Below are 51,655 nucleotides of genomic sequence, written 5' to 3' on the forward strand. Positions count from 1 at the left end.
ATAAATCATAAAGATTTATTCAAGGGTCTTATAGTGTGCAAACTAAGAACACAGCTAGGTAAAAATCCCTTAAGTGTTCTGAAGAAGAAAGGTTAAAAGTTCTTAAATAAAAAGTACATTCTTGAGAATTATCTGTCCTGCATTCTTAGCTCTAGGATTGGTCCAGAATTGTTATCAGTCAGATGTCAGGGGTCTGGATAATGGATGTCAGGTGGTCTGGATATGCAAGCCTATCAGGGAGTAATCAGAAGGTTATCTGGAGGTCTGGTACCTGTCCAGATGTACACCCAGGCATTGACGCAGGATTGGAAAGTCCGAAAGGTTTAAGTTCCCAGGCTAGTTAAGTGACTCAGTTTTATGTATCCCCTATCTTCACTCTTTCTTCATACTTAACAAATACAACAAATAAACCATGATGTGTTGTATTAGAGATACAAAGAAAGTACCAAGGGAGTACTGAGATAGTGGAGTCCTCCTCTTTGGATACATTAGGACTTCAAGGGTGTCTAACGTTGGGCTCCCCCAGCAGCAGCCCCTGAATCAGAGTCTAAGAGAAGCAGTTTATTTGGGAGGTGATCTCAGAAACCACTGTTAGGGGAGTGGGAAATGAGTGAGGGAAGGGTGGGCATGAGTACAGGGTGTGAGCATGATTGAGCGGGTTATTACTATGGGCAATGGGCCTCAATGCCAATGGGACCTCTGGAGGAATACGGAACGTGCCTCAGAATTATCCTATCCCTACCCCCTTCCATGAGGCTTGGGTGTTCTCTAACTTCCTTTCCCCAGCAGTTGAAGGCTGCTCCCCGGGGTATCAACTACCCAGTGCTGCCAGTGAGGTGGAGAGTGGCAGGTGCTTGCAGGATGACTTCAGCAGGTACCTGGTAGGTGAAGGGACAGGGGGCATGGGCACGCACTGAAGTGATACTGTTTTTAGGTCTTTGGTGCCCAAGGCTAAGCCTAATCCCAACTGGGATAGCCGCTAATAACAGTTCCAGCAGACAGAGCATTTTCTATCCCTGCACCCAGTTAGAAAACCCTCTGAAAAGGACTCTGATTGGTCCAACTTATGGTCAGAGGGCAGGGTATTATGACTGGCAGCCCTTCCACTGCCTCGCAGAATGGGGAGGGAGTAATTCCTAGCCCAGGAAGAAGAAATGTGTTATTCCTAGCAGGGAGGAGCTCTGGGCAGAGGAAACAATAGATCTCCACCATAAATACAGAGGTTCTTTTGTTTGTTTCTTTTATTCTGTGAATGACAAATAAAATTCACAGCCTCAGTTTAATGAAAGAATTTACATGCCAAAATTGAACAAGAGCTATTGCCAGGTTTGGAAACATAAACATGGAAAATACATTCAGATTTTTTTTTCTAATTGTTATTGGGGAACAGTGTGTTTCTCCAGGGCCCATCAGCTCCATGTCATTGTCCTTCAATCTAATTGTGGAGGGCGCAGCTCAACTCCAAGTCCAGTCACAGGCAACCTTGTTGCTGAGAGCTCACGCTGTAACCAACTGAGCCATCCAGCTGCCCCTCCAGAAGCTCAGGGGCAGCTCATTGTCTTTAATCTTAGTTGTGGAGGGCGCAGCTCACTGGCCCATGTCAGAATCGAACCGGCGATCTCGGTGAGCACGGGGCTCCACCTGAGCCACCAGGCTGGCCCCGACCCCCCAGCCCCGATATTTTTAAGTGTTCAGTTTATAGACCAACATATGTGATAGAAGAGAAAGTAATCATCTAAACCCCAAATAGTTAAAAAGCCATTCATTAGTATTCTTTAGCCTGCCTGCTATTCAAGGCAGTGGGGAGGGACCTTAGGAAAGTTACTGAACCTCTTCAAGCCTCAGTTTCTTCATCTGTAAAATGGAGACAATGCTGATTATAGCTCATGGTCTTGTGAGGATTAAATAGGGCCAGGTGGATGAAACACGTGCCACAGTTAATGGCCCATGGCAAGTTCTCAGCAAATAGTTGTGATAGTGGTGATGATGACCGTGGTGATTTTCTTTGACTTCCCTGCTGAAATTATTCTTTTGTGGCCACCTAGAGGCCAGCTGAAGCTTTGCACAGCTCCACCATTGTTTGCTCACTACTGCTTGCCAAGAACATCCCCCTCCTCCTCTCATCAAAATTACAGCGGTCATATTCCAAACAGACCTGGGTGGTAGGAAAGATGCTCCGGGCAGGTGGAATAGGGTGAGAAGAGGCAGGAAGCAGGAAGTGAGGGCTGGGTAGAGCCCATGTGAGGTGCAGCCTGGAATGGCTGCCCGTGGGGAGGAGCTGGGGGAGAAGGAAGGAGCTGGCTGTGCCCCTCAACAAGCCTTGACAGTGACTTCAGCCCCATGGAGCTGGGGAGGGTTTCTCACTGGAAGCATGCCTGCCTGCTGGGGATCTGTTTCTATCTGCTCATTTTACCGCTGATTGTGAAGTGCTAAATGTCATTATCCTCCCTTTCCTTAAACAAGAAGAAAGTTAACAGTCTGAGAAAAGGAGATATTTCACTTCATTTGGCATCCAGCCACCATCATCCACACAGGGTGCTCCCTTGGGGTCTGATTAGGGATGGGAGAAGCCCTGTTCTGTTCGGCTTTCAGCTGCAAGCAGCCCCTCTGTGCAGGTTCCTGGGTGGGTGCCAGCAGCTGGAGGCCAGGTCAGAGCTCAGCCTGGCTTTTGGTGGAGTAACCAGCCACCTTCTGAACAACTCAAACACCGAATAGGTGCCACAACAGAAAGCGAGAATGGGGCCAGAAGAAAGTGACTTGTTCAAGGTCACCATGATCATTAGGGTCTGTTCTGTGTGATCCCAGAAGCTGAACTTGAATCAAGGAGATAGAAACCACAGAAAAGAGGATTTTAACGCAAAAGAAGGACACACTCAGAAGACAGACTGGTTGAAAATGAATTGATTCCCTGCAGAGGCCATGTGCTGCCTGTCTGTCAGAGGTATGCAAGTCGTTCAGGACGCTCACGGTCAAGAGGAGTCCTGCTTTAGATGGAGAGGCTGGAAGAGGTGATGCTTAAGGTTTTCCCAACTCTGAGATTCTAGAAAACTATAACTGAAAAAAAAATCTCACCTGCCTTCATGATCTTTAACATGCCTTGCTCATGCTGGCTAAACATGAGTTTCTGGTTGCCTGATGTTGGCGGCTAGATGCAGAGGAAGGAGTGGGCAGGCAGCTCGAGGTGTGATTTATCTTCATTACTCCGATTATGGGGTCACTGAGGCTTTTACTCTGCAGTGTTCCCCTAAGGATACCTGCTGCTTTAGCTGTGTGACAGGTTGTTCTCCCAGCTGCCCAGTGGGCAGGCGTGTTCCACAGGGCTCAACATCGTAATTAAATAAAGATCAGCCAACAACCTGCCTCCCCCTACCAGCCAGCGACAATCCTGGGGGACTGCCAGGCCTGCCCTCAGTGGTGGCTTGCTGAGGTGAGGTGGCCAAGGGCCAGGTTCTGAGCCCCAGGGACTGCCATCCTCTCCTCCCCACTGGGCTGGGGAAAGGCCACTAACAGAATGAGCATACCTGGTGTGGAGGGGGCGGGGTAGCCAGCTTTGCCAGCCAAAACCTTCCATAGCTTCCCATTGGTCTCTCCAAGTCCCCACAGCTGGCTCACAAGCCCCTGTATAACCTGCCCTGCAGGGTCTAGCCTGTGAGCTCCCTGAAGGTAAGGGCAGGTCTATTTTCTTCTCCACTGGAGCCCCAGAGCTTGGCACTATGCTTGGCAGTCAACAAGTGCTCAGTAAGTACTTGTTGTGTGAAGGAATGGAAGGCCTGAAGTCCTCCCGGACTTGATAGAAGTAAATTTGGCAAAGGAGGCAGCCCTGAAAGGGCAGAGACACTGGCCCACAAATCTGCAGGCAGGGTTCGAGTTTGCGTCTGTCATCCATTCATTGCTTAACCCTGGTCAAGTCTTTGCTGTCTTGGCTCAGTTTCCCAATTGCAGAATTGGAGCACTGGCCTAAGGCTGGAGAGGAGACGGAAAGAAAGCCCATGCTTTCTAGTCAAGCTCTAGACCTCAGAGGTCCTCAGGCTGCAGACCTGGCCCCAACCTCAGCCCTGTGGACTGAGAGGCAGTCACCTGTCTGGGACTAAAGTAGCCACGTCACTGCTGTGAGTTTATACAGTTCAACAATCCAAACTGAGCCTGTCTTGTGTGCCAAGCTCAGTGCAGGGCCTTGGAGCTGAATTAGTTGAGGTTCCTGCTGTAAAGAATCCAAAGCTGGGATGGGGGTGGGCAACAGACATGTTGACACAATTATGATCCAGGGAGAAGTAATAAATGCCACGCAGTGGGACACAACACCCTGAGAGCTCTCCATGCATAGAAAGGGGTGATTAATGAGAGCTGGGAGGATTTGGTAAGACTGCCTGGAGGAGGCATCTTTGAACCGAACACTTGGGATAGAAATCTCAGGGAAAAAGCCAGCAGAGGAATAAGATGTACAAAGGCACAGAAGAAAGGCAGTTTGGGAAGAGAGAGACTAGTGCACTCTTCAGGTGACACATCTCCCAGGAAGGACTGCGTTCCAGAAGGCAGCACAGGATCAGGAATGTCTGGTCCAAGTCCTGGCTCTTCCCATACTTATCCATGAACTTGGTCAGTGTCTCAGAGTCCTCATATGTAAAATGAGGATTATCATGCTACTCCCCAGGGCTGTTGAGAGAATTACACATATGAAGTGCCTGCCACATAGGAGGAAATCCTGGAAATGGGGTTTATCTCTTTAGGCTTTTGGTCAATATGTAGATACCCTGAGAGACGCTACAGTCAGTGTTTGTTAGTTGTTTATATGATTAGTGTGAATGAGATTATCAAATAGAAAGTTTATTGAAAAGGTTTGACAGGAGGAGGAAGCAATACAGGGAGAAATGCATAAGGTTGGGAACAGGAAAAGCAAGGAAGGAAACAAACTGGGAAGCTGGGGAAGTAGACACACTTCACCAACTTCCCAATGTTGCCAGCAAACTGCTGTGAATTTAGTTTGTTTAGGGAAGCAGGAGAAGAAAGAGTTGGTTTCCTGTCCTAGGAAAGGTCACAGGTCACAGGTGTGGGTGGAGAAGGGATGGGGGAGAAGTGGACAGGGCTGTGTGTGCTGCTTGCTGTCCGTCACCTCCTTACTCTGCTGCAATGGAGGTGAAAACAAGGAGGGAGGGGGTAATATCACCATCCATAGTAGTGAGTCATAATGAGCCTTGAGGTGGGATTCGGGAGCCTCAGGGTGGTCTCACTGCCCAGATTTCACAGCTACCTGGAATGCCACCATTAGAGTTAGAGCATTATCCCAGTGGATATCAATGCCCCATGGGACAAGTGACACAAACACTTAGCGCTTTAGTGTTAATTAGTTTATTGGTATTTTTCCAAACCTGAAAAATGTTAACAGTAAGTTTGAGGCACAAGGGAGGGGAGGTTAGGAAGTGTGGCCTTGGGCAAGCCACTTTCCTTCTAGGGCTCTCAGTCTTCCCATCTGCACAATGAGATGGTTGGAGTGTGTGATTTCTAAGGACTGCAATTCTCAGTCTGTTCTCCATCTGTCACTGGAGACATGAGAAGCAATGCAGGGCTGCTGGCCTATCCCTGATTAATGTCTGAGGATCAGGGATATGAACAAAGCAGTGAGTATAACTCTCTAAAGAAAGGAAAAAGTGCAAAATAAATCACAAACCATGATGGGGGTCTTGCCATTGCAGTTATGTACAACTAGCTTTTCTGGAGTCAGGCAAGAGCTAAATCTGGAATTTTAGGTTACGTTATCTCTTGTAGGTAGAGCCACAAGAATCCAGGTTGGCCATTCTAAGATTTGGTGGCAGAGTCTAAGTCTTTGACAATAAAATTCCACACCTAAGATTCTATGACTCTGATTCCGAAAGTGTAAAATTCCAACATTTTCTTCGTTCTCTTGTAGAAGGTTCAAGATTGCGTGCAGGTGGCATTTCCTGATGGGTGGGGCCCCGGGGTTTCCAGAACAGGGAAGTCAAACTGACGGCTGATGAACTTCATTCCAGATTGCCTGGGGTCTTGCAAACCACGCTAAACAAGGACGAAGTCTGCTGGAAGACTGCTAGCCAGGTAAAGAGCTCTGAGCACACAGGTGTAGACCACTGGCCTGCTCCTTACCAGCTCACTGTGCAGTCCTCTGATCTAGCCACGGCTTCTCTGGCTGCAGAACCTGAGAACCACTCCAGTCAATTCAAATAAAGAGAGATTTTTTAGAAGGGTAGAGAGTGGCTCACGGGAATCCAAAGACAGGCAGTCAGACCTCAGAGATTGCACTGGGAACTAGAAAACCGCCAAAATGGTGGCAGTTATCTTCTGTATCTCTTAGGAGACTCGCAGCCATCTTATTTTCTCTGCACAATTCTATCCTCCAGTTGGCAGTTTCCCGCTGGTCTCTGGCATCTGCACCCACTCTTGCTTTCCTGAATTATGGTCCTTCTGCCTCCGTGGGCACATCAAACTGCCCTACTGTTTCAATGTCCCCATTCAAATTCCTGAAAGAGAATCTGATTGGTTCCACTCACCTGCCAGCCTGTAGCAGGGCGTGCCATTTCCAGTGCGCAGACCTAGTCCAATCAGCAGTAGGCCGGGCCTCGACATCCCTCAGAAGGAGAATGCGCGGCAGCCCTGCCGCGCGCCGGTGCCCTCGATGTCGCGTTCCATGGTCTCAAAGAGCAGCCGTACTAGCGCCAGGCGTCCCTGGGCCACCAAGGCCCGGGCCAGCCCCAGCACTTCGTCGGTGTGGCCGCGCCATACGCGCTGCAGCTCCTGGCGCAGGCGCGCCGCCGGGTACTTGCCCTGGGCACAGCGCAGCCACGCGTCCACCTCGCAGCCCAGCTCGCTGTCACTCAGCTGCGCCTGGCTCCACTGCGCCAGCAGCGCCTCGAGCAGGCAGCCAAAGCCCTCGGTGTGGCTGGAGCCCGCGTCGTCCAGCTCCACTGCGCGCTTGAAGCAGACGGCCGCGTTGGCCTCCTCGCCTTTGATGCGCAGGCACTTGCCTCGCAGCAGCTGCAGCTCGGGCAGTGTGGCACCCAGCTCCGACTCACCGGCCTTGGCTAGGAAGACCAGGGCCTGGTTCAGCGCAGACTCGTCCACCGCCAGAAGCTCCTGGACGGCGTCTACGCCCATGTAGTAGTAGACCTGGGGGGGATAGTGGGGTGAGCCTTTCTCCCCGCTCCCTCCCCCACCTCCCCTGCCGCTGCTGTGGCTGCTCCCTGCTCAATCCGTTCCTGCACTTGCTTTAAAAAAAAAAATTCAATTCATTCATTCCCACCCTCCATCCTTCGACAATTATTCCTGGCAAATTTTGGTCCTACTGCCCTGGAAAAGGAGAGACTGTACTTCGTCCAGTTCCTGCCCCATCACTCTTGACCACATGATGTTGAGTGAGGCACTTTCTGGGCCTCAGTTGTCTCATGTAAAATTATGATCTTGTCACCTCTTGGTAATCATTCCCCGTACGCAGAAGGCACGTCTGGGTAAAGAAGAATGGGCCACACTTTCTGAGTGTTTAGAAAGACCTTGGCCCTGTTCTAAATGCTATATGTGCATTATCTCATTTAATCCTCACCAACGGCAGTAGGAGGCGGGTACTGTTATCAGGCAGGGCCATGCCCCATATACCTCACTGTGTCCTCAGTTCCCAGGTCTGGCCTGGCAGAGAGTAAATAGGTTCCATCCAAGCCAAGAGACTGCCTTACCTGCCCCAGGTCCAGGTAGGTCTTGAGGCCTGGGCACACCTTCACCACTTCCTCCAGGTCAGCCTTGGCGCAGGCCAGGTGGTTCCTGTCAGGCATGCCTCCGAGCCCCAGCTTGGCCCGCTCCAGGTGGTGCAGGTAGACTCTGATGTGGATCTGCCCGCAGAGAGGCAGCTCAGGGAGATGCTCCAAGCATGAACCCCCACCCTGCTCTCCACCCTAAGTGAAGCCAGTCTTATTCTCAACAGCAACTCAGGAGGGTCTGTGGTACAGCAGGAAATCCTGAGACTGGGACCTAGGCGTCCTCCGTCCTAGTCCTCTGCCATCGTGGGCTAGCCACTCCCCTTTCTGGCCTTAGGTTCCCTGTCTGTACAATGAGGGGGGTGGATGAAATAGGAGCCCTTCATTCATTCACCCATTCATTCAACAAATATGTACTGAGTGCCTAGCATATGCCAGGCCCTGTGCTAGGTATTAGGGGAGCGATGGTGATAAGAAAGATGAGGTCCCTGCCCCGGCAGAACTTAACATTCTAGTAGGGAGATAATCACGAACAACAAGTTAACAGTACCATTTTGAGTGGTCGTAAGTGCTATGAAAAAATAAGCAGGGTGATGGGATCAAAGTGACTAGGCGAGGGGGTTATTTTAGATAGGATGGCAGTAGCAACTTTGTGAGAATTCATGTAAGTGGGTGAGAATGGCAGGTGGCTCCAACTTACACGCATCAAATTACAAATGATTCCAGATTCTTGCTTTCATGCCCACTTCCTCCCTTTTTCTCCACACTAAGGATATCATGAAGTGAAGGGTTGAGAGTGATAACTCTGGCTTTATTGCCAGTTGTATTTGGCTGAATTCCAGTACCTCTCCCCTTATTAGCATGTGAGCTGGGGGAAGTTGCTCAACTTCTGCGAGCCTCATTTTCCACATCTGAAAAATCAGTACACTAATACCTTCCTTGGGGAGTTACCATGATGATAGAGAGAATATAGTTAGGACCTAGCTAGCATATGGTAGGCGCTCAGTTCATTCATTCATTCATTCATTCATTCAACAAATATTCATCAAGTGCCTGCCGTGTGCCAGGCACTGTTCCAGGCATGAGGATACACTAGAGAGAAAAACAATAACATTCCCTGCCCTGGTGGAGCTTATATTTTAGTGGTAGGGAGAGATAATAAACATAATAAATAAGCAAACAGAATGTTAGAGAGTGATAAGTGCTAAGAAGAAAAAGTAAACCAAGAAAGGAAGACAGAACGTTGATGAGGGGTGACATTTTCAGTAAGACGGTGCTAGAAGCTGCCTTTTCATCAAGACCTCCAGGAAGTGAGAGAGGAAGCCAGTCAGACATCTGGGAGAAGAGCATTCTAGGCAGAGGTCCTAAGGGAAGATCTTGCCTCAGGAACAGCAAGGAGGCCAGTGTGGCTGGAAGAGAGGGAGCTGAGCGAGGAGTGGGCAGAGGGAGGTGCGTTAGATAGTACTTCACTTAGTCTTCTGATAACCTTTTAAGACAGGTGTTATTGTCCATCTCTTCCAGATTTAGGAAAGGAGGTTTGGAGGGGTAAGTGGCTTGCCCCAGTCCCAGAGTGATAAGATGGTGAGGTCAGATTTCCACCCAGGTCAGTCTGACTACACTGGGTACTAATCAAGAAGAGGCTGAAGGTCACTGGCCGGGTCATTGTAGAAGGGATGCCTGCAGTGGGTGGGAGGCTCCTTCATTCTTTCACTAAATAATTGTACAGACCACAAACTGTGCCTCGATGACTCCTAAGCTCCTCTCCGCCATTAGACTCCATTGCCTTTGGACTCGGGCAACATCTTGGCCCCTGGCCCTTTCTCTCTGGTCCCCGACGGCAGGAGGAGGTGGCGTTCAGGGTTGCCTCACCTTGGCCCTGGTGTAGTACGCCTGCCAGTTGAGCTCCGGATCCCGTAGGACATCCAGGGCCATGTTGCATGTGCCAATGGCCATATCCTGCTTTCCTAGGAAGTGGAAGATTTTGGCCAGGCGATTCAGGATGGGCGGCTGGTCCTTGGCAATCTCAATGGCCTGGGTAAGGCAGGAGGGGTAGGAGCAAATCATACGTCTGGTTGTTTGCCAGAACTGGCTAAATGGTGCCTCACCTCCATGTCTCTGGATATAGCCATATTCCAACAATACTCTTGTTCCCCATATCCACCTGCCAGTAATCTCAGTCTTATCATGGAACCCAACACTTTGGGGTACAACTCACTGGTGTTTAACTCTCGAGAGCTCGACTCACTGCCATGTTCATGGGTCATGTCCAGTGAATCCCTCCAGACCCCAGGGAAACCCCCTCATCCTCAGATATATATATCGTGCATGCTCCCCCATTTTCCTGGGGCAGGCGGGAGGAGGGGCCTGAATCAGCCTCTACCTCCCCCGTACTTACACAGTGCAGTGTTTCTACCTGGGCCAACCACTTACCCCCTATATTGTTACTGAGGCTACCTGTCCTGTGTTTGTTGCTACCTCTGAAATGGTGGGCCCTGCCCTGGCACAGAGTAGTTTCTCAACAAGGGGCAAAGGCAGTGTGTTTGTTAAATTGGTCACAACTCTTGGAAGACTCATGAATGAGTGTTTATACTCTGCTCTGTTCTAAGTTCTCTCATCAAGAAACTGCTCATCACCCACCAGCAAACATCAGGCACTTGCCAAATGCAGAGCACTGTGCTGAATGCACAGGTGAATGAATATTATGCACAGGTGAAAGTCCTGGAGGACTTTCCAGTTTGGAGTGAACAGTTTTGCCCACTACCTCCTTTGCGTCTGTCAATCACCAAGAAGGTAGACAGGTCACACAATTAACAGATAAGGAGGCTTGGAGATGGAAGTGATTTGCCTTAGGGTCACATGGCCTATGGGCACAGGGGTGAGAGCCCAGCTACACCCATCCTCTACCTCCTGTACCCACTAGGCCACTGGGGGTGGGGAGAGGCAATATGAACCAAGGCCTGAAGGGGAAAAGCCTGAGGCTATATCTGGGGAGTGGTAAATAGCTTGGAAGATAAGGCTGGAGACAGGCGGGGTTCAGACTGGGCATGGAGAGGGTCTGATTCTTAGGTAAAGAGGACCGATGACAAGGGTGCACTTGTGTTTTGTTTGGGATGGAGAGAAAGGTCTGGAGTGAGGGCACTTCCTGGATGGGCACATGGTGGGGGTTACAAGTGGGGTTGACACCCAGAGACATAGTAGGTGAGGAGGCTGGGGTGTCAGGCTCCGTCCCAGTTTGGAGAGTGGGTGTGGCTGGGGGGCATGTACCTTGCCAAAGCAGTCCAGAGGGTCGGTCCCCGAGTACCCGCAGTCGTGGACACCCATGGGGGTGGTGGAGAAGGTGTCCTTCCTCTCTAGCAGTATCCCGAGGTAGCACCAGGCCAGAGCTGCGGTAAAAAGGAAAGGGGTCTCTAGGAAGCAGCAGGGAGGAGAGGGGGAGGGGAACCACAAGGAGAGAGGGGGCCAGCTCCACCCAGGTGTCAGCCCCCCAGAAGACAGAAGGAGGGTCAGTGGCATGAAATCACCGAAGGCCACCCAGGGACCGACCGAGAGAAACAAAGATGGGGAGAGGGGACATGTGAGTGAATGGATGAACACACCGCAGTGCGTAATCTGGGTTTGCTGGGTCACTTAGGGGACCTCCCTGAAGGTGCACAGCTCCTCTGACTCCCACTCTTCACCGGCTCTGAAGCTCTAGTGCCTGTCCTAGCTGTGTGGCCCTGCGAAGAAAATGACTCTCCTCCCCTCCAGCAGAGCCTTCATTACCAACCAGAAAGTGAGGCTGAGAGGCTGAGAGAGGGGAGACGCTGCTTCTTACACTCTAGGTCATGAGGCACACACCTGGAAACATGCAGTTATAGTGATTTGTGATTGGCGTATTCACCTGTGCAAGGTGTGTGAGCGAGTATATAGGACAGAGAGTGAGGGAGAGAAATGGTCCCAACAAGGGAGGCAGTGTTAGAGGTGGGGACAATGACAGACAGGTGCAGGGAGAGCCAGGCAGAGGCTGCTCTCCCACCTGTCCCTGAGGGTCCTACCTCGGTGGTGGGGGTCTGAGGACTTGAGGATTTGCCGGAGCAGGGCCAGCGTGCGGTTGAAGGCAGGCAGCCTCTTCTGCTCCTCACGGTCCAATTCCAGGAAGATGCCATCTAGCCTGTGGCCAAGAAAAGGATGCAGCTGGTCGGGACCCCCTCCCAGCTGTCCCCAGAGTGTTCTAAGTCCTCCCCACCCTTGGCCAATGGCAAGGAGGGGAACTTGGGGAGCCCTTACCATGGAGATGGGCTCAGCCTCTCCCCTGGGATCCAGACCACACCTCTCCCCTCTACCATTTTGTGTCCCCACTTCCCAGGCTGACCTGATGAAGAGCGTTGCCATGGTGAAGTACCAGCCCCTTTTCTCCTCCATCGGGATCTAGGAAAGCAGAACAACCGTGCTGCTGTTATTGAGGTGCTCAGGCCATTGTTCATAGATTCCCACGCTTTCTGTGAACCCCGAGAAACAGTCAGTTCCAGGGCTTTGGCCTTGAACACCCTTGGTATCATCCTGGCTCTGCCACTGACTGGCCAGGTGGCCTTGGGCAAGTCACTTCAGTTCTCTGACCACAGAGGGTTTGATGAGATAACCTGTGTGAATGCCCCATGTGAGGAGACCATCACAGAGCGGGTATGGGATACATTCCCTCCCCTCCCCATCTTGCTCTCCGAGCTAAGCTTCCCAGCCCTTGCTCCCCCTATCTGTGCTCTGCTTCCCCCCACCCTGGGGCCCACACTCCACTTCTCTCTCCCACCTTGTCCACTGGCTTCTGCCCTTTGGAGCCATCTGTCAACTCCCACCTCCCTGAGAAAGCCCCTTTGGGCATGCTGAGTGAGTTCAGCTGAAGCCCAGGACCCCCCTGAACTGTTTCCCATTGTTATTCTTGCCAACCTTGCCGTGCATTTAGACTGACTTGGGCACCAGATAAAATATTTATGCCGTTATTTATGGGAGTAGCGGCTCCTGCCTCGGGAAGGAATTTTAATGAAAACCAATAAAACCCCCAGTGCATATCAGCAGCTCAGCTTCAGGCTCCAGCCCCTCCCTCTGGATTCATCTCCTGTCTATGATCTCCAGGCCGGATTCTGCACTCACTCTCCCCCCACCCCCGCAGCCTCCTCAGCTCAGGAACCCCATCATCCGTCCACCCCTACCCTCCGCAGCTGGGGTGAACACATTCAGTCCCACCAGCATTTCTGGGCACCTGTGGTGTGAGGCCCTATGCTGGGTGCTGTGGGGATGTGGGAATTAATGTGAACCAACATGGGTTCATAGTCTGGCTGGGGAAACAGACCGAGGCATAAATAATAGAGCCTGAATGAGTGCGTGCCTCATGCCAGGATCCTGACACCCATCGTCTCAGTCTCACGGCAACCTGTGAGGTAGATGTCATCCCCGTTTTACAGAAGAACATAATGAGGCTCAGAGAGGTAAAGTGACTTGCCCAAGGTCACACAGTGAGTGCATGTCAGAGCTGGGATTCGAACCCCCTTTGTTAGGCTCCAAAGCCCATGCTCCCCTCACCACACCAGGTTTCCAATAACTATAGTATGAGGCAAAGTTTGATCAAGGCCCTGAGAGGGATGCAGACAAATGCAGCAGGATGGAAAGGCCATCCTAGCCAGAAGATTCTGAGGAGGTCTTGCAGAGGATGCGCTGTAAGGTGGGTTTTGAATAGCAATGGTATTTCAGAGGGCGGATGGGGAACAAGGGCATTCTAGATGGAGGGCTCAGCATGGAGATCTATGGGCAGCCTGGTGAGCATGGAGCATGGTCTGTGTAAATGGAGCGGGGGGAGCTAACACTGGCAAGTTTAGCTGCAGCTGTGCTGGCGAGGCCATGGATGAGCTTGGGGGGAGGAAGAAGGAAGGGGACCTATAAGTCAGATCCTACTGAGTGAACCCGGGCCCGAGCCAGACCACCAAGAGGAGGCCCCACTAATTGCATTTCTCAGCCACTATTCCCCTAGTATCTTCCTGGGTGGCCCAGGCTGGGCAATGGGGACAGGAGAGGAAAGGCAGGTTCTGCCTTTAGGAGCTCCCGGTCTGGCAGGAAAGTCAGAACCAAAGCCATAGAATAAAGGAACACCAGGGATATGGGAGGATCCAGGGGTATGCCCAACGCTTCCAGAGAGAATGAGCTGGAACGGGGTTCTCAAGAACAAATAGGAACCACCCAGGCAGTATGGTAAGAGAAGGCATTCCAGACAGAAGGAACACCATATGCAAAAGTTCAGAGATGAGTATGTTGACAGCTGCATGCAGCCCCAAGTGGTTGGAAGCCCAGCTACCAGGGGTGGGTGGTGGGTGGGCGGATGAGACAGCAGGGCTGCACAAGGAGGGGCCCCTGAGTGTCAGGCTTAGGACCTGGAGCTCATCTGCAGGGCCGCAGGGAGCCATAGAAGGGTTTAGAACTGGGGAATACCAAGATCCAATGTGTTTTTACATTCACATCACCTTGGAGAGAAATCTTGCCACTTAGGGTGGAATATGTGTATGGGGCTTTATCTAGGAACAGGACTGTCCGGAGGAGACAGCGGCAGGCTACAGGGGTTAAAGGGCATCCTTGAGAGCTCAGTGGGGAACACTGGCCAAAGCAAAAGGCTGGGATAGGATGCTGTATAACTTTACCTGCTGTACCTACACCGGACCTGGGACGTGGGAAGGGAACATGACTCATGGGACAACTACTGTGGGCCAAGCTGGCTGAAGGCCTGAACATAATGTCAGAGCCTGACCATGGAAGGATTGAAGGCATGTGTGCCTCAGGCTCCCTGGCTGCTTGCAGGTGTGATGTCATGACCTCTGACCGCATGCCCACTTGGAGGTTGGCCAAACTGAATCATGGTAGAGAGAGACAGAACCGCTCAGTTTCCTGACAAAGAGGTGCAGCCGTAAGCGAGAGAAGGTGTAGTAGATGTAGGGGCTGTAATGCAAAGCGCAGAGGCTCAGGGTGGATGAGTTACCCCTCGGGGCTGTAAAGGAAGGAGGATAATAATACAGGCCTCACCGGCATTGTGAAGCAGTGCCCAGCCTGGAGTACGTGCTCTATTCATGTTTGCTCCCTCTTCCCTGGTTTGGGATAAAGTTGAATGGAGTTAGGTGTTTCTAGGAGGCTGCTCTGTCCACTGTGGCTTATTTTAGTTCCCTGTGGGGCAGTGAGGTCTCAGGCCCTGGAGTCAGAGGCATTCTGCCTCACCCCGCTCTCCACCTCTTGCTGTGCTCCTAGGGCCCCAGGCACCTTTCTCTCCTTCACAGCTCCCCAGTGTTGGAGAGCAATGTGGTGTCCTCAGGGGTCTCCCTGGTTCGTAGCCACTCTCTTGTTTGGTATTCAGACTATAAGAAATTAAATCATATGCGCAAACCACACAGTTAGTACATGGCAGAGCTAAGATTTAAACTCATGCCTTCATAGTCCTAGCTCCAAGCCTCGTCCACAACACTCAGTTATCTCAATCAATCTCCTTATTATATCTCTGAGGACACTAAGAGCACAGAGGTGGAGCAACTTGTCAACGGTCACACAGTAGTTAGTAAATAGCAGGGCTTAAAACCCAGTGGTTCACCACCACTCTGACTTTCTTGAGTAATTCAAGTCTGGTTATGGTTTGTACTAAGCAAGCAATACTACCACCTGGTGGCAGTGTGCCTGAATTGCAGGGGCAACTCCTAAGAGTTTATTCTCGTCCTTCCCCTTCAATTTGAAGACTAAATCTGATTTTCAGAAAACTAGCTAGCTGATTGACAACTGTATGACAATTCCCAAACATAGTCCCTCCTTGGATTCCCACTTAAGAGTTACCTTTGCAGGAGGGCTTATAGGATTGCAGATACAGAACGGCGTTCATTGTATAAATGGACCTGGTCTGAAGACTTGCTGTGCCTGAGGTTAAATCCTCTAGCCCTGTATGAAGCTGGTGGAGGCCGTTCACTCTGCTGCACAATTTTGTCCCTAAAATAGGCTATCTCTTTAAAATCCTTCTGGTTGTAACTGAAACAGCAGCTGAAGCTGTTACCAGGGGCAACCTGGCAAGCCACGGTGCGTTAAATTAAATTAAACAGGCCTCTGACTGCTCCTTCCCCTCCTGGAGAAGGGAGGGGCTGTTCCAACTCTCTCCTGGAGAATAAAGTTGCTGTGAAACCTCTTAGCTGCAAGGAATTCACTTTCAGAGTTGATGGCTCCCAGAGGCAAGATGTTTGGAGGCAGCCGGGAGGGGCTGAAAGGACCTCTGCCAGGAGAGCAGTGTTTACTGAGGGCCTGCCAGTGTGGGCATCTGGGCAGGATGCCCCCCTCTTTCTCTCATTTTATCCTCCTCATGACCCTGTGAGCTGGGGTGCTGGGGTCCACGAAAGGGGGCTGGCCGGCATGTGAGTCAGCCTAGGCTTCCAGCTGGAGGGGACTCAAATCAGGCTGCTGCTCTGTGGCAGATCTGCGGGAGGGGACAGGGCAAGGCTCAGGCTCCAGCACTGACCCTGGAGTGAAATTCTTAGACCCTGGTACTAACTGAAGGTGAGAGGGAGAGACAGAGCTCAGGTGAGGTGTTCTCAGGACATTTCCCAGCTCCTCTGAGGCCCTCACTACTATTTCCCTCATTTTAGAGATGAAAAAAACCGAGCCTCAAAGAGTCATATAGACTTGCCTACTTAACCTGATATTTCAGGCCAGGTCTCCCTGACTTCAAGTTCATGTTCTTCCCACAACACTTATCATTTACAATGTGCACTCACACAGATCCCATGTGATCCTCAGAACATCCTGTGTGGAATGCACAGTGGGTTATCATAACCCTCTTAGTACAGATGGGAAAAGTGAGGTGAAATGATGTCCTCAAAGTTACACGGCCATTGTAAAAGCCTGGACTGAAACCTGGAAATGGTGCTTTTTTTCCCCACTAGGCTAATAACAGAAAATTTTATTGAGCACATGCTATGCACCAGGCACATAGTTTGCATGTGTTAACACATTCGACCCTCTCCAGGGTCACCTATGAGGTAGAGAATATTATTACCCTGATTTTACGAATGAGGCAACTGTGGCCCAGAGTGGCACAGCTAGAAGGTAGCAGAGCTGGGAACTCAGCAGCTTAGCCTGAGTCCCTGCACCCGACTACCCTAGACTAGTGGTTCTCAAACTGTGGTCCCCGGGCCAGCAGCATCACCATCACCTGGGAATTTGAGACAAGTGCAGATTCTTGGCTCACTGAGTCAGAAACTGTGGGTGAGGTCCAGCAACCTGTGTTTTAACAGGCCCTCTGATGCACCCTTGTTTGAGAACCACTACACTAGGCTCTGCTATTGCTGTAGCACCCTGCAGGAGGCCAGTGAAAACAGGATGGCCGGTAGATCTCTTTTTAAATGAGCCAAAGGATCAGAAATTGTGATCCTCAGGGAAACCTGAAGACCAAAGCTGCTACAGCTGTATGAGTAAGTGACAAAGGTGGGTGATCTGGTAGAATCTGCAGAGACTATGGCAGTAGGATTAGGCTAGGCCATTACAGAGCAGATTTTTGTTAACTTGGGGCATAAGGATGGATCTTAGCCATTCCACTTACTTCAAAAGGTGGCTCCCAAAGAATGAAATGTTGGGGGCAGGGCTATTTTAAAGGATTTCAATAGAAGATCTTTTAGCATATCAATGGCTAGGGATTCTATGTGCATCCGAATAGGCTATATAGAGACCTTGTTGGTTCTTAAGGAAAATGTTTGCTTTGTAGTTTGAACTTTGCCCCATGACACTGTACTCTACATTTGTGAGTCAGTTTCTGAGAACTGACTAATTTTCCCTGAGGGGAGGGGGAATGAGAAGGAGGCAAAAGAATGAACATTTTTCAAGCATTGGCTATCCACTGGGCACTTTAGTGCATCGTAGCACTAAATCCTCACAGCAGCCTGAGAAGGTAGTAACACAGCCTTTCCCTTTAACTGATAAGGAAACAGAGGCTAAGAAAAAAGCCACGGACCAGCCCAGACCCACGGCTCAGGGTGGAAGTGCCAGGATTCAAGTTCAGATCTGCCTCCCTCCACCGCCCCTGCTCTGTTTCCACCTCATCAGCCGACACTCTGAAGGCTGACACTGCAGAAAGAAAAGTCACAAGGGGGCCGGCCGCAGGAATATGTTCTTCCTGCACAACTGGAATGTCCTCTGTGATGACACGGAGCTGCCTCGCTGCTTTGCACACTGAGCCCTGGCCCCACCCCCCCTGGGCTGGCCCTGCCACCTGTGGGTGCATGTACAGAAAGACAAGAGCAGAGGCTTTCTCCTCCCAGCTCCTGTCTCAGCCAGTGTGGGGAGTAAACAGAGGGATGAGATTGGAGGCCCACCCCTGTCTCTGCCTCCCCCAGGGATCCTAGAAAGGCAGCCACTGGCCCAGCCTGGACCTCAGCTTTTGCACCTACAAATGGGGATGGTCTACTTGGCCTGTCCGTGTTATAGGTTTGTTGGCGGGGTGGTGAATTTGACCAGCAGAGGGGATTTGAAGAATGGGTGCTATGCCATGGAAGTTATGCATACTTGTCTTGGGTTCCCTGGACAGCTCAGTGTGAATCCTAAGATTTGAGTAGATCACTGCAGCTCTCTTGTCACCACCTATCTGGTCCTACCGTGTTTCCCCGAAAATAAGACCTAGCCGGACAATCAGCTCTAATGTGTCTTTTGGAGCAAAAATTAATATAAGACCCAGTATTATATTATATTACATATATTATATTATATTATATTATATCTGGTATTATTATATTATATTATATTATATTATATTATATTATATTATATTATATTATATTATATTATATTAAAGACCCAGTCTTATATTATAGTAAAATAAGACCGGGTCTTATATTAATTTTTGCTCCAAGAGACGCATTAGAGCTGATAGTCTGGCTAGGTCATATTTTGGGGGAAATACAGTAGGTCTGTCATGCAAACACAGGGCCTGTGGGTCATCTTTGCTTTGCACTGGTTTCCCAGACTTACAGAACTGCATTGAGCCACTTCTCTATTCCACTGTCCCTAGAGAAAAGGGACCCTGTGTAGTCCTGGGTTGAAATCCAGCCCTAGCACAAGTAGAGGCTGAAGAAGTATCTTGCCCTCTGTAGTAATAACAGTGATGCCTGAGTTTTCTCAGCTCCTCCCATAGGTATATGCTGTGTGTACTTTAACATACTTTCTTCTCTCTGTAAAAGAGGCAGTTGGGCCAGATGATGCTAAAGGCAGTTTTGACTCTGGGGTCCTGTATCAATGAGGAGGGAAGACCTAGTTCACAAACTTGCCAGGTAATCAGAGAGAACAGCCACCAGCAAACTCAGAAGGTGCTGAGATGCAAATGTGAGTGTCACCAAGGCCATGAGAAGGCTGGAGCCAGAGCCTTTGCAAAGATGTCCTTCAGCCTGGGCTTTATGTCTGAGAGACCTGAGTTCAGTTCCGGCCAGCCACTCATGGCGGTGTGCCCTTAGGGAAGTCTTTACACTTCTCTAAGCCTTAGTTTGCACATCTGTAGAATGGGGTTAATACCAGTTCTGATTTCTTAGCATTTCTGTGAGGATCAAGTGAGATAATGAAAAGCGCCTTTGGAGCAGTACCTAGCTCATCACCCAGTGGTCATCCATCTCCTTTTCTAGCTACCAAATGAAACCAGATTTGTAGTCGTGTGTGTGTGTGTGTGTGTGTGTGTGTGTGTGTGTGCGTGTGTATTTGCAAACACCATGGGAGGATAAAACCTGCCTATGATCTCAGAAGTTGGAGATGAACTCTTAAGTCCACATTCCCCACATTCCCCAAGCTGTGGTTTCCCACCTCCGTATGTGTGTTTATGCATTTTCTTCTGCCAGGTTTGTTCCTTTCCCCACATCTCCACTTCCCAAAGTCCTTCCTGTCCCTGAAATCACCCCGGCCACCACCTTAGTCCAGCCCCTCATTTCACAAAGGAAGAAACAGAGGCCCCAGGAGGGGAGTTGACTTGCCCAATGTCCCAGAGGAACCCAAATCCTGGCCACTGACTGAGTAGGGTCTTCCGCAATGTCACTGTTCTTTTCCCAAGGCTTGTTCTGGACCAGGAGGAGGGAAACTGCAGGAAGAGGAGGGGAAGCAGAGAGGGGGGGCAGGAGCTCACTTAGAGAGTCTGGGTCCTATGCGTCCTTGGCCCTGGCAGCAGGAGACGAGGACGATAAGCTTGCACCCATCACTAGCTTGCTGGAGCGGGGCCTGTCCTCTGACCCCAATTACTCGCTCCATACCCCTGTCAGGCTGGTCCTACTGTGCCCATTTCACAGAGGAAGACATGGACACTCAGAGAGGTTAAGCAACCGGCCCAGGTCACCCAGCACTTGGCTGGCAGAGCAGGGATCCCTGCAGCCCATAGAGTCCCACACTGATACTCTGAGGGAGGTCACCCTGCATCTGCCCTACACAGTACACCGGAGTTGCCAGTGTCTTGGGGCAGCTCTGGTACTGGGAGAAGAGGGGAGAATAAAAAGGAAGGCTGAGGGAGAGAGGAGGGCACGTGGGCAGAAGGGTATGTGTGTGTGTGGGGGGACCCTGGGATTGCTGACCAGCCATGCCCTCGACCTTCCTGCTAAATCCCCACCCCCTGGGTGTGGTGATTGATCGGAATGTCCACACCTTTGTTTGTGGGGCTGGCCTACCTGCACTGCTTCCCTCGCCTGCCCCTGCTGGCAGGGTGAACTCTGGTACAATGGGTCACTTTGGACAAGTCACTTCCCTCCCTGAGCCTGTTGGGTCCTTGGCATGATACCCAACTGGCAGTGTGTCTGTGAAGTCTGAATAAAAATCGGGGGCACCAATGAACATAAAATTCTGAGCTCAGGGCCAGGGCACAGGCTGGATGAATGGCACCCACCTCAGTGGCGGTCCCTGTTATCACCCGGGGCCTGCCCTGGGCTGTGAGGAGGGTGAAGGTTCAGCAAGTGTGCATGTGTTAAACCACCAATATCCTGGGAAAGAGGGAAGAAGCTCAAATTACTGAGTTAGCTTGGGACGGGGATGTTACTTTTCTAGAGAAATATGAGTGCGTATTACCTTATTTACAAAAAAAAATAATAGGGATTTTAAGACTTAAAATTCAGTTACTCAACTAAATTAAATTTGACAGTAGTCACAAACACCTCCTGGGTGTCCAGCTCTGTGTTAGACACTAGTTGGTGGGGGATGACAGAAGGAGGTTCAAAGCAGAGGGCTCACCCTCTAGGGGGCAAATCCCTTGCAGATAAGCCAGAGGCTGGGATTAGTTCTGTTAAAAAGCAAGAGCAAAGCGCTGTGTGGCCAGAGGGTGGGCAGGGTGAAGGGACGACCCGGGACATGATCTGCAGCCTACCTGGAGCCTTTCACGTTAATCCTCACAGCAAACCCTGGCAGACAGCTGTTAGAATCCCATTTTGCAGATGAGGAAAATGAGGCTCAGGGAAGTGATATGACTTGCCTGTAAGCCACCTGGTGATGGAGGCAGAATTTAAACCTGGTCTGTCTAATTCCAAAGTGTGTGCTCTTAATACCCACCCCAACCTTGAGATTTGCCACCAAGAAGCCATCTGTGTCTGTGTGTGTGCGTGTGTGTATGTGAAGAATGACAGATGAAAACAATCTGCCTCATGGTATTTTTGTAACTTGAGAAAGAAGACAGGGAGAGAATGAAGAGCTGAGAAAGGAAGTCACAAACACTCAGCCACACAAGCACTCTGCTTATTTTTGGATTATGGGTCCAATTATTAACTTTTATAATGTCTTCTCTTGTAATTTTAGTCAGTAGATGAGCACTGGCTCGTTGATTCTTCACCTGCTCTTTATCCTTTGAGCTCCAGGGACCCCTCCCTGCCTGGGACAGTTCCAGCCCCTTTAGGATGGAAAATCTCTTGGAGCTGGAGCATCAGGTGGGTCAGAACACCGGCTGCCCACCCCCAGCTGTGCTCCTGTGGGTGGCAACCCTCTCAATTGGGGGTCCCACCCTGCTGCTCCGCTGTCCCACCTCCTCCTTTCCTGGCCCTCATCCTTCCCCACCCTGGTGATATATGGAAATCCACCTTCTCTTTCTCAACACTTCCTCCACCCTAGATTTCCAGGAGGCGGTCTGTGAGGGGTCTCTCCTCAGCACCCCACCAGCCATCTGCACTATACTTAATTGCACCCCCACTTCTTGGCCTCTCCAGAAAGAGCAAAGGCCTTGACATCAGACAGAGTGGAGTGGATTCAGCTGCCACATACTAGCTCTGTAACCTTGGGCAAGTTACTTAGCCTGGTGATGCCTCAGGTCCCACACCTGTAAAAGGGGGTCAGAGGGCTCTTGTGAGGACTAAGATAAAGTCTGGAAGGCACCCACAGAAACTATTCATAAATATTACTGTGTGAAGCTGTGTGTTGTATGCAGGAAGGCTTCAAGGGGGAGGTGACATCTGAGCTGGGTTTTGATGGATGGAGTCTGCTTTCTAGGCACCGAGAACAGAAGCTGTGTAGGAAGGTATGAAACAGCACAGTGTGTTTGGAGAAGGATACGTAGTTTAGAATTCCTGGGGAGGAAGGTTCAGGGGAAATAAGAGGAATGCAGGTGAAGAGGACGGCAGGAACTAGATTTCAGAGGCCACAGAGCAGTTCTTCAGGGCCATCACGTGCTCTTCCCCGTGAAGCTCTGACTGCCCTCTTTCCAGGCCTCATCCTCTGCTACAGTACAGCTGCCACCAAAGCCCTCAGGTCTGCAGGCCCCTCCACAGGCCCTCGGCTGGGAGTGCCCTGACCTTCTTCCTGCCAGTCTACTCCCCTCTTCCAGAAGCCTCCCTCAGTCCCTTGTGCTGAAAGGAAGTGTGCCTTCTCTGAAACTCAGTCAGTGCCACTCTACCCCCAGGGCCTGGACTATCCAGGTCACTGCTGACTCCAACATTGGTCCCGATGTCCCCAAAGTACACATCCTTTGTCAGCCTCTGGGGGCTTGTTTGGGGTTCAGAAAATATGGTTATTGGCGTATAGCACTCAGAGATGATTGTCACATGGCACAGGCCATGTAATGAATGCTTGTGACCTCAGCCAGCTGGAGGCACATCTCTGTCTTGTCCCTTCGACTCCTGCTCCCAGAGGAAGGGCTCAGACAAAACTAGTTAATGAAGGAACAAATGTTTACTCCTCCCTTTGTCCATGAGCTTCTTAAGACAGGGCCTGGCACACAGTAGGTACTCAATAAATGTTAAGATGCTGAGTATATGCCTCTGAGACATGCCCAGAATTGACCAGTTTATGGGCACTTTCACCCCATGATTCAGGTGGATAATCACAGTAAACTGAGGCAGAGATCACTATTGTTTAATATTCATGAGGCAGACACTGAGGCTAGAGATGAAAAGTGACTTGTCCACACTCACACAGAAAAATAATAAGAGAGCTGGAGGCTTAAACTCAAGCCGTAACTATAATGAACTCATCATTATTCTGACTGCAGCTACTTCTTGAGCACCTACTCTGTGCCAGATACTTTATAAGCACGATCTCTTCTAATTCTCAGATGATACAATGAGGGGACTCCAAATCGCCACTTTCTCCTGGGATTTGTTGGAGGTGGCAGACCACAGCCACTTTGTCCAGACCTAGGGAGCAGCAGCTGGGCCAGGCCAAGGACACAGCACAGAACCTGGAGGACACCTCCCACCTAATGCAATCAGCTCCCTCCCTGGAGCACTGGGCAGTGTCCTGCGTGACATTCTCCCGGCTGGGAGGTCACTCACTGAGCAGGTGGCTTCCGCTATGGCTGGGCTGCCTGGTGGCAGGGAGGGAGGAGCTGGCCTCTATTCCATCCCTGTGCCCAAATCTGTGCCTCCCTCCTCGCCTCCCCCAGGAAGCTCTCCCTCAGTGAACCTTGGAGGCCACCCAGCCCCCTTCTCTGTCCCCCTTTCACAGATGGGGAAACCACAGCCCAGACAGGAGAAGGCCTCACCGCGGGCCTCCTGGCTCCCTGTCCAGGGCTCTTTACGCCCCACTCTACTGCCATAACCACACTTGGTATACATGATGCCTGCCATGTTTTCCACTAAGGGCAGCTGGCACTCAGGGCCTCAGGCTCAGGCTTTAAAACAGGAGCCCTGGGTCCCTGTTGGCCCCACACCATGGTCACAGCTATATCCAGCATGCGGCCGAGGTGATTCTCCCAGGCTGGGAGAAGCATGGATCATATGAGATTCTACTGTCTTAATGCAGGCTCTAGCCCAGGTGTTTTCCAAACATCAGCTCTTAGTTATGACATCAACCAGATGAGAATGTCCCCATTTCACAGATGAGGAAGCTGAGGACATAGTTTTATCAGTATACCCATCTTACAGGGAGGGAAATGGAAGCTCAGAGTGCTAAGGACCGACTGGAGGTGAGAGAGCATGGGGGACTTGGGAGTTGGACCTGGACCATCTGACCCAGAGTCTACTGTCTTAACCTCCACACAGCGCTGCTCTCCTTAAGTCAAACCTGTGCCCTCCATCCTGCACCTGCTGAAGTCTGGACACCACATTTCCTCTCTGAAGCCATAAGCTTTGGTGGGAAAAGCTCCAAAAGGATGTGGAGAGCCTTTGTGAATGGAGCGCTGTGTGAGGGCTTGTTGTTATTTAAATATCACAGATCTAAAACCATTATAGAATGTCATCATTATCAGCTCAACCCTGCCTGTGCTGTGCCTTCACAGAAAAGCCATGGTACCTCTCTGAACTGAGGTTTCCTCTTCTGTAACTGGAGGACAATGCCCTCTACATCATTCGTCATCCAATGCAGGTCACCTTTGAGATGGCCCCCAGTGACTCCCACCTCCTGGGATTCATGCCCTGTGCAATCTCCTCCCTTTGAGTGTGGGCTAGACCTACTGACTCACGTCTACTGAACAGAATGTAGCAAAAATGTTGGGCTGTCCATGTGGGAAGGACCTGAGGGAGGTCTCTGGCCATAGCCAGTGAGAAACTCAGTCCTGCCAACAGCCATGTGAGTAAGCTTGGAAAGAGGCACCCCGCTAAGCCACACCTAGGTTCTTGACCCACAAAAACCCCGAGATAATAAATGCTTATTGCTTTAAGCTGCTAAGTTTTGGAGGGTATTTGTTATGCAGCAATAGGCAACTCATATGCCTAGTATTGTCTATTTAGTGCCCGATCCTATGCTGCACATGCGTTCCATCAAGATACATTAATTGAGTGCCACTGTGTAGCAGGCACTGTGCCAGGTATTGGGTTTATAGTGGGAAACCAGACAGATGTCGTGCCCACTCTCAAAGTCCTCAAGGTTGGGATGGGAGATAGGCTTGTAAAAGGATAGTGTGAGCAGTGCCATGGGGGCCCAGGGAAGGCACCTGGCCTGGAGAAGTCGGTGCAGGAGATGTCTGAGACTGAGGAGGACCTTCCAGGCAAAGGGGAATAGAGGGCACCTCAGAAAGAGGCTGAGAGACTGGCAAAGTGGGTCGTAGAGACCTAGCCCAGAGGGAACAAAAAGTAGACAATGGGAAAAGCCTGGCTGGAAGGGGGAACATGGCAGAAGGCGGGCAGAGATCACAGAGGGCCTCAAACACCCACCCCAGTGCCTTGGACTTAGCTGCCAGGCAGTGGGGAATCACTGGGGGTTAAAAGCAGCTGAGGAACATGGCCAACAAGACTGAGCCACATGGCACTGGCAGCAGGATGGGGGACAAGGCAGAAGGGTCCAGCCAAAGGGCAGGAACCCAGGCAGGATGATGGTGACTACACGGGTCCAGCCAGGCAGGGAATGACAGAAGGCTGGGCTGGCAGAGGGAAGCTGGAGAGGAGGGGATAGACCTCAGAAATAAGAGGAGGTGGAATGGGCAGGATTGGAGGTCTGAATGCATGGACATGGAGGGGGAGGGGAAGAGAGGAAGTAAGAATGCCTCCGGAGCTTCTGGTGGGATGTCCGCTTCTGCCTTTTCCTTAGGTGGGTGTGCACAGGCCCATAGACAGGTACTTGCCGGGAGGAGTGAGATCAGAGGGATGAGTTGGCCAAGTTGAGTTTGTGGTGTTGCCAGAAGAGAAACCTTATTAGGCTGCCCTGATGGGAAGCGGGTCCACCCCTAGCCCAGCAGAGTAAAGCTACAGACTTGGTCTGGGACCCAAGGAGGGGCGGGGAGGGGGCGAGAGTTGCTGGAGAGGAGAGGCACATTGACAAGGTCCTCTGGGAGCCAAAGGGCCAGGGTTTGGGAGTCTGCGGTTGCAGGGCCATCCCTGCAGACGTTAGGGGCCAGGACCACAGCCGGGAGAAGGGTCACCCACCTGCTGCCCGTAGCTCAGAGCCTTGTCGTAGAGCGCGATGCCCGCCGCCAGAACCCGCGCGCGCTCCTCCGGGCTGGCACAGCCCACGTCGAAGCCGTGTGCGTAGCCCTGCTCTGCCAGGCAGCGCGCGGCACGGAGCTGGGGGTCCCCTGGGGCCTCTGGGTCAGCCGCCAGGCCCATGAGGCTGGGAAGCCTCCCGGCGCACGTCTCCTCCTCGTCCTCCTGCCCCAGACGCCCGTACACATGTGCCAGATTGGCCCAGGCATTGAGGTTGCCCGGGTCCTCAGCCGCCACCTCGAGGAAGCGCTCGCGGGCCTCCTCTAGCTCCTCCAGGTAGAAGGCGAAGGTGCCCATGAGGTGGCGCACGGCGAGGCGCTGCCCGCCGGCCGCCAGCTGGAGTTCCTGCCGCAGCCCGTCCAGCTGCAGCTTCAGGTCCCGGGCGCGGAGCGAGGCTGGCGAGCGAGGCTCGAAGTTCAGCTGCATCTCCAGGTGGAAGTGGCCGGGGAGGAAGTCCAGGTCGTCGATGAGGGCATCCAGGTCCTCGGCCTCGGCCTCGGGCTCTGCCATGTCTGCCCCTCTGCTCCCTGGGCCTTGGCCTTGCCTTGGAGGCTGCGGACGGCAGCGTGTGGGGCGACCCCCGAGCGAGCCCGGCGCCGGAGGCGGAGGTCAGCGCTCGGAGGCCCAGGGCACGGCGATCTCCAGGTCCGGGCGCCTCCCGCCGGTGGGTGGGTCCGAACGGCCGCTTGGGGTGCGCCCTGTGGGTGTTTCCGTTTTCGCAGCTCAGCGGCTCTTAGACGCCTGCATTACACAACCAGGTGTGCGAAACAAACAGGAGCATTGCCAAATGCGGGGCACGCAAACTCCCGTGCGTGGCAAAAGGCTCGCTTTTACTCTCACTGCTGAGGAAACTGAGGCTCAGGCGGAAAAAGACTTGTTGCGATCACAGAACTGAGATGTGCCCAGGCAGGCCTGGAAGCGAGCCAGACTCTTCCTCCGTGGGCACTGTTCCACCCTCCCGGCTTCAGCTGCTGACTAGAAGAGTCAGGACTGGTCCTTCCAGCTGCCTGCCGGAGCCGTCCTCGCTCCTGTGCCGGCCTCACTGCGGTTCCTAGTGTTCTTCCTCTGAGCAGAGCCTGCCACCTCGCTCCCGCTCTTCCCACTTGGGATTCCTCTGCCTCCTCTCTGACCTGCGGCTGGCCCTGGTGGAAAGACTACGTGGCTCCACGTGCTGGTTCTAGTGCATGTTTTCCATCGCCAATCATGTGTGATCTTCATCATTTATTTCACACTTCAGACTTTCCTCATCTGTGACATGAAAGTAGCATCCCCTTCCCCAGTGGCAGGGTAGATATCATGGGTCCATGCAGTATGTGTCACTCTGGATAACACTCAGCTCCCCTTTGCTTCCCAGCCCATCCCGCACCCCACCTGTGGCCTTGAAGGGCATGGGTCCCCTCCCCTCCAGAAGGCTGGGCTGTGCTCGCTGTTGCAAGGCTGCTTGTCCTCCAGGGCTTGGCTTTTGTAACAAGTCTGAGCTTCTGAGACCCTCCTGCCCCTCATTCCACGGGGGCTCCTGAGACCCTGTTGCTCTCTCATCTTTTTGAAAAGTAGACCAGCATTTTCAAAAGCGGCAATAGAGCCAATTAGTAAACTTGTTCAAAATATTTGACTTGAACAATAAAAAGGCAAATTAAAACAGCATTCTGGTGCTGTTTTTCACCTGTAATTTTTAAATATAAAATTGAATAATTTTTAATAAAAAATGTTTCTAAGAATTGCTGGTGATCATGAGATGAAATGTGGGCTGTGACCTGCCTTGGGAGGATCAGGAATGGATTCCCCGAGTGTTTGGCTTTTTTTTTCAAATTGTGATAACATGTACTTAAGATAAAATTTACCATTTTAACCATTTTTAAGAGTACAGTTCAGTAGCATTTATGTTCACATTGTTGTGCAACCATTACCACTATCCATCTCCAGAAATTTTTCATCTTCCCAAACTGAAACTCTGTACCCATTAAATAATAACTCGTGCCCCACCCCTTTCCCCAGTGCCTGGAAACCACCATTCTACTTCTGTCCCTGTTAACGTGACTCCTTTAGGTACCTCATATCATATGAATGGAATGATATAATGTTTGTCCTTTTGTGTTTGGCTTACTTCACTTAGCATAATATTGTCAAGGTTCATCCATGTCATAGCATGTGTCAGAATTTCCTTCCTTTTTAAGGTTGAATAATATTTCATTGTACTGTGTTTCCCCCCAAATAAGGCCTACCCCGAGAATAAGCCCCAGTTAAGATTGTCAGCCAGTGGATGCATTTAGTACCTTATGACGATGTTCCAGAAGAAGATGACATGACTGTATTTGAATAAATGTAGATTGTTGCACATGAAAAAATAAGACATCCCTTGAAAATAGGACCTAATGCATCTTTTGGAGCAAAAATTAATATAAGACCCGGTCTTATTTTCAGGGAAACATGGTACGTATATTCCACATTTTGTTTATCCATTCATCCATTGATTGACACGTGAATGGCTTCCTCTTGGCTATTGGGGATGCTGCTGCTATGAACATGGATGTACAAACATCTGTTTGAGACCCTGCTTTCAATTCTCCTGGGTATTTACCCAGAAGTGGAATAGCTGGGTCATACGGTAATTCTGTGTTTAATTTTTTTTTTAAGAACTGCTATACTGTTTTCCACAGAAGGTGTGCCGTTTTACATTCCCACCAACAATGCACAAATGTTCCAATTTCTCTACATCCTTGCCAACACTTTTTAGTTTTTCTGTTTTTGTTTGTTTGTTGTTTTTTATAATTGCCATCCTCATGGGTGGGTTTGGCTTTTGATCTGACTCTGAGAAGATGAGTAGGAGTTGGATGGGGAGGGTAGATTGCGAGTACATTTCAGCAGTAGGGGAGGCGTATAAAAAGGCCAGAGGTTTGCAGTGTGCAAGGTGTGCCTGTGGATAGAGCAGCCCCTTATGGCTGAAGCAGGGCATGAGGACTGAAGTCAGCAGCTACAGCTCCATCAAAGAGGCTGGAATCCTGGCTGAGAAGCTTGACTTGACTTCATTGACGTAACAGATAACTCCAGAATCTGGATGGGTTAGCAGTCTTGTAGCCAGGGAGCTGCCAAACCTAGTTATGAATTCCACATCCTCTGTGAGATCCTACACCTCACTAGATGTGACCAGGGCAAGTTACTCTACCTGTCAGAGCCTCAGTTTCCTCTTCCATGTAGTTGGGGTGGGAGGGAGTTGCAGCCGTACCTACAAGAGGGAAAGAGTGAGTTGCTGTGATCAGGAAGTTGCTGTGGTAGGGAGGCTTCGGGCTAATTAGGGCAGGCTGCCTCACTGCACAGCTGACTCACCCTGGCTTGCTCTGGTCTGCCTGGCAGCCACGACTCCCAGCCCAGTGGACCTTGAACCTATATCCTGGGGTCACTCCTCCACGAGTCCTGCAGCCAAGGTCTCAGGCTGAAACAGAAGCAGCAAAGTAGCAAGTCTAGTCCACCCTGAAGGCACCTGAGAAGGCCCAGGACCTCCCTAGGCACAGGACTTGGTAGTATACATGGCCACATCTCACTGACACCTCACTGACACCTCCAGGAGGCTGCAGTCATAGTTCCATGTCACGGACAAGGAAATTGAACCTTGGCCAGGGTAACTTGCCCAGGGCCACCATCTAGGAAGCAGCAGGGCCAGGATTCATACGTGAATCTCTGAGGATTTATGCACTCCTGGGAAGGTGGACTAGATTCATTGATTTATTCCCGTGTCAACAAATATTTACTGAGCATTTACTATGTGCCAGGCACTGCACAAGGAGTGAATGAGACACAGTCTCTGCCCTGGACCTTCTGAAGTTCCCTTTCCAAGGGTAGGAAAGGACCTTTTATTGAGCTTCTGTTACATGCCAGAAACATACCTAAATTAGCTCATTTAATCCTCACAGCAATCTTGGGAGACAGAGATTATTAGCTTTATTTTACAGGTAAGAAAGTTGAGAATCAGAAAAGGATGTAATTTGTCACACAGTTGGGAAGGGACAGAGACTGGGCTTGGATGACCCAGGGTGCCTGTTGTGTGTGTGTTCCTGGGGCCTGACGCCTCTGACCATCAGCTTAGCAGTGCATGGTGGACACTCTGCCAGCCACGGCCTTGTGCCTGCTTGACCTGGTACCTGAGAGTCACGACGGCGCTGGGGGTCCTATTTAAACGCTCTATTGGGATGCCAGATGGGCATTGGGTGGGGCCTGAAAGGAGACCCACTGTCCCAGTAGTCCAGTTCTACCACAGGCTGGATGCCGGCCCCAGGGAAAATCCTGTTTCTGATTTCAGTTCTGTTATTAAATGGGGTGTGCCTCTCTGCTGTACCTGATAAGGGAGGAGGAGGGAAGAGAGCTGACCTATTGGGGGCACATACCCTCAACTCCTTTCTTTACCTAGCAGGTCAGACACACACTTCAATGATGACTTTGGAATTCTCCTCCTCCAGGAAGCCTTCCCTGACTTAGCCACCCACAGACTGGGTCACAGGCCTTCCTTTCTCATAGGCATGGCCACACTGTGTGGTCATTGTTTCTCCCACTAGACTTTCAGGACTGGGACCACATGTGAGTCCCAGGAACACTGCACAGCCTCTGCAGTGTGTGTGTGTGTGAGTTTGTGTGTGTGTGTGTGTGTGTGTGTGTGTGTGTGAATGGAGGGGGATGTCTGTGGGATGAGTCCTGACTCCATCCCTGTAACCCTTCCCTCCCTTTCTGCAGCCTCATTCCTGCCCTCCCCTCTGGCTCTCCTTCCCTCAGCAAAGTGGAGAAGGAACCTGGTGCCCTTTTTGCCTGAGTTGAGCCTTCTGTGGACCTCAGGGTACCCACGTGCACAAGGGGAACATTAGAAGGCATTTCCTGAGCTGCGCTCTACTTGGCTGGTTGCAGGCACAGGGATAAAGCAAAAAATCAGAACAGTTCCTCAACAAGTGACTCTAAACCTGACCAGTGGCATCCATATTACCCACCATGAGGGGCCATTACATCTGCAGGGCTCAGGGAAGGATCTCTGGCAAGGTGGCGATGAAATTATGCGTAGTGGAATGAAAAAGTCAGGGGTCAGCGCTCGCAAGCTGGTGGGGGCGCCACGTGGGCACAGACACAGCCACAGTTCTCTGGCGAATCACAAATCACAAAGCCTGGTTGCCATGGCAGCGGCGGAGGCCAAGCAGACAAGGGACAAGACAAGCCGGTGAGGAGGAGTCCCGCAGCCCTGAGTCCCCCGAGGAGGGGTGGAGGCCCAGCCCCCAAGGACCTCGCAGCTGGGACGGGCCAGCGCCATGGCCACCAAGTGGTTCAGCGGGGCGCCCTTCGGGGTGCAGAGCAACAGGTGGGGCAGGGCTGGGGCGTGGCGGGAAGAGAGGACCGCCGAGGAGGGGCTGGAGCCTGGGAAAGGGAGGAGCTATAGGCGGGGTGGGGGGGGTGGGGGGGTGGGGGGGGCTGGCAGTGAGGGATGAGGGGCTGGACTTTGTCTCCCCCTCACATCTGCTGCACTTTCCTGCCCACAGTCCATGCACCACTTTTCTTAAGTTATTTTAAAACATCAAAAGTACCTAGAGGGTGCCTGGCCCAGAGTAGGTCACTCAGCTCAAAAGTTGTGGGTAGAATTTCAGTCTAGGTGCGTTTCTTCATTCATATGATATGCAGGTATATAGTATACACAACCTGTTACACAGAGGGTGCCAAGACAATGTATACACATTTTAAGAAAGGAAAAACTATTAAAATTGTAGTACTTAATATATACCGATAACAAAAGATGAATACAAGTCACATTTGACTTCTGCAATTACAAGAGGTGCTCAAAGTGGTTACTATCAGTGTCCAGACACTTCTGATTACGGCGAACTACTGCTTGAGCAACACTGACCAAAGTGTCCACTTGTATACAGTTTTTGGGCACTCCCAGTATATATAGTCACCTACCATATGCCAGGCACAGTTGTAGCATCTGGGGATACAGCAGTGAACAAAACAGCAAAACCTTGTACTCAGAGTTTGCGGTCTTGTAGGGAGGATGTGGTTGGAGTGGGGAATAAACAAAAAAAGAAAGATATAAAATGTTAGATGATGGTAAAGGCTATGGAGAAAAAGAAAGCTGGGAGGAAGAGCTGGGAAGTGCTGGAGAATGGGGTGGGGGTTGCACTGAGCAAGTGACTTTTGAGGAAAGGCTCCCAGTATGAGGGAGGCAGCCAGGCAAGAGCAGTATGTAAAGAGAGGGAAGCAGGAAAGACAGACCTGGAGGTGGGAGCAGCCCTGCTCATCCATTACAGGCTCGCTCTAAAGTCACCTTCCCTACCTCCCAGATCTGCCCACGCCAGGGCTGGGTGCCAGGCAGTGGGCTCTCACTGGGGCTCCGTCCTTCCCCAGGTTTGATGTCTCTGCTGTTTGCCCCAAACAGAAGAAGCTGAGCACCTGCGCAGGGATCCCATGCTCCAGGCCTTATCCGCTAGACGTGGTGAGTTTGCCCAGCTTCGCAGACTCTCTCCTGAGGTCTAGTCACTGCCTCTGAGCGCCCCCCCCCCAATGGCAGATGAGCGGAGCCGTGTAAGGGACGTGCCTTACACCTCTCCGTGCCCTCAGTCCTCAGCACAGAGCTGGGTTCACAGCCAAGGCAGGACTGCAGTGAAAACAGCATGGGTTGGGGCCACAGAGACCTGGCTTCTATTCCCAACTCTTGCACTGACTGGCTGTGGGTGATTAAATGAGTTGCTACTCCTCCATGAAGTGTGAGGGGGCCAATGACAGAGGAAGTTATGATGGTACCTTGAGTATCATACCCCTTGGTGCCAGGCTCAGTGCTGGGGGTGGGACCACAGAGGGACAGGTCACTCCCAGGCCAGGGGGGCGGCTTGGTGACGACTGACTCTGTGAATGGACTGGGTATGTGTGGCTGGTGCAGCTCTGACTGTGCTCTGACTCAGTCCCACATAGGACCTGGGACCTATGACTACAAGGAGTCCTGCGTCAGCAAGGAGAAGCTGAAGAAGGAGGTGGGCACAGGCTGGGCCAAGTCCCAGGAAGCCAGCCCGCTGACCCAGCTGCCCCACTTGCAGTACCAGGCCATTGTGAGCGAGAAGCAGCTGCAGGTGAGGTCCCTGTTTCACTCCCCTTCCCGCTCCAAGGGTGGCCTCCGTGTCCTCTCAGGCCCAGGTAGAGCTCATCCTTTAAGGAACACCCTCATCCCCAGCCTCCTTCTTGTGTGGACATCCCCAAGTTTAAGGTTTTCACCTTCTCTCTTCTCTTGGGGCAGAAGGAAAACCTGGGGCCTGGCTCCTACAACTTCAAAGACTTCTTAGAACTGCTGCAGCAGAAACCGTGCAGCACCCGGGGGCTGCTCAGCTCTGGGGAGGTTCGCTTCCGAGGACTCATCGGGGTAGGTGTTCTATAAGGAGTGGGAACCCTCCCGGCCTCCGCTCCTCTCTGTTTGCAGAGCATGCAGCCTGGGTAGTGCTGGAAGCGGCCCTCTTATCTGTCTCCTCCCCACACTTAGCCATGCTCTCCTTTGTGTTTCAATAGCCCTCAGCTTTCCTGTGCCACAGCCTCAAACCCACTGGCCATTGTATATGCCTGTGTCTGTCTTCCCCCACCAGACTGGGAGCTCCCTGGTGGCAGGGATGGGTCTGGTTCATCTCTGAGTTCCCAGCAAAGAGCCCAGTGTACATTAGGTGCTCAATAAACTCATCCATCTATATATCCAGCCAGCCAGCAGATAATGATGGAGCACTCACTAAGTGCCATGCACTGTTGTCCGTTCTGGGGACTCAGAAGTGATGAAGGCAAGGTTCCTGCTCTGTGGGAGCTGGCATCCTAGTGGTAGAAACAACGGTATAAAGAATCATATCATATATTATCAGGCTTATGAGGAAAATGAGCGAGGGAAGGGATAATGATAGAGGTATAATTTATAAGGTGATCAGGGAAGACTTCTGGGAGGTGGTGACATTTGAGAGTAACCTGCAAGATGTAAGCAACCGAGACTCATGGAATCTGTGGGAGAGCATTCTTGGGAATCAGGAACAACAAAGGGTCCTGACTTAGATCAGTGAGCAGGAGGCCAGTGTGGCCAGAGGGAGTGGGCGAGGACGGGAGAGGAAAAGAGAGCAGAGGACTGAGGGCCGGCCCTCAAGACCTTGCAGCAATGTGGGAGCTTCTGGTTTGATTCCGAGTACTGTGGGAGGACAGTGGAGGGTTTTGATGGAAAGGGCCTGGTTTACATTTTCAGAGGCACACCCCGCTTGTGGGGGTGAGGGTTGGAGGCTGTAGCCAGCATCCAGGTTGGAGGTGATGGCTGTGAGAGGTGGGAGTGGCAGGAGGGCGGCAGTGCTATCAGTGTGCGTCGGGCTGATCATTCCATATGGGGAGGACACTGAGTGGGGTTCTCGCTCAGCAAGGTCATGAGAGAGAAGGCAGGAGTCACACCATACCTGGTGAGTGCTGCAGTTTGCTGAGTGCCTCACCTGCCCTGGCCCTCAGGCTCTCTATGCTGGGTACTCTTGTCCTTCTCTCAGCTCCCTAAAAGTGCCATGCTCTTTCAACTAGAGCTTTGCTCTCGCTGTTACCGCTGCCAGAAATGTTCTCCCTTTCTTTCTCCTAAGGAAATCCTACTCTCAGTTCCAAGGTCTGATCTGCCCCCCCCACGTCTGATTTGCCCCCCCCACCCCCATTAGCTAACATCCTCCTTTCGTAGGAATCCCTTTCATGATCATGTGTTTAGTGTCTCTCCCCCACTGGACACCAGCCCCTAAAGGTGAACCACATCTGCCTAGTTTGTTCACTGCAGAATTCCTAAGTCTTAGTAGTGACTGACACATAGTAGGCACACACAGATACATAGTAGGCACACACTAAGTATCTGTGGACTAAGTGCATCCATGTTTCCTAAGTCACCAGTTGCTCCAAAACAGTGTCACTTTTTCCAATCACTCCTGAGGAGGTCCTGGAGGTGCAGAGAGAATAAGCAAGCTGCCCCAGGCATTACAACCACAAGCAAGGGAGGTCCAACCCCATATCCAGGGCCTTTCCCCCACACCTCACCACTGTGAAGCCTTCTCTGAGGCCTGGAAATTACTCCTTGTTCAGGGGATGAGCACCTACAGCTTCAGGTGAAGACACTGTGACTGGAACTTAGGGAGAGGGGATGCCTGGAGGCATTTAAAAATGAGTCATTACCTTCAAATCTAAAGTAGTAATAGCTGACACTTAACACAGCACTTACCACATGCCAGGCACTGTTCTAAGTGCTTGAGTGGACTAATTAATTTAATCATCACAACAACCCTATGAAGTAGGCACTATCATTATCTCCACTTTCCAGATGAGGAAACTGGAATACAGAGGGTTTCAGTAACCGCCCAAGGTCACAGAGCTCCTAAGTGCCAGAAGTAGGATTTGAATCCAGATGTCCACATGTAACCACTGCGCTGTACCCAGAGGCTTGGATTTTGTTCCTTGACAGGACAGGGTCTAATGTCAGAGCCCAGCCCAGCTGATGGCAGAGAAGTTGGGGAGGCAATTCTGACGCTGTGTGTCTCCTTCCTGAGTCCCCAGCCCCCAGCTCTGAGGCATCAGTGAGTGTGGGCTGAGCAAGGTGACAGTGCCATGGCCTGTCCCTCCCTTCCAGCTACCTTTTCTCCCCCTTGGTCTCCGTATCTGCTCCTGCAGGAACCTTGGCTAGGCCCTGCAGAATTTCTCTGAGCTGCTGTCCTGCGCTCAGCTCTGAACTGGAAGTTCAAGGAGGTGACACTGTCCCAGTGAGTAACAGCAGTGCCCATCCAACTCCTGCTGTTTTCTGTCTTGCTATGAGACTGGGCTGGGAACCTGGTGGCCTCCTCTGGTCTCTGATCCCTCCAGTTGTGCCCCCACCACTGCACGTCTACAAATACCACCTACCAAAACTGCGGGTCCTTGCTTTGGGGCCCCCTGACTCCTTTCCCAGAGAGGACGGGGCTGTCGAACCGCACCCCTGCAAAGGCAATGCCTTCTGCTCTGGTTTCTGAACCCCATCCCCCATGGGCACTTGGCACTGCCACCACTCCGCCCTCAGTGCACTTTCCCTTCTCTTGGCTGTGGGGACACTAGGCTCTGCAGTCCTGGAGTTCTTCTGCCAGACCTCTCCAGTGCTCCCCTTCCCCAGCTCCCACACCAACCCCCACCCTCTTTGGGGTGATCTCTCTTGCCCAGCCAGGCTCCGCGCAGATGGCTCCAGGTCCCCACCTGGGTCCCTTAGGCACCTCAAACTCTGCACCCCGCCCCATGGCAACATCTTTCCCAGGCCTGCTCTTCCAGGGAATGGTACAACCCAGCTGCCAGAGCCAGAAACCCAGTTCACCTTGTTTCCTGAAGTCCGGCATCTGTGCTCTGACCTCGTACCTCCTCCTCTTTCCATTCCTTCTGCCTCCACCCTGGCCCAGGCCACTGCCCCACCCCCTCCCGGGGGTGGCCTCTTGATGGATTCCCTGGTCTCCTACCATTGCCAGCATCTTTCTAAGGCCCTTATGTCTCAGAATCAGGTCTAAAGGAGCCTCCTTTCCCCATACCCATCTCCTGGGAACCTTCTCATTCTTCAAAGTCCAGCTGAAAAAAAAAATCTTATAAGTGTCAGTCCTTCTGTTCCCACACACCCCTTCCTGCAGAATTAATCACTCCTCCTGCCTGGGTTCCAAAAGCTCTAGCAACATATCATTCTAGTTAAAATCATGAGCTCTCACATCAACCCAACTGTGTTACCACACCTCTGAACTTGAAGGTTTGAAGGAAGGGGAAAGCACTGCCCACAAGCACCCCAGCACTGGGCTCCGGAGCAGCGGTTGCTCTCACCTCTTGTTATAACCGGCACTTCTGAGGTCCCCTGGGACATTGCCGTGATCGTTGCCCTCCCACCCCAGGGCCCACGTGCTGCCTGGTAAACAGTAGAGGCTCAGAAAGATCCTGGATTTTAGAGTTGGGACCCTCGAACTGGCCCTTTCCAGAGGTGAGGGTAGGGAGTGGGGGGAGGGGAGCCTTGGACGCAAGGTTTGCCTCTCTGAGACTCAGTTTCCCTATCTATTAATTGCGGATGACGCTGATTTGATCTTATCCGGTCACCTCCAGGACCAAAATGTTAGGCTTCTGAAGCACCTAACACATGACGCAGGGGCCCAGCTTCCTACGTTGGGGCTTTCCTCAACACTGGAAAACCTGGGCCCTGGAAGGGAGCAACGTGTAGTCGTGTTCTCTGAGGGCGAACAAGTCCCATGCCGCAGCAGCCTGACTCCCCAAGTAGAACTCCGTGCCTTCTCTGCCCCACCGGGTTCGGGACTGCTTCGCCTGGGCTGGTTCCTGGGACCGGAGGTGGCAGGGTTGAACCATCGTGGAGCGGCAGCGACCCCTCGTGGCGAAAAGATGCAGAGCAGCAGCAAACATGCTGCTGCTGGGTCCTACACTGCAGGGTGGCTCTCCTCGCTCCACCTACAAAGAACATATTTCCAACCTTTGCAGTCAAGGTCCTGGATGGTCATTCCAGCTTTCCAGCCGTAATTCTCAGCCTTTCCTACCTCCTTCTCCCACCCACTCCCAAGAAAGCCACCCCACCCTAACTTATCATGTGCAGGTGCCCACTATAGGCTGGGCTCTCTACAGGAGGCATTATAGACATTATTTAATTTTATCCTCATTACCCTGAAAGAAAGTATTACTACCCTCATGTTACAAATGTGGACCATGACGCTGAGAAGGAATAAGTGGGGTGCCGAAGATCACTCAGCTGGGAAGCAGCAAAGCCAGGATTCAAACCCAGGATTCTAGATCCTTCTAGGTCACAGCACCGTTTGCAGCACAGTGAGAAACCGATTCGTGCAAATGTAGGGCTATGACACGGGTGCAATGGATGGAATTTCTGAGACCACCAAAGTGAACAACTGTCTGGGGTAATAGGGAAAGAAAGGCTTCATTCCCAGGAAAGAGAATATTTGAGTGGGCTTTGCAGGATTAGAAGAATTTCCTGAGACAAAGAAAACTGGAAGGGCATTTTGGGTGGCAGTAACAGCACAAATAAGCAATGGCACGGAGGTTGGAAGAATGGCGTGTATTTGGGGACCAGTAAGGACCAACTTTACCTGAAATGGAGATGTAGGAAGGGAGCAGTAAGAGATAAATTAGATAAGTCAGCAGCGCCCTGGAGAAGAGTCTGAACTTGGAACTGAAGGTTTGAGCAGTGGTGGAGGCTTATGGGCCAACAGTGCTGTGTTGGGGGGCAGTTGACACGCAGGGGCCCTGAAAATCCCGTTCACTTCTCAAGTGCACTTAGGTGCACTCAGCATGAGGAGTGGGACTGATGGCTTTTATGTCTTTCCTGCCCCATAAGAACTACTATCCGGGTCCTGGAAATTATGGGGAGAAGGGCAACCCATACACGAAGCTGGAGGAGAATGCCTGGAACCGCTCTCATTCTGAGGGCCTCATGTGCAAGATGACCAACAAGCCACCTCCCTTGGCTCATCAGGTATCCCCCTCACCTGGCCAGGCCTGGCTGCCTTCCTGCACACTCCTGGGGGCAGACTCCCAAAACAGGTGGGGAAACCGTGACCCTGTGGGTTGACGGGCTTGCTTCAGCGGCCCTCCTGCAGGGACTGGCACCTGTGTTCTGTTCCAGGGGAGTGGTCTGGCCCCATGCACCTACTCCTTGAAAAGTAGCATAGAGGCATACCTGGAACGATCCATGGGCACCCGTGGCTTCTATGACATTTTCTCTGGTGACCGAAACAAGCCCCAGTGCTACGGACATTACTCTGTGCAGGTGTGTATGCAGGTGAGGTGTGGGGGTGCGTGCGTTTCCCAGCGGGATGACAGGCCTCACCACCACCGGCGACATCCCTCTGCATGCCAGGTGCTACCCAGGGGCCGTCTCACACTCAGCAAGGGTAGGATATGTCTCCGTATGTCAGATGAGGAAACGGAGGTGGACCACACTGCTGGTAAGGCACGGAGCTGGGACTCGAACCCCCAGCAATGTCTGGCTGACTTCGCTGCCAGTTCTCTCTCCTCTGCAGTGGAAAGAACTGCAGCGGACTTGCTGATGGCCACAATGCTAGGACTAGATGGGAGACTGGCCGCCAAGCCTGCAGGGACCTTGACAGCTCAGCTCTGCGTGTCCTGCTGTTTTGGACAAACTTCTGGGCATCACAGACCCAGCTGAGCTGGCTGGGTTAGTGGCAGGCTATTAACAAGGCAGAGAACTAGAGGACTGGGAGGGGAAACTGAAGTCGAATTTTAGCTCAGCCCCCACCCCACTTTTCCTGCACCTATCAAGTTCCTGTTGTGTGAGCCATAGCATCCTGTGCTTTGCTTGGTTCGTGCTCAGAACAACTAGACTTAAATATTTGTGTAATTACCTATTTATTTTGTCTCCACTGTGCATTCACTCAGTGTGTGTGTTTAGGCCAAGTAATAGTCTAGGTGCAGGGGAAAACTGCCCCTATGGTGTTTATGTTTTAATGGACAAAGAAACACAGTCATGAGTGAAAAACAATATAGAGTGCCGGCAGGTGGGGAGTGCCATGGTGAAGAGCGGCAGGCGCCCTAGGAAGGGGGTGGGGTTGCATACTTTTGGACCAGTTGGTAAATAGCCACTGAACTGAGCCCTCCCTCCTGGTGCCAGCTCCCGTGGGCCTCCCAGACCTCTTTCCACGACCAGCTACTAAGGTGGTCCTGCCCAGCACAGCAGGGGTCTGGGGACCCTCCTTGAGCCGATAGCCAATGCCCATTCTGATTGGTCAGTGCCCAGGCCACATAATAATATTTTTTATTATCTAAAAAAATAACAGATTTATTTTTTAGAGAAGTTTTAGGTTCACAGCAAAACTGAGCAGAAAGTACAGAGTTTCATGTACCTTCTGTCCCTCTTACACACGTAGCCTCCTTTACCATCAACATCCCGCCGCTGAGCGTTACCTTTGTGACAACTGATAAACCTACATTGACATGTCATCCCATCATGCGTGAGGGTTCCCTCTTGGTGGTGTACATTCTGTGGGTTTGAACAAATGTATAATGACATGTGCCTACCACTGTAGCATCATACAGAGTAGTTTCACTGCCCTAAAAGTCCTCTGTGTTCCCCATCACACTGGTTTGTAAATATTTGGACTTTAGCTCTTGCTTAGAACGGTGCCTGACTTTAGAAATGTCCATGAAATGAGTGAAAGAAAGAAGGAATGGAGAAACTGAAGCTGTGCTGTACAGTGTGGACATAACCCTGCCCCTGGCGGGCTGGGGGCTGCGCCTCCCACCCACATCAGGGTGGGAGGGCCTCAGGCAGATGGAGATGACGTCTCATTGTGTGGCTGCCTGCGTTTCTCTGATTGCTGCTGAGGCTCCAGAAAGGGGGCCCTTGATTTTCCTGGCATAACAGACACCTTTTCCCCCTTCTCTGTTTCTCAGAAGAAAAAGCCCATGGAACTGATGAATTGCAAGAGCTTCGTGGAAGAACTTAACTCACGTCACAATAAGAAACGTGGGGTGTTTTCAACAGTTCCCCGCAACCCAAAAACCCCTACAGAGAGAATATACTGGGCCACCGTCAGCCAGTGTCCCCGAAAACTAGTCAGTGTCCTCCCAGGGACTTCCTCCCTTCCTCTTTTAGTGGTAGCTCTCCTGAGGGGCCTGGGGTGGGGTGCAGGTGGCTATTTCAGGAGGAAAGCTCAGCCTCAGGGGTCAGACCCACCTGGTTCCTGGTCCTGGTTTTGCACTTAACCAGCCACACTGGGTGAGTCTCTCCATTGTCTGAATCTTGGTTTGCACGCTTGTCCGAGGAGCATATCCAGGTGAGAATTAAATGAAGTTAAGTACTAGAGCCCATAGCATGGAGCCTGGTACACGGACGTGCCTGGCCAGCATTGGTCTCCACCCTGCCCCTCCTTCCCCTGGAGAGAGGACAAAGGAGGACACGGGCAGGCAGAGTGTGAATAAGGTCTCTACCCCAACAGGGGCTGGGGCTCCTTTTTGGAGGGTAGCAACCAGTCCTCAGAGTAGGCCTGAACTTTAGCTGGGACCCGCAAGCAGAGTCTGCTCCCCAACCCTTGGAGAGAACCGCTAAGGGCTTGGGAAAGAGTGGGGTCTCGGGGAAGGAAAAAGGGTACCAACATTTCTTGAATGCCCGCTCTGAGCCATGTGCCTTCCAGCTCCCTGATGGAGGGATCACCGTTTGTATTTCACAAAAGGCAACTGAGGCCCAGAGATAGGAAGGGATTTGCCCAGGCTCCCCCAGCAAGGGCAAGAAGGAGTGAGATTGGAATCCAACTCATGTAGCTCCAAAATCTGAGTGGCTTCCGCTCCCCTGGCTGGGGCCTAGAGCAACTCTCTGAACCCTGCCGACCTTGAGGGCCCCTGGGAACCTGGACAGAGGTGTCAGTCTAGTGAGTGGGGGTTAGCATGGGTGGCATGTGGCATGAGGGCACCATAAGGCCTCTTCACTCCTGGAGAATGGGATTCCGGTGAGTTGGGAGGTGGCTGGGTACCTCCCACCATCCTTGGCTAAGGTCCAGGGTGGCCAGTTTGGTGAGGTCAGCTGCCAGGAGACTTCACCTTCTCTGGTCCGTGGCTGACCACTGCCAGACCTCCCCAGCTTTCAGCTTTTATTCCTCACCCTAGGCCGAGTCTGGCCCCGGTATGTGGCTTCCTCCAGAGAAAGAATGCAGACGCATCAACCAGCCACCATTCCTACTGTCCTCTAAGCGGGTAGACTTACGGGCCTACCAGATGCTTCTGGGAAACTGGGTGAGTGGGTCTGGATGTGTGTGTGTGGAGGTACCTGGTGATGGGCAGGCCCAAACCCTACTTACCCCCTGGGAACTGATGCTCTGAGTGAACTTAAGCCACCTCCTTTCTCCCTGAGGGACCAATACCCTGAGGGAGTTGGCATTGGTTTCCAACTCCAGTGGGTGTTTGCATCACCTTGGAGGGCTAGTTAAAACACAGATTGCGGGCCCTATGCTGGAGTATCTGACTCAGTAGCCTGGGGTGGGGACCTGGGAATTTGCATGTCTAACAAGTTCCCAGGTGCTGCAGATGCTGCTATGTCAGGGACCACACTTGGAGAACCACTAGGCTAAGGGACATCACCCCAGAGCCATCTCATTATCTTATTTTCCCAGGGGAACACTCCCTCCATTCTCTCTTTGTATTTGTCTTGGGGCCTCAGGAGCAGCTGGTGGAGTTGGCCCCTTTCTCATTCCTGGCGACCCCTTGTGTCCCCTCCCTTTCTCCTCTCGTCCCCCCCCCAGAGGCAGCCATCCCCACGCGAGTGTGATGGAACTTTCCCCTGTCATCTGGACTTCCAGTAGCACATGTTAATTTTGCAGGGTTTTGAACAGCTATGTCTTTTGAAGGTCTCTCCTCGTTTCCCTGGGACAAGGAACATCTTGCCTATAACTTATTAGCCTTCCTGTTATGCTCCAACTGCCCCAGCCTGCACCCCACACCTGAGCTCTCCGTCCTCTGAGGAGAGCAACATGCCCCCATCCCACCTGCTCACCTCCCTGTGTGATAGCTTGGTTCCCTTTGTGCCCTGTTTGATTCACATGAGAACCAAGCAGGTAGGGCCCTGGCATCCTTCCTCTCCTCACCTCCAGCCTGCATCTCCTGCAGGGAAGAGGGTCTTCCCTCAAACACCCCAAATAATATGTTTAGACAAGAGCCGGATGACGATGCTGCTACCACAGTGCTGGCCAAAGTGGTTGGGGCTGATGGGAGGTCTGGGTTCTAGAGGCTGAGCTCGCCGTGCTCCCAGGGCAGGAGGCCTCTCTGCCTGCACATCCTGCTCCCCCATGAGACAGGCCTTTCCCTGTCGACAGCAAGTTCAGCTTCGCATAGGACTAGTGTGTGGTTCCTGACATCACCTAGTCCACCCTGGGCACTGCTTCTCCGCAGATGGCGGTGATCCTGGTTTTCATACTTTTGCCCTCACAAGTCACCCTATGCAGGTTGCATCTCCCCTCTGAACCGCTGGTAGCTGTGACCCAGGTTTCTGGGCGGGATGTTATATTAATTTCCCGGGAGTGCCATAACAAAATACCACAAACTAGGTGGTTTAAAACAGCAGGAATTTATCTTCTCACAGTTCTGGAGGCTGGAAGTCTGAAATTCAGGTGTCAGCAGAGCTGCGCTCCCTCTGAAACCTGTTGGGGAGATTCCTTCCTGAACTCTTCCTAACTTCTGGTGGTGGCCGGCAATCTTTGGAATTTGTTGGCTTGTAAATGCATCACTCTAATCTCTGCCTCCGTGTCATATGGCTGTCTTCCCCATGTGTCTCTTCTTATATAAGTATATTAGTCATATCCGATTAAGGACACCCCCCCCCCACTCCAGTACAACTTTATCTTAACTAATTCCATTTGCAACTACAGTATTTCTAAATAAGTCACATTCAGAGGTACTGAGGGTTAGGACTTCCACATATCTTTTTGGGGGGCACAATTCAACCCCTAACAGATAGAGTAGGGAGGAGCTTGGGGGACAGGAGGAGGCCTGAGATCAAGTCTCCAGGCCAGCTGTCCAGTTTGCGAATGCCCTCTCCCTGGTGCAGAACCCCGTGGGTGTGGGACGCTACCTCAACACCTGGCTGATGGAGACAAAGGACCGACGACAGCGATACCGGTCCCTGTTCATGGATGGCGCCAAGCGTTACCTGTCAGACCTGGCCCGGGATAAGCTCCTGCAGTGAGTGCCGCTGGAGCTCCAGCAGAGGGGCCAGGGCGTGGAAGGGCTCACTCTGAGGTGGGCGGGGCTCCCCACTCCCGCCTTGTGCTTGGTTCCCATAGGAACACAGCTGCAGGCCCCTAGTACCAGTCAAACAGCTGTAGCAGTGGAGAGAGTTCAGATCCTGGCTCTGCGGCTTACTGGCTGGCTGTATGAGGTGGCCGTACATCACTTGACCTCTCTGAGCCGCATTGCCCTCAACTGTCAAATGAGCAGAGGACTATGGAGACCCAAACGAGATGCTTGGGTCTCTAAAGCTTGTGATAAGGAAAAGGAACTCATTAACACTAATTCTACCCACAACTCACAGTCTAGACTCTGACTTGCGAGGCTTCATTTCACCCCATGGAATCTCAGTTTCTTGGTATTCACAATGGGGTTGGTAAAACTCACTGCAGGAAGTTGTGAAGCCAAAAGAAAAAGGTGCGTGAAATACCGTGGCTAGCTGTAAAATAGCTTGCGAATGTTAGCTGCTGCCATATTGTATTGAGCTCAGTTGCAATGTATTCTCAATTTTAGAATTGTTAAAATGTGAATAAACATGGACTTTAGAGTTTATCATTTTGTTGTTGGAAATCCTGGGGCATGAAAACCAGATAGCTCAGGGAAAACCAGCTTTTAACCTTTTTTTTTGGGGAGGGGGAAGGGGAGCAGGACTTTATTGGGGAACAGTATGTACTTTCAGCACTTTTTCTAAGTCAAGTTGTTGTCCTTTCAGTCTTAGTTGTGGAGAGCTCAGCTCAGCTCCAGGTCCAGTTGCCTTTGTTAGTTGCGGGGGGCGTAGCCCACCATCACTTGCGGGAGTCGAACCAGTAACCTTGTGGTTGAGAGGACTCCCTCCAACCAACTGAGCCATCTGGCACTGGCCCATGTGGGAATCGAACCAGCAGCCTTCTGTGTTAGGAGCGTGGAGCTCCAATCGCCTGAGCCACTGGGCCAGCCCAGCTTTTAACTATATTTATCAAAGTAGTCCTTTGTCTTCTTTCTTGTTTTACTCCCTTGTTTTGGCGGCTTCCTTAGAAAGGGCAATGGGAGGTAACATTTTCGATAAACTGCATGCCTGAGAAAAAAATTGTTTGTTCCTACCTGCACAACTGATCAATAGTTTGGTTGGAAATAAAATTGTAAGTTGGAAATAATTTTCCCTTAGAATTTTGAAGGCTTTGCTTCATTGCCTTGGAGTTTCAGGTGTAATTGTTGAGAATTTGCTGTCACTCTGCTTTTCTGTCCTTTGTTTGTAAATTGCATCTTCCTTTCTGGAAGCTTTTAGGATTTTCTCTTTGTCCCTTGTGTTTGTTCTGAAGTTTTATGACGATGGGTCTTAGTGTGTGTCTATTTTCATTTATTGTTTTGGGTACTCAATGAGTTCTTTTCTTCTGGAAACTGAGGATCTTCTATTCTGGGAAGATTTTTGCATTGTTTTTGATGATTTCCTCCCTTTTGTTTTCTCTCTCCTCTCTTTCAGATGAATGTTAGACATTTTGGTTTGATGTTCTACTTTTCTTGTCTGCCTTTTTTGTCTTAGTTTCTGGTAAATTTTTCTTGTCCTTAATCATCAGACCCTACTATTGCCTTTTTATATGTCGCTCTCATCTTTTTTAGTTTCCAAGAGCTCTTGTGTCTTGTGGATTGCTTCTCTCTCTCTCTCTTTCTCTCTCTCTTGTTCTGTGTCATGCATGTTCATTTATCTAAGAATAATGAGTTTTCCTTAAGTTTCCTTTTGCTCCTTGCATTGTATATACTTCTTCCAAGTTCCTTCTTTTCTTTCCCTGTTTTTTTCCCAATTTAGAGGAAAGCACTGAAAATGCTGTGAGTGTGGGTGGGGCTTCAGTTGGTGGCTTCACTTGGTTGGATGGGGATCTGGTCATTCCATTGGGAAACTCTCACTGCCAGTGTTTCTAGGTGTTTTTTCTGGGACCATTTAGCTTCTCTAGAAAAGGATCCTACATCCTGGGGGAGGGTTGCTGGTGTTTAGGGAAGGAGACGAGGTTCTCATCCAATATATGGACTTCCATTTGCTCCTTCTATTCTCACTGCCTACCGTCTACTGCGCCTGCCTCCCCACTCTGAATACTAAACCTCCAGTTTCCTGCTGGGTGGGTGAGGAGTGGGGTGGGTATGTGTCTAACTTTCTCCTTGTTTTCAGCCATCCATCTTGTGCCTGTTTTTTTGAGATACTGCTGCCTCCAATTCCTGGGCCTCTCTGGGATTTGTGGCAGGAACTGGCAAGCTTCTCATTGGCTTCCCTACTGCAGGCAGCTCTCACTTTGGCCCTCTCAGCTCTGCGAGTGCCTCCCTGCACTTTCCATTCCCTAAAACCATATTCACACCCTTGCCTCCTTTCTTGTTTATCTATTAAAAAAAAAATCTTGTACAGTTCTTTCAGTGGACTGTAGCAGAGAGTAGAGATAGATGCATGTATTCATCCACTTTGTTTAATTGAAAGTCATATGGAACATTTTTAGTGTGCAAAAACATTTTCTTCTTTTTTCTAGCCAAGGTGGTTAGCCTTCTTTTACAGGTGTTCAACCAGGACCAGAGAAGGGAGCAACTTGCCCAAGGTCACACAGCTGGTGAGAGATAGAGCTGGGACTAGAATCCAGTCCTTCCCTCCCAGAGCAGGGCCCATTCCACACACCAAAGCCCAGGTGAGGATTTGGGGGGTGCCAGGAAGAGTGCCATGCCCCCATTCCTGCATGGCCACCCCTCCTCAGCCACCCTGTCAGCAGAGCCCCATCCTATATGTTTTTGCACAGCAAGGGCTCTAATGAAGGGAGGGATGCCCCACTCCCATTGAACCCTCAACATTTGCCTCCCCGTGGGTCCAAACTTCTTTCACCATGGTTACCACATCCATCACTCAGACCTGTGAGAGTTATAGGATTTCCCTTGTAACCTGGCTTAGCATTCTGTGTCTACCACTTAGCTGTGTGACCTGGGACAAGTTACTTGGATACAGACTTGCATCAGAAGAAATGAGAGTAAACAAAATAACCACCTTGTAGAGTCCGCTTTGAGGAGTAAAGAGATTATACCTGTAAATGTGCTCTGTGCTGTGTATGCTGTTTTGTAGGTATGTTTTAAGTGCTAGCTTCCCAGTCCCTTAGCAGCTGTTATGCCTTGGCAGAATTCTGTGTCTCATTAGTATAAAAGGGTAAATTATTTACAGAGGCTTAAAATGCACATCATCCAGGAAAAGAAACTACAATGATTAAATAACCCTCTGTTGTCAAAGACCCAAGGAAAAGCCTCTATTAAGATGGAGATTTGATAGAGACTTGGGAGAGAAATAGATGAGCATTTGAGTCTTGAGGGAGGGTGGGGGTTTTGAAAGAGGAAGCCAAAAACATTAAATATGACAGTAAAACACTAGAGACTTCTTGTGAAGACAAGACTAAGAAGGGACGTGTGTATGACTGGCATTATTCAACACTGTTCTGGAAGTTCTAGCAAAGGCAGTACGATAAAAAAAAAAAAATACAAATATTGGTAAGGAAGAGCAAAATTATCACACTTTATAATGATATGTGTGTTTACTTAAAGAAATCCTAGAGTTACATTTAAAACTGTAAAGCTAAGGACGCAAGTGCATTAAAGTGTATAAACAGTTTTCTCTGATACCACAGCCACAACAATTGGAAAATTTAATTGAGAAAAAGAAAAGTATCTCACTCTTATGAGCCACACAAGTGATAAAATGCATTGGGATAAACTTAATAAGGTATATTTAAGGCATAAAGGAAGAAAAATATGAATCTTTACTAAAAGATGTTAAAGAAGACCTGAATTACTGAATAATGATCCCGTTAAACAATGCATTGCCATATCATAGACAATACACGAAGGAGGACTAGGCCCGAAACTGGTGACCATGGTTACACCCGGAGGGTTACCAGGGTCTCGCTTATATTAACTTGTTTTATTTCTGAAATGTTTGAATTTTTCAAAAATAAACATATATTATTTTTATAATAAAGAAAAAAATAGAAAAGGGACAAGATCTTTTGAGACACATACTACGAAATCAATGGGTTCTCCTTTTAGACCCGTCTCCAGCCAAGTGTCACTCTTTATCTTCCAGACCTCACTTTTCCCATCTGTAAAAGGGGAATAATTTATACCCTACAGGGACAGGGTCAGGCTTAATTAAGGCTTATGAATGCTACGGAATGGAAGCCAACCAGCAGGTCCCTGTGGGTGTCTGATTGTCAGGCTGCTGCATGGTTCTCCCTGAGGCTCTGGTTTGGCATTGTCCATGGAGCTCTGACCCAGTCAGGAGGACTGTGCCATGAGGCACAGAAGGTAGGCCATAGGTGGGCAGAAGGATTCCCTTTTACACTCTTTCACTGATTGTTGCTTTTGAAAAACCTGCTCCGTGTTCGTTGCCCTGGGTACTTCTGAGCTACTGATTGTTTTCAGGTGACCAGAAATGTTCTCATTCACTCACTTTTTCATTTCTAGTTTCATAGTTTAATTTCTAAGAGTTATATTTTGTTTTCTGAATGTTCCTTTTAGTACATCATCAGGCTTCTATTTCATGGATACAATGCTTCCTCATCCTTTGAATATATTATTTAGACAGTTGCCTAACACCATCTTTGTTTTTAACCCTCCCAGGTAAGGGAGGTCATGTGTAGGAGGGTGGCGAAGTCTCCTTCTAGAATGTGTACTTAAAGCGAATCTTTCTCATCCCTCACTCCCAAGCCTCATCTGCTTCTTCCTGCCAAACCTCAGGGTTATACGTTTCTAGTTGGGCAGCCTGGGATTTAACTCCTGCATGGGAAAGGCAGCCTTTTGTTTTTCATTCTTTAGTAGGTGCTTATTTCATTCTTTAGTTGTTGCTTATAAATTGGATTTGGTAAGTGTGTATAACTTTGTAAGAGACTGCCGATCTACTTTCTGAAATGGCTCTACTATTTTGCGTTCCCGCCAGCAATGTATGTGGGGGTCTAAAAGTTTCACATTCTTGTTAGCATTTAGTATCGCCAGGTATTTGTTTTCCAATGTTAGCCATCCTCATAGGTGTATTTCCTTATGGTTCGAATTTGCACGTCTCCAATGACAAGATGTTGGGCATCTTTTCATATGTTTCCGCCATATCTCTTCTTTTGCACATTAAAAAGATGGGTTGCTTTCTGCTATTAAATTTTGAGAGTTCTTTATCTATTCTAGGCATTCATTCTTTAACAGATAAGTATTTCACAAATATTTTCTCTCAGATCCTCAGAAGGGTTTTAATGAGAAGTAACTCTTGAGTTTTAAAGATGTGCTCTGTGTGGCATTGTCTGGTGGGGCGTGGGGGTAGGATGGGCAGGGGAGACAAGGCAGGTGTCTTAAATGGTCAGGTGAGAGCCGAGGCTCTGAGCCAGTCCAGGGGCAGTGGGATGGGCAGGAGTGAAGAGCCAGAAAGCATGGAGACGCACTGAATGATAATAAAGGTGTCTTTTAGCCTCCCTCCCTCCCACATTCCTTCCTTTGTCAGATATTTATGGAATACCTACTAAGCACCAGGTAATGGTCTAGGCATAGGGGAAATATCAATAAAGAAATCAAATTGGCCTTCATGGAGTTTACATCTTGATGGAGAAGACAGACAATAAACAGATACATATATGTGTATAACGTGATGGCTGGTAGATGATGTTTGACATACAAAGCAAGAGGTTCTCATTGAAATGCCATTTTTCAAGTGGCTTCTGGGATGGAACCCAGAGTCCTCTGGCATTCCACTCCGAGGAAAGAATCAGAACAACGGGAGGGACGCTACACTGAGGTCAGGGGCTCTGGGCTGGAATTCTGGTTCTGACTCTGGCCATGAGGTGACCTCAGGCAAGTTCCCTCCTGTCTCTGGTCCTCAGCATCCTTCTCAGGGTTGAGGGCTGGATGATCTTCCAGGATTTTGTATTTGAAGTTCTTACAAACCAACGTGAGGGCTCTGATGAGCTGAACTAGGTGCAAAGTAGAGGGATCTCCTCCTTAGAACCAGGCTGTTTTGATGGAAAAGCTCTGGAGGTCATCAATTTTGGCCTCTCATCCAAATGTAGGATCTCCTGGGAAGCACAACTAACAGGTCCTGTTCGCCTCCAGTGGGTGCCCCTCCAGGGATTGGGGCGGGGGGGTTCCCTCCCTTCCAAGGGACCACCTCCATTTTCTCTTTCTCTCTATTTTTTAAAGGGAAAGGATCACACATCGTGTTAAGGGGAAGTGCCCTCCAACCGTGGATTACAATTCAGAGGATCCTTAAAGCTGCATGTGAAGGACAGCGTGGTGACTGGGGCACCCAAAGGACAGAAGATGAATCTGGGGATGGGAGGGTGGGAGCAGGAATGAGTGGGGATCTTGGAGAAAGGACACATGGGAATGAATGCCTGGGAGAGGGGGAGATGTGGTGATGTGATGGGATCTTTTTTGCTGGAGACATCTACCTGGAGGTCACAATGCCTGCTGGGACAGCTGGAACCAGATATCTTGTGATATGAGAGATCAATTATCCTGAGAATTCAAATGGACCAGCGACATGAACATGGGAGCCAGACAGGAGATGGACCACAGGGGTGGAATATGGCTGACACTTTGGGAACCCCTTCTATTCTAAAGACAAAGTGCTTGACTCCCTGTTCATTAAAATCCAAAAAGAGGCAAAGAATGTGGCATGTCATAAGGCAGCTCTAGGTCCCCTCCGGGAGTACTCCATCTCCATCCCAGAGCTCTTCTGGAATCTCAGCAGGGCTTCATGCTACGAGGAGGCTGTTGACCTCCAGGCAATGTGCAACCATTGGGAACAATCCGTTCCATCCCAGAGTCAGGCCCCATGGGCACACCATCTAACACAAACGGGTGTCTGTGGGCCTTGGTCATGATGTCTGAGCTGCTTTCCTCACTGTTTGTCAGTGAGAGATTGGGGGAGGGGGGAATGGCAGGAGTATGTTGTCCCTAAAGAAAAGGAGTCTGGGACACCACAGCCTCAGCCAAAAAGTCCCACATAGTGATAAAAAAAAAAAACCCTAAAAAAACTTCAAATATTTTCTCTGTGTTACAAAAGTCGTATGCTGATAAGGGACAGCTACCTCCTCTAATGGAGTGAAAGCTTCTCTGGTCACCGCGGCAGGCTTCATTTCACTGTTTCTAGGTCTGAAGCGACTGTCTCGGCTCTGGCTAAGGCTGTTTGAGCACTTTGGTATCGTAAGACTAGATGAGTCTGTATCCTTATTTAACTCATTAATAGCATCAATGTGGCTTTCAGACAAATCACCTTTTTTGGAGCTTCACTTCCTTATTTGTAAAATGCAGATAATTGACGTGATTTTGTGACAGGACGGTAAGGATTAAAGAAATTGTATGTTGTGTGCAATTCAAATGGAAGGTGGGACGGAAGGCTTAAACTACAAAGAACATTACAGGTGTCTCCTCCTTTAAGGAGAAGCCACAAAATCCAGATTTGTGAAACTGAACAATTGGAAAAGGAATTTCCTAAAGGGTTCCTTCAAATAACTTCAGGATGGGACACCTCCATCATGCACGTTTGAGGAAAATGTCCACCATGTGTATCTATGCATTTGCATAAAACTTTTTTGCACTAAACTCAACTCTCCTATCTCTGCTCTTTTAAGCCTGACAACTCTCTAATAATTAGGGTGACCTCAATTGCTCTAACAAATAGTCCCAAATATATAGTGACTCAACTACAGTAAGTTTTATTTCTTAGACCCATAACAAACCAGGGTAGTCTTCAGATTTGTGGACAGTTCTCTGTACAGTGCCTCAGGGATCTAAGCTCCTTGTAACTTATGATTCTGCCACAGCCTGTGGGCTGGTTGTCATTTGCATCCAGCTAATAGAAGAGGAAAGAACCATGAGAACCTCACATAGGTTTTT

The 51,655-nt window shown here is 50.5% G+C and overlaps 2 protein-coding genes across 2 annotated transcripts; one reads left to right on the forward strand and one right to left on the reverse strand.

Moving 5' to 3' along the window:
• Positions 1–5,330: 5,330 nt before the first annotated feature.
• TTC22 (tetratricopeptide repeat domain 22) lies at positions 5,331–26,697 on the reverse strand. Its single transcript, XM_019742762.2, has 7 exons — positions 25,988–26,697; positions 12,067–12,122; positions 11,750–11,865; positions 10,980–11,098; positions 9,585–9,746; positions 7,698–7,850; positions 5,331–7,137 (listed from the first exon to the last, which is right to left on the reverse strand). Exons 1-7 carry the CDS (start codon positions 26,552–26,554, stop codon positions 6,601–6,603), a joined length of 1,710 nt encoding a protein of 569 aa, XP_019598321.2. The 5' UTR covers positions 26,555–26,697; the 3' UTR covers positions 5,331–6,600.
• A 4,353-nt stretch (positions 26,698–31,050) lies between these two features.
• Positions 31,051–51,309, forward strand: CIMAP2 (ciliary microtubule associated protein 2). Its single transcript, XM_019742778.2, has 10 exons — positions 31,051–31,376; positions 32,417–32,504; positions 32,971–33,135; positions 33,300–33,422; positions 38,391–38,528; positions 38,679–38,822; positions 40,466–40,627; positions 41,675–41,800; positions 43,608–43,741; positions 49,955–51,309. The coding sequence occupies exons 1-10, from the start codon at positions 31,327–31,329 to the stop codon at positions 50,022–50,024; spliced, it is 1,200 nt and encodes a 399-aa protein (XP_019598337.2). The 5' UTR covers positions 31,051–31,326; the 3' UTR covers positions 50,025–51,309.
• Positions 51,310–51,655: the final 346 nt, after the last annotated feature.

Source organism: Rhinolophus sinicus, linkage group LG06, assembly GCF_036562045.2.
Source record: "Rhinolophus sinicus isolate RSC01 linkage group LG06, ASM3656204v1, whole genome shotgun sequence".
Classification (NCBI taxonomy): Eukaryota; Metazoa; Chordata; class Mammalia; order Chiroptera; family Rhinolophidae; genus Rhinolophus; species Rhinolophus sinicus.

What these genes read in the sequence shown, in the direction of transcription:
- TTC22 (XM_019742762.2), bottom strand. Translation starts at nt 26,554, where the DNA reads ATGGCAGAGCCCGAGGCCGAGGCCGAGGACCTGGATGCCCTCATCGAC. An exon ending in CTCAGACCCCCACCACCGAG is followed by an intron (nt 11,099 to 11,749) that starts GTAGGACCCTCA and finishes TTTTTACCGCAG; the next exon opens with CTCTGGCCTGGTGCTACCTC. An exon ending in CGTACTACACCAGGGCCAAG is followed by an intron (nt 7,851 to 9,584) that starts GTGAGGCAACCC and finishes CTCTGCGGGCAG; the next exon opens with ATCCACATCAGAGTCTACCT.
- CIMAP2 (XM_019742778.2), top strand. Translation starts at nt 31,327, where the DNA reads ATGGCCACCAAGTGGTTCAGCGGGGCGCCCTTCGGGGTGCAGAGCAAC. An exon ending in TTCGGGGTGCAGAGCAACAG is followed by an intron (nt 31,377 to 32,416) that starts GTGGGGCAGGGC and finishes GTCCTTCCCCAG; the next exon opens with GTTTGATGTCTCTGCTGTTT. An exon ending in GCTTCCGAGGACTCATCGGG is followed by an intron (nt 33,423 to 38,390) that starts GTAGGTGTTCTA and finishes CTGCCCCATAAG; the next exon opens with AACTACTATCCGGGTCCTGG.